Source organism: Hydra vulgaris, chromosome 06 (genome assembly GCF_038396675.1).
Source record: "Hydra vulgaris chromosome 06, alternate assembly HydraT2T_AEP".
NCBI classification, from domain to species: domain Eukaryota; kingdom Metazoa; phylum Cnidaria; class Hydrozoa; order Anthoathecata; family Hydridae; genus Hydra; species Hydra vulgaris.
This window is the reverse complement of record NC_088925.1, coordinates 224,603-296,691: the sequence shown is the minus strand read 5'-3', so window position 1 is coordinate 296,691 and position 72,089 is coordinate 224,603. Positions and strand designations below refer to the sequence as shown.

Genomic DNA, 72,089 nt, shown 5'->3' with positions numbered 1-72,089 from the left:
TAATATCAGTATCGATTTTTAGTGTATTAGTTAGTACGGTTACCAATATTATATTTTTATTTAATTCATGTTCGCAATGAAAAACATATAAGTTTAATAAAGTATCGTCTTTTATTGCATTTTTTAATTTATACGGTACTAAACTCATCTTTGATATTAAAATATTATTCTTATTCAAATTTTGCCGGAACTCATAAAAAAATTAATATCCACACTTATGCATGTTTTGATGCGTTTCATAATAAAATTCGAATATTCCTGTACTAACGAGGGTTTTATAAATATTTATTATTTCGATGATATCATCAATGTAAGAACGTAAAAATCTACAATTTACAGTAGTGATATAAACATCTTTTGGTGTCACCTCAACTACTGTTACGCTATTTATATCAATATTTTTTATCAAATCTATATATTGTGGTACTGTTGGTATCGTATACGTGTTTATATTAAAAATTGCATACCGGTCATTATTTTTATAATAAAAATATACCATTGACGGATATATATTAATATACCTTGCCTTTATGCTATTATAAATGACATCCGATATAATTTGTTGATAATTGATCAGATGATCAACATCAACTCTTGCAAGTATTATACTTGTTGTTGCATTGATCATAAAGAAATATATATTAATAACGTTATCATCATTATCATCAATATCATCGTCACTATCATCATATTTTTTCAATATATTTACAACCATTTTTTTTAAACTATATTATGTCATTAAAAATAATTCAAATCTATCACGCCCAATTAATACAATCATTCCTAAAAATATTTGAAAATAATCGTCGCAATGTTTTTAACTGGGTATCATGGTTAAATATTTCAATTTTTTTATAGATGGGTTCTTGATTATCATATTTTGACATAATTACTCGATGTAATATTTTTGATACTGAATCAAACGATATACGATATTCTAGTTTTGACATCATTTTTTGTGCGGCATTATTTTTAATTATTTTATAATTATTGGCATTATTTTATAATTATTGGCATTATTTTATAATTATTTTATAATACGGCATTATTTTATTTTACGGCATAATTTTATATTACGGCATTATTTACGGCATAAATTTAATTTAATTTTAATTACGGCATAATTTTATAATACGGCATTATTTTATAATTATTGTTCTTGTAGTGGATCATTACGTAAAAATATTCAAAATCATGAAAAAACTTTAATAATAGAGGATATATTATCCATTGATCATAATATGGTCGATTTTTTTCATTAAAGGTCGACACATATACGACATATTCTTGGAAATTGGTTTCGCAAATATATATGTCCCAATTTGTTGAAGTCATTATTATTTATTTAAAAAAATATAGCTCAATTTTATTATCATACAATAATAATCCCATTATTATTCCTCATATAAACTATCGGGTTATCCAAATTTATTGATCTCACATTATCAACAGTTATAGGAGTACCCGGTCCTATATGATATAAATCATTTATCATCGGTTCAAGATTTACGTTGATCACATCGAAAGTAAATTTTTTATGGAGCTGATAAAATTTTTTAATTCATCGATTAAATTTGTTTATTAATATTTGTAATTAATTCATATTTATATTCATGTTGTTTTATTATTTCGCGCTTTATTTTGTTATACCGATGAAGTGCTTGTGAGATTATTGCGATCTCATAAAAATGATCCATACACCTCGCACTTATATATATAATAAACGGTTTTTCACCGCCAAACACAAGCATTGAACAAACATCATCTGGTCTTAAGAAGCAACGAACAAGTCGATTAAAATCTTCTTCCATTTTATGAATTAATATGATATTATATTCAAATTTAACAAAAAATAATAAAATTATTATATTTTTTGCTCATTATATTTAATACATTCTAATAATACTTTGTTATAATTTAATATTAATTTATCAACGAATTCTTTTATTGTACTTGTGGTTTCATAGCAATATTTTTTCATTTTTCTATTTATTATGTGATAATAAATATCTGTACGATTTTCAATCCGTTTTATTTCTTCGCAATGATAAATATTTATATTCTTTTTTATTTTATAATCGATAGATGTTTTTATCGATATATATTTTGATATAAATAATTCGTAAATTATTATATCTTCCGTTTTATAATCACCCACTCGAAATAATAAATATATTTTTGCTAGTGCGTTAATACATAAAATATAATATGTCTTATTGTCGACATTTGGTATAAATGTCTCGTAAATTTGTAATAATGATATTACATAATTACTGATAATATCAGTATCGATTTTTAGTGTATTAGTTAGTACGGTTACCAATATTATATTTTTATTTAATTCATGTTCGCAATGAAAAACATATAAGTTTAATAAAGTATCGTCTTTTATTGCATTTTTTAATTTATACGGTACTAAACTCATCTTTGATATTAAAATATTATTCTTATTCAAATTTTGCCGGAACTCATAAAAAAATTAATATCCACACTTATGCATGTTTTGATGCGTTTCATAATAAAATTCGAATATTCCTGTACTAACGAGGGTTTTATAAATATTTATTATTTCGATGATATCATCAATGTAAGAACGTAAAAATCTACAATTTACAGTAGTGATATAAACATCTTTTGGTGTCACCTCAACTACTGTTACGCTATTTATATCAATATTTTTTATCAAATCTATATATTGTGGTACTGTTGGTATCGTATACGTGTTTATATTAAAAATTGCATACCGGTCATTATTTTTATAATAAAAATATACCATTGACGGATATATATTAATATACCTTGCCTTTATGCTATTATAAATGACATCCGATATAATTTGTTGATAATTAATCAGATGATCAACATCAACTCTTGCAAGTATTATACTTGTTGTTGCATTGATCATAAAGAAATATATATTAATAACGTTATCATCATTATCATCAATATCATCGTCACTATCATCATATTTTTTCAATATATTTACAACCATTTTTTTAAAACTATATTATGTCATTAAAAATAATTCAAATCTATCACGCCTAATTAATACAATCATTCCTAAAAATATTTGAAAATAATCGTCGCAATGTTTTTAACTGGGTATCATGGTTAAATATTTCAATTTTTTTATAGATGGGTTCTTGATTATCATATTTTGACATAATTACTCGATGTAATATTTTTGATACTGAATCAAACGATATACGATTTTCAATCCGTTTTATTTCTTCGCAATGATAAATATTTATATTCTTTTTTATTTTATAATCGATAGATGTTTTTATCGATATATATTTTGATATAAATAATTCGTAAATTATTATATCTTCCGTTTTATAATCACCCACTCGAAATAATAAATATATTTTTGCTAGTGCGTTAATACATAAAATATAATATACATAACGATATTCTAGTTTTGACATCATTTTTTGTGCGGCATTATTTTTAATTATTTTATAATTATTGGCATTATTTTATAATTATTGGCATTATTTTATAATTATTTTATAATACGGCATTATTTTATTTTACGGCATAATTTTATAATACGGCATTATTTACGGCATAATTTTAATTTAATTTTATTTACGGCATAATTTTATAATACGGCATTATTTTATAATTATTGTTCTTGTAGTGGATCATTACGTAAAAATATTCAAAATCATGAAAAAACTTTAATAATAGAGGATATATTATCCATTGATCATAATATGGTCGATTTTTTTCATTAAAGGTCGACACATATACGACATATTCTTGGAAATTGGTTTCGCAAATATATATGTCCCAATTTGTTGAAGTCATTATTATTTATTTAAAAAAATATAGTTCAATTTTATTATCATACAATAATAATCCCATTATTATTCCTCATATAAACTATCGGGTTATCCAAATTTATTGATCTCACATTATCAACAGTTATAGGAGTACCCGGACCTATATGATATAAATCATTTATCATCGGTTCAAGATTTACGTTGATCACATCGAAAGTAAATTTTTTATTGAGCTGATAAAATTTTTTATTTGATCGATTAAATTTGTTTATTAATATTTGTAATTAATTCATATTTATATTCATGTTGTTTTATTATTTCGCGCTTTATTTTGTTATACCGATGAAGTGCTTGTGAGATTATTGCGATCTCATAAAAATGATCCATACACCTCGCACTTATATATATAATAAACGGTTTTTCACCGCCAAACACAAGCATTGAACAAACATCATCTGGTCTTAAGAAGCAACGAACAAGTCGATTAAAATCTTCTTCCATTTTATGAATTAATATGATATTATATTCAAATTTAACAAAAAATAATAAAATTATTATATTTTTTGCTCATTATATTTAATACATTCTAATAATACTTTTTTATAATTTAATATTAGTTTATCAACGAATTCTTTTATTGTACTTGTGGTTTCATAGCAATATTTTTTCATTTTTCTATTTATTATGTGATAATAAATATCTGTACGATTTTCAATCCGTTTTATTTCTTCGCAATGATAAATATTTATATTCTTTTTTATTTTATAATCGATAGATGTTTTTATCGATATATATTTTGATATAAATAATTCGTAAATTATTATATCTTCCGTTTTATAATCACCCACTCGAAATAATAAATATATTTTTGCTAGTGCGTTAATACATAAAATATAATATGTCTTATTGTCGACATTTGGTATAAATGTCTCGTAAATTTGTAATAATGATATTACATAATTACTGATAATATCAGTATCGATTTTTAGTGTATTAGTTAGTACGGTTACCAATATTATATTTTTATTTAATTCATGTTCGCAATGAAAAACATATAAGTTTAATAAAGTATCGTCTTTTATTGCATTTTTTAATTTATACGGTACTAAACTCATCTTTGATATTAAATTATTATTCTTATTCAAATTTTGCCGGAACTCATAAAAAAATTAATATCCACACTTATGCATGTTTTGATGCGTTTCATAATAAAATTCGAATATTCCTGTACTAACGAGGGTTTTATAAATATTTATTATTTCGATGATATCATCAATGTAAGAACGTAAAAATCTACAATTTACAGTAGTGATATAAACATCTTTTGGTGTCACCTCAACTACTGTTACGCTATTTATATCAATATTTTTTATCAAATCTATATATTGTGGTACTGTTGGTATCGTATACGTGTTTATATTAAAAATTGCATACCGGTCATTATTTTTATAATAAAAATATACTATTGACGGATATATATTAATATACCTTGCCTTTATGCTATTATAAATGACATCCGATATAATTTGTTGATAATTAATCAGATGATCAACATCAACTCTTGCAAGTATTATACTTGTTGTTGCATTGATCATAAAGAAATATATATTAATAACGTTATCATCATTATCATCAATATCATCGTCACTATCATCATATTTTTTCAATATATTTACAACCATTTTTTTTAAACTATATTATGTCATTAAAAATAATTCAAATCTATCACGCCCAATTAATACAATCATTCCTAAAAATATTTGAAAATAATCGTCGCAATGTTTTTAACTGGGTATCATGGTTAAATATTTCAATTTTTTTATAGATGGGTTCTTGATTATCATATTTTGACATAATTACTCGATGTAATATTTTTGATACTGAATCAAACGATATACGATTTTCAATCCGTTTTATTTCTTCGCAATGATAAATATTTATATTCTTTTTTATTTTATAATCGATAGATGTTTTTATCGATATATATTTTGATATAAATAATTCGTAAATTATTATATCTTCCGTTTTATAATCACCCACTCGAAATAATAAATATATTTTTGCTAGTGCGTTAATACATAAAATATAATATACATAACGATATTCTAGTTTTGACATCATTTTTTGTGCGGCATTATTTTTAATTATTTTATAATTATTGGCATTACTTTATAATTATTGGCATTATTTTATAATTATTTTATAATAAGGCATTATTTTATTTTACGGCATAATTTTATAATACGGCATTATTTACGGCATAATTTTAATTTAATTTTATTTACGGCATAATTTTATAATACGGCATTATTTTATAATTATTGTTCTTGTAGTGGATCATTACGTAAAAATATTCAAATCATGAAAAAACTTTAATAATAGAGGATATATTATCCATTGATCATAATATGGTCGATTTTTTTCATTAAAGGTCGACACATATACGACATATTCTTGGAAATTGGTTTCGCAAATATATATGTCCCAATTTGTTGAAGTCATTATTATTTATTTAAAAAAATATAGTTCAATTTTATTATCATACAATAATAATCCCATTATTATTCCTCATATAAACTATCGGGTTATCTAAATTTATTGATCTCACATTATCAACAGTTATAGGAGTACCCGGACCTATATGATATAAATCATTTATCATCGGTTCAAGATTTACGTTGATCACATCGAAAGTAAATTTTTTATTGAGCTGATAAAATTTTTTATTTGATCGATTAAATTTGTTTATTAATATTTGTAATTAATTCATATTTATATTCATGTTGTTTTATTATTTCGCGCTTTATTTTGTTATACCGATGAAGTGCTTGTGAGATTATTGCGATCTCATAAAAATGATCCATACACCTCGCACTTATATATATAATAAACGGTTTTTCACCGCCAAACACAAGCATTGAACAAACATCATCTGGTTTTAAGAAGCAACGAACAAGTCGATTAAAATCTTCTTCCATTTTATGAATTAATATTATATTATATTCAAATTTAACAAAAACTAATAAAATTATTATATTTTTTGCTCATTATATTTAATACATTCTAATAATACTTTGTTATAATTTAATATTAATTTATCAACGAATTCTTTTATTGTACTTGTGGTTTCATAGCAATATTTTTTCATTTTTCTATTTATTATGTGATAATAAATATCTGTACGATTTTCAATCCGTTTTATTTCTTCGCAATGATAAATATTTATATTCTTTTTTATTTTATAATCGATAGATGTTTTTATCGATATATATTTTGATATAAATAATTCGTAAATTATTATATCTTCCGTTTTATAATCACCCACTCGAAATAATAAATATATTTTTGCTAGTGCGTTAATACATAAAATATAATATGTCTTATTGTCGACATTTGGTATAAATGTCTCGTAAATTTGTAATAATGATATTACATAATTACTGATAATATCAGTATCGATTTTTAGTGTATTAGTTAGTACGGTTACCAATATTATATTTTTATTTAATTCATGTTCGCAATGAAAAACATATAAGTTTAATAAAGTATCGTCTTTTATTGCATTTTTTAATTTATACGGTACTAAACTCATCTTTGATATTAAAATATTATTCTTATTCAAATTTTGCCGGAACTCATAAAAAAATCAATATCCACACTTATGCATGTTTTGATGCGTTTCATAATAAAATTCGAATATTCCTGTACTAACGAGGGTTTTATAAATATTTATTATTTCGATGATATCATCAATGTAAGAACGTAAAAATCTACAATTTACAGTAGTGATATAAACATCTTTTGGTGTCACCTCAACTACTGTTACGCTATTTATATCAATATTTTTTATCAAATCTATATATTGTGGTACTGTTGGTATCGTATACGTGTTTATATTAAAAATTGCATACCGGTCATTATTTTTATAATAAAAATATACCATTGACGGATATATATTAATATACCTTGCCTTTATGCTATTATAAATGACATCCGATATAATTTGTTGATAATTGATCAGATGATCAACATCAACTCTTGCAAGTATTATACTTGTTGTTGCATTGATCATAAAGAAATATATATTAATAACGTTATCATCATTATCATCAATATCATCGTCACTATCATCATATTTTTTCAATATATTTACAACCATTTTTTTTAAACTATATTATGTCATTAAAAATAATTCAAATCTATCACGCCCAATTAATACAATCATTCCTAAAAATATTTGAAAATAATCGTCGCAATGTTTTTAACTGGGTATCATGGTTAAATATTTCAATTTTTTTATAGATGGGTTCTTGATTATCATATTTTGACATAATTACTCGATGTAATATTTTTGATACTGAATCAAACGATATACGATATTCTAGTTTTGACATCATTTTTTGTGCAGCATTATTTTTAATTATTTTATAATTATTGGCATTATTTTATAATTATTGGCATTATTTTATAATTATTTTATAATACGGCATTATTTTATTTTACGGCATAATTTTATAATACGGCATTATTTACGGCATAATTTTAATTGAATTTTAATTACGGCATAATTTTATAATACGGCATTATTTTATAATTATTGTTCTTGTAGTGGATCATTACGTAAAAATATTCAAAATCAAGAAAAAACTTTAATAATAGAGGATATATTATCCATTGATCATAATATGGTCGATTTTTTTCATTAAAGGTCGACACATATACGACATATTCTTGGAAATTGGTTTCGCAAATATATATGTCCCAATTTGTTGAAGTCATTATTATTTATTTAAAAAAATATAGTTCAATTTTATTATCATACAATAATAATCCCATTATTATTCCTCATATAAACTATCGGGTTATCCAAATTTATTGATCTCACATTATCAACAGTTATAGGAGTACAAGGACCTATATGATATAAATCATTTATCATCGGTTCAAGATTTACGTTGATCACATCGAAAGTAAATTTTTTATTGAGCTGATAAAATTTTTTATTTGATCGATTAAATTTGTTTATTAATATTTGTAATTAATTCATATTTATATTCATGTTGTTTTATTATTTCGCGCTTTATTTTGTTATACCGATGAAGTGCTTGTGAGATTATTGCGATCTCATAAAAATGATCCATACACCTCGCACTTATATATATAATAAACGGTTTTTCACCGCCAAACACAAGCATTGAACAAACATCATCTGGTCTTAAGAAGCAACGAACAAGTCGATTAAAATCTTCTTCCATTTTATGAATTAATATGATATTATATTCAAATTTAACAAAAAAAAATAAAATTATTATATTTTTTGCTCATTATATTTAATACATTCTAATAATACTTTGTTATAATTTAATATTAATTTATCAACGAATTCTTTTATTGTAGTTGTGGTTTCATAGCAATATTTTTTCATTTTTCTATTTATTATGTGATAATAAATATCTGTACGATTTTCAATCCGTTTTATTTCTTCGCAATGATAAATATTTATATTCTTTTTTATTTTATAATCGATAGATGTTTTTATCGATATATATTTTGATATAAATAATTCGTAAATTATTATATCTTCCGTTTTATAATCACCCACTCGAAATAATAAATATATTTTTGCTAGTGCGTTAATACATAAAATATAATATGTCTTATTGTCGACATTTGGTATAAATGTCTCGTAAATTTGTAATAATGATATTACATAATTACTGATAATATCAGTATCGATTTTTAGTGTATTAGTTAGTACGGTTACCAATATTATATTTTTATTTAATTCATGTTCGCAATGAAAAACATATAAGTTTAATAAAGTATCGTCTTTTATTGCATTTTTTAATTTATACGGTACTAAACTCATCTTTGATATTAAAATATTATTCTTATTCAAATTTTGCCGGAACTCATAAAAAAATTAATATCCACACTTATGCATGTTTTGATGCGTTTCATAATAAAATTCGAATATTCCTGTACTAACGAGGGTTTTATAAATATTTATTATTTCGATGATATCATCAATGTAAGAACGTAAAAATCTACAATTTACAGTAGTGATATAAACATCTTTTGGTGTCACCTCAACTACTGTTACGCTATTTATATCAATATTTTTTATCAAATCTATATATTGTGGTACTGTTGGTATCGTATACGTGTTTATATTAAAAATTGCATACCGGTCATTATTTTTATAATAAAAATATACCATTGACGGATATATATTAATATACCTTGCCTTTATGCTATTATAAATGACATCCGATATAATTTGTTGATAATTGATCAGATGATCAACATCAACTCTTGCAAGTATTATACTTGTTGTTGCATTTATCATAAAGAAATATATATTAATAACGTTATCATCATTATCATCAATATCATCGTCACTATCATCATATTTTTTCAATATATTTACAACCATTTTTTTTAAACTATATTATGTCATTAAAAATAATTCAAATCTATCACGCCCAATTAATAAAATCATTCCTAAAAATATTTAAAAATAATCGTCGCAATGTTTTTAACTGGGTATCATGGTTAAATATTTCAATTTTTTTATAGATGGGTTCTTGATTATCATATTTTGACATAATTACTCGATGTAATATTTTTGATACTGAATCAAACGATATACGATATTCTAGTTTTGACATCATTTTTTGTGCGGCATTATTTTTAATTATTTTATAATTATTGGCATTATTTTATAATTATTGGCATTATTTTATAAATATTTTATAATACGGCATTATTTTATTTTACGGCATAATTTTATAATACGGCATTATTTACGGCATAATTTTAATTGAATTTTATTTACGGCATAATTTTATAATACGGCATTATTTTATAATTATTGTTCTTGTAGTGGATCATTACGTAAAAATATTCAAAATCATGAAAAAACTTTAATAATAGAGGATATATTATCCATTGATCATAATATGGTCGATTTTTTTCATTAAAGGTCGACACATATACGACATATTCTTGGAAATTGGTTTCGCAAATATATATGTCTCAATTTGTTGAAGTCATTATTATTTATTTAAAAAAATATAGTTCAATTTTATTATCATACAATAATAATCCCATTATTATTCCTCATATAAACTATCGGGTTATCCAAATTTATTGATCTCACATTATCAACAGTTATAGGAGTACCCGGACCTATATGATATAAATCATTTATCATCGGTTCAAGATTTACGTTGATCACATCGAAAGTAAATTTTTTATTGAGCTGATAAAATTTTTTATTTGATCGATTAAATTTGTTTATTAATATTTGTAATTAATTCATATTTATATTCATGTTGTTTTATTATTTCGCGCTTTATTTTGTTATACCGATGAAGTGCTTGTGAGATTATTGCGATCTCATAAAAATGATCCATACACCTCGCACTTATATATATAATAAACGGTTTTTCACCGCCAAACACAAGCATTGAACAAACATCATCTGGTCTTAAGAAGCAACGAACAAGTCGATTAAAATCTTCTTCCATTTTATCAATTAATATGATATTATATTATATTCAAATTTAACAAAAAATAATAAAATTATTATATTTTTTGCTCATTATATTTAATACATTCTAATAATACTTTGTTATAATTTAATATTAATTTATCAACGAATTCTTTTATTGTACTTGTGGTTTCATAGCAATATTTTTTCATTTTTCTATTTATTATGTGATAATAAATATCTGTACGATTTTCAATCCGTTTTATTTCTTCGCAATGATAAATATTTATATTCTTTTTTATTTTATAATCGATAGATGTTTTTATCGATATATATTTTGATATAAATAATTCGTAAATTATTATATCTTCCGTTTTATAATCACCCACTCGAAATAATAAATATATTTTTGCTAGTGCGTTAATACATAAAATATAATATGTCTTATTGTCGACATTTGGTATAAATGTCTCGTAAATTTGTAATAATGATATTACATAATTACTGATAATATCAGTATCGATTTTTAGTGTATTAGTTAGTACGGTTACCAATATTATATTTTTATTTAATTCATGTTCGCAATGAAAAACATATAAGTTTAATAAAGTATCGTCTTTTATTGCATTTTTTAATTTATACGGTACTAAACTCATCTTTGATATTAAAATATTATTCTTATTCAAATTTTGCCGAAACTTATAAAAAAATTAATATCCACACTTATGCATGTTTTGATGCGTTTCATAATAAATTCGAATATTCCTGTACTAACGTTTTATAAATATTTATTATTTCGATGATATCATCAATGTAAGAACGTAAAAATCTACAATTTACAGTAGTGATATAAACATCTTTTGGTGTCACCTCAACTACTGTTACGCTATTTATATCAATATTTTTTATCAAATCTATATATTGTGGTACTGTTGGTATCGTATACGTGTTTATATTAAAAATTGCATACCGGTCATTATTTTTATAATAAAAATATACCATTGACGGATATATATTAATATACCTTGCCTTTATGCTATTATAAATGACATCCGATATAATTTGTTGATAATTGATCAGATGATCAACATCAACTCTTGCAAGTATTATACTTGTTGTTGCATTGATCCTAAAGAAATATATATTAATAACGTTATCATCATTATCATCAATATCATCGTTTTTTCAATATATTTACAACCATTTTTTTTAAACTATATTATGTCATTAAAAATAGTTCAAATCTATCACGCCCAATTAATTACAATCATTCCTAAAAATATTTGAAAATAATCGTCGCAATGTTTTTAACTGGGTATCATGGTTAAATATTTCAATTTTTTTATAGATGGGTTCTTGATTATCATATTTTGACATAATTACTCGATGTAATATTTTTGATACTGAATCAAACGATATACGATATTCTAGTTTTGACATCATTTTTTGTGCGGCATTATTTTTAATTATTTTATAATTATTGGCATTATTTTATAATTATTTTATAATACGGCATTATTTTATTTTACGGCATAATTTTATAATACGGCATTATTTACGGCATAATTTTAATTTAATTTTAATTACGGCATAATTTTATAATACGGCATTATTTTATAATTATTGTTCTTGTAGTGGATCATTACGTAAAAATATTCAAAATCATGAAAAAACTTTAATAATAGAGGATATATTATCCATTGATCATAATATGGTCGATTTTTTTCATTAAAGGTCGACACATATACGACATATTCTTGGAAATTGGTTTCGCAAATATATATGTCCCAATTTGTTGAAGTCATTATTATTTATTTAAAAAAATATAGTTCAATTTTATTATCATACAATAATAATCCCATTATTATTCCTCATATAAACTATCGGGTTATCCAAATTTATTGATCTCACATTATCAACAGTTATAGGAGTACCCGGACCTATATGATATAAATCATTTATCATCGGTTCAAGATTTACGTTGATCACATCAAAAGTAAATTTTTTATTGAGCTGATAAAATTTTTATTTGATCGATTAAATTTGTTTATTAATATTTGTAATTAATTCATATTTATATTCATGTTGTTTTATTATTTCGCGCTTTATTTTGTTATACCGATGAAGTGCTTGTGAGATTATTGCGATCTCATAAAAATGATCCATACACCCGCACTTATATATATAATAAACGGTTTTTCACCGCCAAACACAAGCATTGAACAAACATCATCTGGTCTTAAGAAGCAACGAACAAGTCGATTAAAATCTTCTTCCATTTTATGAATTAATATGATATTATATTATATTCAAATTTAACAAAAAATAATAAAATTATTATATTTTTTGCTCATTATATTTAATACATTCTAATAATACTTTGTTATAATTTAATATTAATTTATCAACGAATTCTTTTATTGTACTTGTGGTTTCATAGCAATATTTTTTCATTTTTCTATTTATTATGTGATAATAAATATCTGTACGATTTTCAATCCGTTTTATTTCTTCGCAATGATAAATATTTATATTCTTTTTTATTTTATAATCGATAGATGTTTTTATCGATATATATTTTGATATAAATAATTCGTAAATTATTATATCTTCCGTTTTATAATCACCCACTCGAAATAATAAATATATTTTTGCTAGTGCGTTAATACATAAAATATATTATGTCTTATTGTCGACATTTGGTATAAATGTCTCGTAAATTTGTAATAATGATATTACATAATTACTGATAATATCAGTATCGATTTTTAGTGTATTAGTTAGTACGGTTACCAATATTATATTTTTATTTAATTCATGTTCGCAATGAAAAACATATAAGTTTAATAAAGTATCGTCTTTTATTGCATTTTTTAATTTATACGGTACTAAACTCATCTTTGATATTAAAATATTATTCTTATTCAAATTTTGCCGGAACTCATAAAAAAATTAATATCCACACTTATGCATGTTTTGATGCGTTTCATAATAAAATTCGAATATTCCTGTACTAACGAGGGTTTTATAAATATTTATTATTTCGATGATATCATCAATGTAAGAACGTAAAAATCTACAATTTACAGTAGTGATATAAACATCTTTTGGTGTCACCTCAACTACTGTTACGCTATTTATATCAATATTTTTTATCAAATCTATATATTGTGGTACTGTTGGCATCGTATACGTGTTTATATTAAAAATTGCATACCGGTCATTATTTTTATAATAAAAATATACCATTGACGGATATATATTAATATACCTTGCCTTTATGCTATTATAAATGACATCCGATATAATTTGTTGATAATTGATCAGATGATCAACATCAACTCTTGCAAGTATTATACTTGTTGTTGCATTGATCATAAAGAAATATATATTAATAACGTTATCATCATTATCATCAATATCATCGTCACTATCATCATATTTTTTCAATATATTTACAACCATTTTTTTTAAACTATATTATGTCATTAAAAATAATTCAAATCTATCACGCCCAATTAATACAATCATTCCTAAAAATATTTGAAAATAATCGTCGCAATGTTTTTAACTGGGTATCATGGTTAAATATTTCAATTTTGTTATAGATGGGTTCTTGATTATCATATTTTGACATAATTACTCGATGTAATATTTTTGATACTGAATCAAACGATATACGATATTCTAGTTTTGACATCATTTTTTGTGCGGCATTATTTTTAATTATTTTATAATTATTGGCATTATTTTATAATTATTGGCATTATTTTATAATTATTTTATAATACGGCATTATTTTATTTTACGGCATAATTTTATAATACGGCATTATTTACGGCATAATTTTAATTTAATTTTAATTACGGCATAATTTTATAATACGGCATTATTTTATAATTATTGTTCTTGTAGTGGATCATTACGTAAAAATATTCAAAATCATGAAAAAACTTTAATAATAGAGGATATATTATCCATTGATCATAATATGGTCGATTTTTTTCATTAAAGGTCGACACATATACGACATATTCTTGGAAATTGGTTTCGCAAATATATATGTCCCAATTTGTTGAAGTCATTATTATTTATTTAAAAAAATATAGTTCAATTTTATTATCATACAATAATAATCCCATTATTATTCCTCATATAAACTATCGGGTTATCCAAATTTATTGATCTCACATTATCAACAGTTATAGGAGTACCCGGACCTATATGATATAAATCATTTATCATCGGTTCAAGATTTACGTTGATCACATCGAAAGTAAATTTTTTATTGAGCTGATAAAATTTTTTATTTGATCGATTAAATTTGTTTATTAATATTTGTAATTAATTCATATTTATATTCATGTTGTTTTATTATTTCGCGCTTTATTTTGTTATACCGATGAAGTGCTTGTGAGATTATTGCGATCTCATAAAAATGATCCATACACCTCGCACTTATATATATAATAAACGGTTTTTCACCGCCAAACACAAGCATTGAACAAACATCATCTGGTCTTAAGAAGCAACGAACAAGTCGATTAAAATCTTCTTCCATTTTATGAATTAATATGATATTATATTCAAATTTAACAAAAAATAATAAAATTATTATATTTTTTGCTCATTATATTTAATACATTCTAATAATACTTTGTTATAATTTAATATTAATTTATCAACGAATTCTTTTATTGTACTTGTGGTTTCATAGCAATATTTTTTCATTTTTCTATTTATTATGTGATAATAAATATCTGTACGATTTTCAATCCGTTTTATTTCTTCGCAATGATAAATATTTATATTCTTTTTTATTTTATAATCGATAGATGTTTTTATCGATATATATTTTGATATAAATAATTCGTAAATTATTATATCTTCCGTTTTATAATCACCCACTCGAAATAATAAATATATTTTTGCTAGTGCGTTAATACATAAAATATAATATGTCTTATTGTCGACATTTGGTATAAATGTCTCGTAAATTTGTAATAATGATATTACATAATTACTGATAATATCAGTATCGATTTTTAGTGTATTAGTTAGTACGGTTACCAATATTATATTTTTATTTAATTCATGTTCGCAATGAAAAACATATAAGTTTAATAAAGTATCGTCTTTTATTGCATTTTTTAATTTATACGGTACTAAACTCATCTTTGATATTAAAATATTATTCTTATTCAAATTTTGCCGGAACTCATAAAAAAATTAATATCCACACTTATGCATGTTTTGATGCGTTTCATAATAAAATTCGAATATTCCTGTACTAACGAGGGTTTTATAAATATTTATTATTTCGATGATATCATCAATGTAAGAACGTAAAAATCTACAATTTACAGTAGTGATATAAACATCTTTTGGTGTCACCTCAACTACTGTTACGCTATTTATATCAATATTTTTTATCAAATCTATATATTGTGGTACTGTTGGTATCGTATACGTGTTTATATTAAAAATTGCATACCGGTCATTATTTTTATAATAAAAATATACCAATGACGGATATATATTAATATACCTTGCCTTTATGCTATTATAAATGACATCCGATATAATTTGTTGATAATTGATCAGATGATCAACATCAACTCTTGCAAGTATTATACTTGTTGTTGCATTGATCATAAAGAAATATATATTAATAACGTTATCATCATTATCATCAATATCATCGTCACTATCATCATATTTTTTCAATATATTTACAACCATTTTTTTTAAACTATATTATGTCATTAAAAATAATTCAAATCTATCACGCCCAATTAATACAATCATTCCTAAAAATATTTGAAAATAATCGTCGCAATGTTTTTAACTGGGTATCATGGTTAAATATTTCAATTTTTTTATAGATGGGTTCTTGATTATCATATTTTGACATAATTACTCGATGTAATATTTTTGATACTGAATCAAACGATATACGATATTCTAGTTTTGACATCATTTTTTGTGCGGCATTATTTTTAATTATTTTATAATTATTGGCATTATTTTATAATTATTGGCATTATTTTATAATTATTTTATAATACGGCATTATTTTATTTTACGGCATAATTTTATAATACGGCATTATTTACGGCATAATTTTAATTTAATTTTAATTACGGCATAATTTTTTAATACGGCATTATTTTATAATTATTGTTCTTGTAGTGGATCATTACGTAAAAATATTCAAAATCATGAAAAAACTTTAATAATAGAGGATATATTATCCATTGATCATAATATGGTCGATTTTTTTCATTAAAGGTCGACACATATACGACATATTCTTGGAAATTGGTTTCGCAAATATATATGTCCCAATTTGTTGAAGTCATTATTATTTATTTAAAAAAATATAGTTCAATTTTATTATCATACAATAATAATCCCATTATTATTCCTCATATAAACTATCGGGTTATCCAAATTTATTGATCTCACATTATCAACAGTTATAGGAGTACCCGGACCTATATGATATAAATCATTTATCATCGGTTCAAGATTTACGTTGATCACATCGAAAGTAAATTTTTTATTGAGCTGATAAAATTTTTTATTTGATCAATTAAATTTGTTTAATAATATTTGTAATTAATTCATATTTATATTCATGTTGTTTTATTATTTCGCGCTTTATTTTGTTATACCGATGAAGTGCTTGTGAGATTATTGCGATCTCATAAAAATGATCCATACACCTCGCACTTATATATATAATAAACGGTTTTTCACCGCCAAACACAAGCATTGAACAAACATCATCTGGTCTTAAGAAGCAACGAACAAGTCGATTAAAATCTTCTTCCATTTTATGAATTAATATGATATTATATTCAAATTTAACAAAAAATAATAAAATTATTATATTTTTTGCTCATTATATTTAATACATTCTAATAATACTTTGTTATAATTTAATATTAATTTATCAACGAATTCTTTTATTGTACTTGTGGTTTCATAGCAATATTTTTTCATTTTTCTATTTATTATGTGATAATAAATATCTGTACGATTTTCAATCCGTTTTATTTCTTCGCAATGATAAATATTTATATTCTTTTTTATTTTATAATCGATAGATGTTTTTATCGATATATATTTTGATATAAATAATTCGTAAATTATTATATCTTCCGTTTTATAATCACCCACTCGAAATAATAAATATATTTTTGCTAGTGCGTTAATACATAAAATATAATATGTCTTATTGTCGACATTTGGTATAAATGTCTCGTAAATTTGTAATAATGATATTACATAATTACTGATAATATCAGTATCGATTTTTAGTGTATTAGTTAGTACGGTTACCAATATTATATTTTTATTTAATTCATGTTCGCAATGAAAAACATATAAGTTTAATAAAGTATCGTCTTTTATTGCATTTTTTAATTTATACGGTACTAAACTCATCTTTGATATTAAAATATTATTCTTATTCAAATTTTGCCGGAACTCATCAAAAAATTAATATCCACACTTATGCATGTTTTGATGCGTTTCATAATAAAATTCGAATATTCCTGTACTAACGAGGGTTTTATAAATATTTATTATTTCGATGATATCATCAATGTAAGAACGTAAAAATCTACAATTTACAGTAGTGATATAAACATCTTTTGGTGTCACCTCAACTACTGTTACGCTATTTATATCAATATTTTTTATCAAATCTATATATTGTGGTACTGTTGGTATCGTATACGTGTTTATATTAAAAATTGCATACCGGTCATTATTTTTATAATAAAAATATACCATTGACGGATATATATTAATATACCTTGCCTTTATGCTATTATAAATGACATCCGATATAATTTGTTGATAATTGATCAGATGATCAACATCAACTCTTGCAAGTATTATACTTGTTGTTGCATTGATCATAAAGAAATATATATTAATAACGTTATCATCATTATCATCAATATCATCGTCACTATCATCATATTTTTTCAATATATTTACAACCATTTTTTTTAAACTATATTATGTCATTAAAAATAATTCAAATCTATCACGCCCAATTAATACAATCATTCCTAAAAATATTTGAAAATAATCGTCGCAATGTTTTTAACTGGGTATCATGGTTAAATATTTCAATTTTTTTATAGATGGGTTCTTGATTATCATATTTTGACATAATTACTCGATGTAATATTTTTGATACTGAATCAAACGATATACGATATTCTAGTTTTGACATCATTTTTTGTGCGGCATTATTTTTAATTATTTTATAATTATTGGCATTATTTTATAATTATTGGCATTATTTTATAATTATTTTATAATACGGCATTATTTTATTTTACGGCATAATTTTATAATACGGCATTATTTACGGCATAATTTTAATTTAATTTTAATTACGGCATAATTTTTTAATACGGCATTATTTTATAATTATTGTTCTTGTAGTGGATCATTACGTAAAAATATTCAAAATCATGAAAAAACTTTAATAATAGAGGATATATTATCCATTGATCATAATATGGTCGATTTTTTTCATTAAAGGTCGACACATATACGACATATTCTTGGAAATTGGTTTCGCAAATATATATGTCCCAATTTGTTGAAGTCATTATTATTTATTTAAAAAAATATAGTTCAATTTTATTATCATACAATAATAATCCCATTATTATTCCTCATATAAACTATCGGGTTATCCAAATTTATTGATCTCACATTATCAACAGTTATAGGAGTACCCGGACCTATATGATATAAATCATTTATCATCGGTTCAAGATTTACGTTGATCACATCGAAAGTAAATTTTTTATTGAGCTGATAAAATTTTTTATTTGATCGATTAAATTTGTTTATTAATATTTGTAATTAATTCATATTTATATTCATGTTGTTTTATTATTTCGCGCTTTATTTTGTTATACCGATGAAGTGCTTGTGAGATTATTGCGATCTCATAAAAATGATCCATACACCTCGCACTTATATATATAATAAACGGTTTTTTACCGCCAAACACAAGCATTGAACAAACATCATCTGGTCTTAAGAAGCAACGAACAAGTCGATTAAAATCTTCTTCCATTTTATGAATTAATATGATATTATATTATATTCAAATTTAACAAAAAATAATAAAATTATTATATTTTTTGCTCATTATATTTAATACATTCTAATAATACTTTGTTATAATTTAATATTAATTTATCAACGAATTCTTTTATTGTACTTGTGGTTTCATAGCAATATTTTTTCATTTTTCTATTTATTATGTGATAATAAATATCTGTACGATTTTCAATCCGTTTTATTTCTTCGCAATGATAAATATTTATATTCTTTTTTATTTTATAATCGATAGATGTTTTTATCGATATATATTTTGATATAAATAATTCGTAAATTATTATATCTTCCGTTTTATAATCACCCACTCGAAATAATAAATATATTTTTGCTAGTGCGTTAATACATAAAATATAATATGTCTTATTGTCGACATTTGGTATAAATGTCTCGTAAATTTGTAATAATGATATTACATAATTACTGATAATATCAGTATCGATTTTTAGTGTATTAGTTAGTACGGTTACCAATATTATATTTTTATTTAATTCATGTTCGCAATAAAAAACATATAAGTTTAATAAAGTATCGTCTTTTATTGCTTTTTTTAATTTATACGGTACTAAACTCATCTTTGATATTAAAATATTATTCTTATTCAAATTTTGCCGGAACTCATAAAAAAATTAATATCCACACTTATGCATGTTTTGATGCGTTTCATAATAAAATTCGAATATTCCTATACTAACGAGGGTTTTATAAATATTTATTATTTCGATGATATCATCAATGTAAGAACGTAAAAATCTACAATTTACAGTAGTGATATAAACATCTTTTGGTGTCACCTCAACTACTGTTACGCTATTTATATCAATATTTTTTATCAAATCTATATATTGTGGTACTGTTGGTATCGTATACGTGTTTATATTAAAAATTGCATACCGGTCATTATTTTTATAATAAAAATATACCATTGACGGATATATATTAATATACCTTGCCTTTATGCTATTATAAATGACATCCGATATAATTTGTTGATAATTGATCAGATGATCAACATCAACTCTTGCAAGTATTATACTTGTTGTTGCATTGATCATAAAGAAATATATATTAATAACGTTATCATCATTATCATCAATATCATCGTCACTATCATCATATTTTTTCAATATATTTACAACCATTTTTTTTAAACTATATTATGTCATTAAAAATAATTCAAATCTATCACGCCCAATTAATACAATCATTCCTAAAAATATTTGAAAATAATCGTCGCAATGTTTTTAACTGGGTATCATGGTTAAATATTTCAATTTTTTTATAGATGGGTTCTTGATTATCATATTTTGACATAATTACTCGATGTAATATTTTTGATACTGAATCAAACGATATACGATATTCTAGTTTTGACATCATTTTTTGTGCGGCATTATTTTTAATTATTTTATAATTATTGGCATTATTTTATAATTATTGGCATTATTTTATAATTATTTTATAATACGGCATTATTTTATTTTACGGCATAATTTTATAATACGGCATTATTTACGGCATAATTTTAATTTAATTTTAATTACGGCATAATTTTTTAATACGGCATTATTTTATAATTATTGTTCTTGTAGTGGATCATTACGTAAAAATATTCAAAATCATGAAAAAACTTTAATAATAGAGGATATATTATCCATTGATCATAATATGGTCGATTTTTTTCATTAAAGGTCGACACATATACGACATATTCTTGGAAATTGGTTTCGCAAATATATATGTCCCAATTTGTTGAAGTCATTATTATTTATTTAAAAAAATATAGTTCAATTTTATTATCATACAATAATAATCCCATTATTATTCCTCATATAAACTATCGGGTTATCCAAATTTATTGATCTCACATTATCAACAGTTATAGGAGTACCCGGACCTATATGATATAAATCATTTATCATCGGTTCAAGATTTACGTTGATCACATCGAAAGTAAACTTTTTATTGAGCTGATAAAATTTTTTATTTGATCGATTAAATTTGTTTATTAATATTTGTAATTAATTCATATTTATATTCATGTTGTTTTATTATTTCGCGCTTTATTTTGTTATACCGATGAAGTGCTTGTGAGATTATTGCGATCTCATAAAAATGATCCATACACCTCGCACTTATATATATAATAAACGGTTTTTCACCGCCAAACACAAGCATTGAACAAACATCATCTGGTCTTAAGAAGCAACGAACAAGTCGATTAAAATCTTCTTCCATTTTATGAATTAATATGATATTATATTCAAATTTAACAAAAAATAATAAAATTATTATATTTTTTGCTCATTATATTTAATACATTCTAATAATACTTTGTTATAATTTAATATTAATTTATCAACGAATTCTTTTATTGTACTTGTGGTTTCATAGCAATATTTTTTCATTTTTCTATTTATTATGTGATAATAAATATCTGCACGATTTTCAATCCGTTTTATTTCTTCGCAATGATAAATATTTATATTCTTTTTTATTTTATAATCGATAGATGTTTTTATCGATATATATTTTGATATAAATAATTCGTAAATTATTATATCTTCCGTTTTATAATCACCCACTCGAAATAATAAATATATTTTTGCTAGTGCGTTAATACATAAAATATAATATGTCTTATTGTCGACATTTGGTATAAATGTCTCGTAAATTTGTAATAATGATATTACATAATTACTGATAATATCAGTATCGAATTTTAGTGTATTAGTTAGTACGGTTACCAATATTATATTTTTATTTAATTCATGTTCGCAATGAAAAACATATAAGTTTAATAAAGTATCGTCTTTTATTGCATTTTTTAATTTATACGGTACTAAACTCATCTTTGATATTAAAATATTATTCTTATTCAAATTTTGCCGGAACTCATAAAAAAATTAATATCCACACTTATGCATGTTTTGATGCGTTTCATAATAAAATTCGAATATTCCTGTACTAACGAGGGTTTTATAAATATTTATTATTTCGATGATATCATCAATGTAAGAACGTAAAAATCTACAATTTACAGTAGTGATATAAACATCTTTTGGTGTCACCTCAACTACTGTTACGCTATTTATATCAATATTTTTTATCAAATCTATATATTGTGGTACTGTTGGTATCGTATACGTGTTTATATTAAAAATTGCATACCGGTCATTATTTTTATAATAAAAATATACCATTGACGGATATATATTAATATACCTTGCCTTTATGCTATTATAAATGACATCCGATATAATTTGTTGATAATTGATCAGATGATCAACATCAACTCTTGCAAGTATTATACTTGTTGTTGCATTGATCATAAAGAAATATATATTAATAACGTTATCATCATTATCATCAATATCATCGTCACTATCATCATATTTTTTCAATATATTTACAACCATTTTTTTTAAACTATATTATGTCATTAAAAATAATTCAAATCTATCACGCCCAATTAATACAATCATTCCTAAAAATATTTGAAAATAATCGTCGCAATGTTTTTAACTGGGTATCATGGTTAAATATTTCAATTTTTTTATAGATGGGTTCTTGATTATCATATTTTGACATAATTACTCGATGTAATATTTTTGATACTGAATCAAACGATATACGATATTCTAGTTTTGACATCATTTTTTGTGCGGCATTATTTTTAATTATTTTATAATTATTGGCATTATTTTATAATTATTGGCATTATTTTATAATTATTGGCATTATTTTATAATTATTTTATAATACGGCATTATTTTATTTTACGGCATAATTTTATAATACTGCATTATTTACGGCATAATTTTAATTTAATTTTAATTACGGCATAATTTTTTAATACGGCATTATTTTATAATTATTGTTCTTGTAGTGGATCATTACGTAAAAATATTCAAAATCATGAAAAAACTTTAATAATAGAGGATATATTATCCATTGATCATAATTTGGTCGATTTTTTTCATTAAAGGTCGACACATATACGACATATTCTTGGAAATTGGTTTCGCAAATATATATGTCCCAATTTGTTGAAGTCATTATTATTTATTTAAAAAAATATAGTTCAATTTTATTATCATACAATAATAATCCCATTATTATTCCTCATATAAACTATCGGGTTATCCAAATTTATTGATCTCACATTATCAACAGTTATAGGAGTACCCGGACCTATATGATATAAATCATTTATCATCGGTTCAAGATTTACGTTGATCACATCGAAAGTAAATTTTTTATTGAGCTGATAAAATTTTTTATTTGATCAATTAAATTTGTTTATTAATATTTGTAATTAATTCATATTTATATTCATGTTGTTTTATTATTTCGCGCTTTATTTTGTTATACCGATGAAGTGCTTGTGAGATTATTGCGATCTCATAAAAATGATCCATACACCTCGCACTTATATATATAATAAACGGTTTTTCACCGCCAAACACAAGCATTGAACAAACATCATCTGGTCTTAAGAAGCAACGAACAAGTCGATTAAAATCTTCTTCCATTTTATGAATTAATATGATATTATATTCAAATTTAACAAAAAATAATAAAATTATTATATTTTTTGCTCATTATATTTAATACATTCTAATAATACTTTGTTATAATTTAATATTAATTTATCAACGAATTCTTTTATTGTACTTGTGGTTTCATAGCAATATTTTTTCATTTTTCTATTTATTATGTGATAATAAATATCTGTACGATTTTCAATCCGTTTTATTTCTTCGCAATGATAAATATTTATATTCTTTTTTATTTTATAATCGATAGATGTTTTTATCGATATATATTTTGATATAAATAATTCGTAAATTATTATATCTTCCGTTTTATAATCACCCACTCGAAATAATAAATATATTTTTGCTAGTGCGTTAATACATAAAATATAATATGTCTTATTGTCGACATTTGGTATAAATGTCTCGTAAATTTGTAATAATGATATTACATAATTACTGATAATATCAGTATCGATTTTTAGTGTATTAGTTAGTACGGTTACCAATATTATATTTTTATTTAATTCATGTTCGCAATGAAAAACATATAAGTTTAATAAAGTATCGTCTTTTATTGCATTTTTTAATTTATACGGTACTAAACTCATCTTTGATATTAAAATATTATTCTTATTCAAATTTTGCCGGAACTCATCAAAAAATTAATATCCACACTTATGCATGTTTTGATGCGTTTCATAATAAAATTCGAATATTCCTGTACTAACGAGGGTTTTATAAATATTTATTATTTCGATGATATCATCAATGTAAGAACGTAAAAATCTACAATTTACAGTAGTGATATAAACATCTTTTGGTGTCACCTCAACTACTGTTACGCTATTTATATCAATATTTTTTATCAAATCTATATATTGTGGTACTGTTGGTATCGTATACGTGTTTATATTAAAAATTGCATACCGGTCATTATTTTTATAATAAAAATATACCATTGACGGATATATATTAATATACCTTGCCTTTATGCTATTATAAATGACATCCGATATAATTTGTTGATAATTGATCAGATGATCAACATCAACTCTTGCAAGTATTATACTTGTTGTTGCATTGATCATAAAGAAATATATATTAATAACGTTATCATCATTATCATCAATATCATCGTCACTATCATCATATTTTTTCAATATATTTACAACCATTTTTTTTAAACTATATTATGTCATTAAAAATAATTCAAATCTATCACGCCCAATTAATACAATCATTCCTAAAAATATTTGAAAATAATCGTCGCAATGTTTTTAACTGGGTATCATGGTTAAATATTTCAATTTTTTTATAGATGGGTTCTTGATTATCATATTTTGACATAATTACTCGATGTAATATTTTTGATACTGAATCAAACGATATACGATATTCTAGTTTTGACATCATTTTTTGTGCGGCATTATTTTTAATTATTTTATAATTATTGGCATTATTTTATAATTATTGGCATTATTTTATAATTATTTTATAATACGGCATTATTTTATTTTACGGCATAATTTTATAATACGGCATTATTTACGGCATAATTTTAATTTAATTTTAATTACGGCATAATTTTTTAATACGGCATTATTTTATAATTATTGTTCTTGTAGTGGATCATTACGTAAAAATATTCAAAATCATGAAAAAACTTTAATAATAGAGGAAATATTATCCATTGATCATAATATGGTCGATTTTTTTCATTAAAGGTCGACACATATACGACATATTCTTGGAAATTGGTTTCGCAAATATATATGTCCCAATTTGTTGAAGTCATTATTATTTATTTAAAAAAATATAGTTCAATTTTATTATCATACAATAATAATCCCATTATTATTCCTCATATAAACTATCGGGTTATCCAAATTTATTGATCTCACATTATCAACAGTTATAGGAGTACCCGGACCTATATGATATAAATCATTTATCTTCGGTTCAAGATTTACGTTGATCACATCGAAAGTAAATTTTTTATTGAGCTGATAAAATTTTTTATTTGATCGATTAAATTTGTTTATTAATATTTGTAATTAATTCATATTTATATTCATGTTGTTTTATTATTTCGCGCTTTATTTTGTTATACCGATGAAGTGCTTGTGAGATTATTGCGATCTCATAAAAATGATCCATACACCTCGCACTTATATATATAATAAACGGTTTTTCACCGCCAAACACAAGCATTGAACAAACATCATCTGGTCTTAAGAAGCAACGAACAAGTCGATTAAAATCTTCTTCCATTTTATGAATTAATATGATATTATATTCAAATTTAACAAAAAATAATAAAATTATTATATTTTTTGCTCATTATATTTAATACATTCTAATAATACTTTTTTATAATTTAATATTAGTTTATCAACGAATTCTTTTATTGTACTTGTGGTTTCATAGCAATATTTTTTCATTTTTCTATTTATTATGTGATAATAAATATCTGTACGATTTTCAATCCGTTTTATTTCTTCGCAATGATAAATATTTATATTCTTTTTTATTTTATAATCGATAGATGTTTTTATCGATATATATTTTGATATAAATAATTCGTAAATTATTATATCTTCCGTTTTATAATCACCCACTCGAAATAATAAATATATTTTTGCTAGTGCGTTAATACATAAAATATAATATGTCTTATTGTCGAAATTTGGTATAAATGTCTCGTAAATTTGTAATAATGATATTACATAATTACTGATAATATCAGTATCGATTTTTAGTGTATTAGTTAGTACGGTTACCAATATTATATTTTTATTTAATTCATGTTCGCAATGAAAAACATATAAGTTTAATAAAGTATCGTCTTTTATTACATTTTTTAATTTATACGGTACTAAACTCATCTTTGATATTAAAATATTATTCTTATTCAAATTTTGCCGGAACTCATAAAAAAATTAATATCCACACTTATGCATGTTTTGATGCGTTTCATAGTAAAATTCGAATATTCCTGTACTAACGAGGGTTTTATAAATATTTATTATTTCGATGATATCATCAATGTAAGAACGTAAAAATCTACAATTTACAGTAGTGATATAAACATCTTTTGGTGTCACCTCAACTACTGTTACGCTATTTATATCAATATTTTTTATCAAATCTATATATTGTGGTACTGTTGGTATCGTATACGTGTTTATATTAAAAATTGCATACCGGTCATTATTTTTATAATAAAAATATACCATTGACGGATATATATTAATATACCTTGCCTTTATGCTATTATAAATGACATCCGATATAATTTGTTGATAATTGATCAGATGATCAACATCAACTCTTGCAAGTATTATACTTGTTGTTGCATTGATCATAAAGAAATATATATTAATAACGTTATCATCATTATCATCAATATCATCGTCACTATCATCATATTTTTTCAATATATTTACAACCATTTTTTTTAAACTATATTATGTCATTAAAAATAATTCAAATCTATCACGCCCAATCAATACAATCATTCCTAAAAATATTTGAAAATAATCGTCGCAATGTTTTTAACTGGGTATCATGGTTAAATATTTCAATTTTTTTATAGATGGGTTCTTGATTATCATATTTTGACATAATTACTCGATGTAATATTTTTGATACTGAATCAAACGATATACGATATTCTAGTTTTGACATCATTTTTTGTGCGGCATTATTTTTAATTATTTTATAATTATTGGCATTATTTTATAATTATTGGCATTATTTTATAATTATTTTATAATACGGCATTATTTTATTTTACGGCATAATTTTATAATACGGCATTATTTACGGCATAATTTTAATTTAATTTTAATTACGGCATAATTTTTTAATACGGCATTATTTTATAATTATTGTTCTTGTAGTGGATCATTACGTAAAAATATTCAAAATCATGAAAAAACTTTAATAATAGAGGATATATTATCCATTGATCATAATATGGTCGATTTTTTTCATTAAAGGTCGACACATATACGACATATTCTTGGAAATTGGTTTCGCAAATATATATGTCCCAATTTGTTGAAGTCATTATTATTTATTTAAAAAAATATAGTTCAATTTTATTATCATACAATAATAATCCCATTATTATTCCTCATATAAACTATCGGGTTATCCAAATTTATTGATCTCACATTATCAACAGTTATAGGAGTACCCGGACCTATATGATATAAATCATTTATCATCGGTTCAAGATTTACGTTGATCACATCGAAAGTAAATTTTTTATTGAGCTGATAAAATTTTTTATTTGATCGATTAAATTTGTTTATTAATATTTGTAATTAATTCATATTTATATTCATGTTGTTTTATTATTTCGCGCTTTATTTTGTTATACCGATAAAGTGCTTGTGAGATTATTGCGATCTCATAAAAATGATCCATACACCTCGCACTTATATATATAATAAACGGTTTTTCACCGCCAAACACAAGCATTGAACAAACATCATCTGGTCTTAAGAAGCAACGAACAAGTCGATTAAAATCTTCTTCCATTTTATGAATTAATATGATATTATATTCAAATTTAACAAAAAATAATAAAATTATTATATTTTTTGCTCATTATATTTAATACATTCTAATAATACTTTGTTATAATTTAATATTAATTTATCAACGAATTCTTTTATTGTACTTGTGGTTTCATAGCAATATTTTTTCATTTTTCTATTTATTATGTGATAATAAATATCTGTACGATTTTCAATCCGTTTTATTTCTTCGCAATGATAAATATTTATATTCTTTTTTATTTTATAATCGATAGATGTTTTTATCGATATATATTTTGATATAAATAATTCGTAAATTATTATATCTTCCGTTTTATAATCACCCACTCGAAATAATAAATATATTTTTGCTAGTGCGTTAATACATAAAATATAATATGTCTTATTGTCGACATTTGGTATAAATGTCTCGTAAATTTGTAATAATGATATTACATAATTACTGATAATATCAGTATCGATTTTTAGTGTATTAGTTAGTACGGTTACCAATATTATATTTTTATTTAATTCATGTTCGCAATGAAAAACATATAAGTTTAATAAAGTATCGTCTTTTATTGCATTTTTTAATTTATACGGTACTAAACTCATCTTTGATATTAAAATATTATTCTTATTCAAATTTTGCCGGAACTCATAAAAAAATTAATATCCACACTTATGCATGTTTTGATGCGTTTCATAGTAAAATTCGAATATTCCTGTACTAACGAGGGTTTTATAAATATTTATTATTTCGATGATATCATCAATGTAAGAACGTAAAAATCTACAATTTACAGTAGTGATATAAACATCTTTTGGTGTCACCTCAACTACTGTTACGCTATTTATATCAATATTTTTTATCAAATCTATATATTGTGGTACTGTTGGTATCGTATACGTGTTTATATTAAAAATTGCATACCGGTCATTATTTTTATAATAAAAATATACCATTGACGGATATATATTAATATACCTTGCCTTTATGCTATTATAAATGACATCCGATATAATTTGTTGATAATTGATCAGATGATCAACATCAACTCTTGCAAGTATTATACTTGTTGTTGCATTGATCATAAAGAAATATATATTAATAACGTTATCATCATTATCATCAATATCATCGTCACTATCATCATATTTTTTCAATATATTTACAACCATTTTTTTTAAACTATATTATGTCATTAAAAATAATTCAAATCTATCACGCCCAATTAATACAATCATTCCTAAAAATATTTGAAAATAATCGTCGCAATGTTTTTAACTGGGTATCATGGTTAAATATTTCAATTTTTTTATAGATGGGTTCTTGATTATCATATTTTGACATAATTACTCGATGTAATATTTTTGATACTGAATCAAACGATATACGATATTCTAGTTTTGACATCATTTTTTGTGCGGCATTATTTTTAATTATTTTATAATTATTGGCATTATTTTATAATTATTGGCATTATTTTATAATTATTGGCATTATTTTATAAATATTTTATAATACGGCATTATTTTATTTTACGGCATAATTTTATAATACGGCATAATTTACGGCATAATTTTAATTTAATTTTAATTACGGCATAATTTTATAATACGGCATTATTTTATAATTATTGTTCTTGTAGTGGATCATTACGTAAAAATATTCAAAATCATGAAAAAACTTTAATAATAGAGGATATATTATCCATTGATCATAATATGGTCGATTTTTTTCATTAAAGGTCGACACATATACGACATATTCTTGGAAATTGGTTTCGCAAATATATATGTCCCAATTTGTTGAAGTCATTATTATTTATTTAAAAAAATATAGTTCAATTTTATTATCATACAATAATAATCCCATTATTATTCCTCATATAAACTATCGGGTTATCCAAATTTATTGATCTCACATTATCAACAGTTATAGGAGTACCCGGACCTATATGATATAAATCATTTATCATCGGTTCAAGATTTACGTTGATCACATCGAAAGTAAATTTTTTATTGAGCTGATAAAATTTTTTATTTGATCGATTAAATTTGTTTATTAATATTTGTAATTAATTCATATTTATATTCATGTTGTTTTATTATTTCGCGCTTTATTTTGTTATACCGATGAAGTGCTTGTGAGATTATTGCGATCTCATAAAAATGATCCATACACCTCGCACTTATATATATAATAAACGGTTTTTCACCGCCAAACACAAGCATTGAACAAACATCATCTGGTCTTAAGAAGCAACGAACAAGTCGATTAAAATCTTCTTCCATTTTATGAATTAATATGATATTATATTCAAATTTAACAAAAAATAATAAAATTATTATATTTTTTGCTCATTATATTTAATACATTCTAATAATACTTTGTTATAATTTAATATTAATTTATCAACGAATTCTTTTATTGTACTTGTGGTTTCATAGCAATATTTTTTCATTTTTCTATTTATTATGTGATAATAAATATCTGTACGATTTTCAATCCGTTTTATTTCTTCGCAATGATAAATATTTATATTCTTTTTTATTTTATAATCGATAGATGTTTTTATCGATATATATTTTGATATAAATAATTCGTAAATTATTATATCTTCCGTTTTATAATCACCCACTCGAAATAATAAATATATTTTTGCTAGTGCGTTAATACATAAAATATAATATGTCTTATTGTCGACATTTGGTATAAATGTCTCGTAAATTTGTAATAATGATATTACATAATTACTGATAATATCAGTATCGATTTTTAGTGTATTAGTTAGTACGGTTACCAATATTATATTTTTATTTAATTCATGTTCGCAATGAAAAACATATAAGTTTAATAAAGTATCGTCTTTTATTGCATTTTTTAATTTATACGGTACTAAACTCATCTTTGATATTAAAATATTATTCTTATTCAAATTTTGCCGGAACTCATAAAAAAATTAATATCCACACTTATGCATGTTTTGATGCGTTTCATAGTAAAATTCGAATATTCCTGTACTAACGAGGGTTTTATAAATATTTATTATTTCGATGATATCATCAATGTAAGAACGTAAAAATCTACAATTTACAGTAGTGATATAAACATCTTTTGGTGTCACCTCAACTACTGTTACGCTATTTATATCAATATTTTTTATCAAATCTATATATTGTGGTACTGTTGGTATCGTATACGTGTTTATATTAAAAATTGCATACCGGTCATTATTTTTATAATAAAAATATACCATTGACGGATATATATTAATATACCTTGCCTTTATGCTATTATAAATGACATCCGATATAATTTGTTGATAATTGATCAGATGATCAACATCAACTCTTGCAAGTATTATACTTGTTGTTGCATTGATCATAAAGAAATATATATTAATAACGTTATCATCATTATCATCAATATCATCGTCACTATCATCATATTTTTTCAATATATTTACAACCATTTTTTTTAAACTATATTATGTCATTAAAAATAATTCAAGTCTATCACGCCCAATTAATAAAATCATTCCTAAAAATATTTAAAAATAATCGTCGCAATGTTTTTAACTGGGTATCATGGTTAAATATTTCAATTTTTTTATAGATGGGTTCTTGATTATCATATTTTGACATAATTACTCGATGTAATATTTTTGATACTGAATCAAACGATATACGATATTCTAGTTTTGACATCATTTTTTGTGCGGCATTATTTTTAATTATTTTATAATTATTGGCATTATTTTATAATTATTGGCATTATTTTATAATTATTTTATAATACGGCATTATTTTATTTTACGGCATAATTTTATAATACGGCATTATTTACGGCATAATTTTAATTTAATTTTAATTACGGCATAATTTTTTAATACGGCATTATTTTATAATTATTGTTCTTGTAGTGGATCATTACGTAAAAATATTCAAAATCATGAAAAAACTTTAATAATAGAGGATATATTATCCATTGATCATAATATGGTCGATTTTTTTCATTAAAGGTCGACACATATACGACATATTCTTGGAAATTGGTTTCGCAAATATATATGTCCCAATTTGTTGAAGTCATTATTATTTATTTAAAAAAATATAGTTCAATTTTATTATCATACAATAATAATCCCATTATTATTCCTCATATAAACTATCGGGTTATCCAAATTTATTGATCTCACATTATCAACAGTTATAGGAGTACCCGGACCTATATGATATAAATCATTTATCATCGGTTCAAGATTTACGTTGATCACATCGAAAGTAAATTTTTTATTGAGCTGATAAAATTTTTTATTTGATCGATTAAATTTGTTTATTAATATTTGTAATTAATTCATATTTATATTCATGTTGTTTTATTATTTCGCGCTTTATTTTGTTATACCGATGAAGTGCTTGTGAGATTATTGCGATCTCATAAAAATGATCCATACACCTCGCACTTATATATATAATAAACGGTTTTACACCGCCAAACACAAGCATTGAACAAACATCATCTGGTCTTAAGAAGCAACGAACAAGTCGATTAAAATCTTCTTCCATTTTATGAATTAATATGATATTATATTCAAATTTAACAAAAAATAATAAAATTATTATATTTTTTGCTCATTATATTTAATACATTCTAATAATACTTTGTTATAATTTAATATTAATTTATCAACGAATTCTTTTATTGTACTTGTGGTTTCATAGCAATATTTTTTCATTTTTCTATTTATTATGTGATAATAAATATCTGTACGATTTTCAATCCGTTTTATTTCTTCGCAATGATAAATATTTATATTCTTTTTTATTTTATAATCGATAGATGTTTTTATCGATATATATTTTGATATAAATAATTCGTAAATTATTATATCTTCCGTTTTATAATCACCCACTCGAAATAATAAATATATTTTTGCTAGTGCGTTAATACATAAAATATAATATGTCTTATTGTCGACATTTGGTATAAATGTCTCGTAAATTTGTAATAATGATATTACATAATTACTGATAATATCAGTATCGATTTTTAGTGTATTAGTTAGTACGGTTACCAATATTATATTTTTATTTAATTCATGTTCGCAATGAAAAACATATAAGTTTAATAAAGTATCGTCTTTTATTGCATTTTTTAATTTATACGGTACTAAACTCATCTTTGATATTAAAATATTATTCTTATTCAAATTTTGCCGGAACTCATAAAAAAATTAATATCCACACTTATGCATGTTTTGATGCGTTTCATAATAAAATTCGAATATTCCTGTACTAACGAGGGTTTTATAAATATTTATTATTTCGATGATATCATCAATGTAAGAACGTAAAAATCTACAATTTACAGTAGTGATATAAACATCTTTTGGTGTCACCTCAACTACTGTTACGCTATTTATATCAATATTTTTTATCAACTCTATATATTGTGGTACTGTTGGTATCGTATACGTGTTTATATTAAAAATTGCGAACCGGTCATTATTTTTATAATAAAAATATACCATTGACGGATATATATTAATATACCTTGCCTTTATGCTATTATAAATGACATCCGATATAATTTGTTGATAATTGATCAGATGATCAACATCAACTCTTGCAAGTATTATACTTGTTGTTGCATTGATCATAAAGAAATATAAATTAATAACGTTATCATCATTATCATCAATATCATCGTCACTATCATCATATTTTTTCAATATATTTACAACCATTTTTTTTAAACTATATTATGTCATTAAAAATAATTCAAGTCTATCACGCCCAATTAATAAAATCATTCCTAAAAATATTTAAAAATAATCGTCGCAATGTTTTTAACTGGGTATCATGGTTAAATATTTCAATTTTTTTATAGATGGGTTCTTGATTATCATATTTTGACATAATTACTCGATGTAATATTTTTGATACTGAATCAAACGATATACGATATTCTAGTTTTGACATCATTTTTTGTGCGGCATTATTTTTAATTATTTTATAATTATTGGCATTATTTTATAATTATTGGCATTATTTTATAATTATTTTTTAATACGGCATTATTTTATTTTACGGCATAATTTTATAATACGGCATTATATACGGCATAATTTTAATTTAATTTTAATTACGGCATAATTTTATAATACGGCATTATTTTATAATTATTGTTCTTGTAGTGGATCATTACGTAAAAATATTCAAAATCATGAAAAAACTTTAATAATAGAGGATATATTATCCATTGATCATAATATGGTCGATTTTTTTCATTAAAGGTCGACACATATACGACATATTCTTGGAAATTGGTTTCGCAAATATATATGTCCCAATTTGTTGAAGTCATTATTATTTATTTAAAAAAATATAGTTCAATTTTATTATCATACAATAATAATCCCATTATTATTCCTCATATAAACTATCGGGTTATCCAAATTTATTGATCTCACATTATCAACAGTTATAGGAGTACCCGGACATGTATGATATAAATCATTTATCATCGGTTCAAGATTTACGTTGATCACATCGAAAGTAAATTTTTTATTGAGCTGATAAAATTTTTTATTTGATCGATTAAATTTGTTTATTAATATTTGTAATTAATTCATATTTATATTCATGTTGTTTTATTATTTCGCGCTTTATTTTGTTATACCGATGAAGTGCTTGTGAGATTATTGCGATCTCATAAAAATGATCCATACACCTCGCACTTATATATATAATAAACGGTTTTTCACCGCCAAACACAAGCATTGAACAAACATCATCTGGTCTTAAGAAGCAACGAACAAGTCGATTAAAATCTTCTTCCATTTTATGAATTAATATGATATTATATTCAAATTTAACAAAAAATAATAAAATTATTATATTTTTTGCTCATTATATTTAATACATTCTAATAATACTTTGTTATAATTTAATATTAATTTATCAACGAATTCTTTTATTGTACTTGTGGTTTCATAGCAATATTTTTTCATTTTTCTATTTATTATGTCATAATAAATATCTGTACGATTTTCAATCCGTTTTATTTCTTCGCAATGATAAATATTTATATTCTTTTTTATTTTATAATCGATAGATGTTTTTATTGATATATATTTTGATATAAATAATTCGTAAATTATTATATCTTCCGTTTTATAATCACCCACTCGAAATAATAAATATATTTTTGCTAGTGCGTTAATACATAAAATATAATATGTCTTATTGTCGACATTTGGTATAAATGTCTCGTAAATTTGTAATAATGATATTACATAATTACTGATAATATCAGTATCGATTTTTAGTGTATTAGTTAGTACGGTTACCAATATTATATTTTTATTTAATTCATGTTCGCAATGAAAAACATATAAGTTTAATAAAGTATCGTCTTTTATTGCATTTTTTAATTTATACGGTACTAAACTCATCTTTGATATTAAAATATTATTCTTATTCAAATTTTGCCGGAACTCATAAAAAAATTAATATCCACACTTATGCATGTTTTGATGCGTTTCATAATAAAATTCGAATATTCCTGTACTAACGAGGGTTTTATAAATATTTATTATTTCGATGATATCATCAATGTAAGAACGTAAAAATCTACAATTTACAGTAGTGATATAAACATCTTTTGGTGTCACCTCAACTACTGTTACGCTATTTATATCAATATTTTTTATCAAATCTATATATTGTGGTACTGTTGGTATCGTATACGTGTTTATATTAAAAATTGCATACCGGTCATTATTTTTATAATAAAAATATACCATTGACGGATATATATTAATATACCTTGCCTTTATGCTATTATAAATGACATCCGATATAATTTGTTGATAATTGATCAGATGATCAACATCAACTCTTGCAAGTATTATACTTGTTGTTGCATTGATCATAAAGAAATATATATTAATAACGTTATCATTATTATCATCAATATCATCGTCACTATCATCATATTTTTTCAATATATTTACAACCATTTTTTTTAAACTATATTATGTCATTAAAAATAATTCAAATCTATCACGCACAATTAATAAAATCATTCCTAAAAATATTTAAAAATAATCGTCGCAATGTTTTTAACTGGGTATCATGGTTAAATATTTCAATTTTTTTATAGATGGGTTCTTGATTATCATATTTTGACATAATTACTCGATGTAATATTTTTGATACTGAATCAAACGATATACGATATTCTAGTTTTGACATCATTTTTTGTGCGGCATTATTTTTAATTATTTTATAATTATTGGCATTATTTTATAATTATTGGCATTATTTTATAAATATTTTATAATACGGCATTATTTTATTTTACGGCATAATTTTATAATACGGCATTATTTACGGCATAATTTTAATTTAATTTTAATTACGGCATAATTTTATAATACGGCATTATTTTATAATTATTGTTCTTGTAGTGGATCATTACGTAAAAATATTCAAAATCATGAAAAAACTTTAATAATAGAGGATATATTATCCATTGATCATGATATGGTCGATTTTTTTCATTAAAGGTCGACACATATACGACATATTCTTGGAAATTGGTTTCGCAAATATATATGTCCCAATTTGTTGAAGTCATTATTATTTATTTAAAAAAATATAGTTCAATTTTATTATCATACAATAATAATCCCATTATTATTCCTCATATAAACTATCGGGTTATCCAAATTTATTGATCTCACATTATCAACAGTTATAGGAGTACCCGGACCTATATGATATAAATCATTTATCATCGGTTCAAGATTTACGTTGATCACATCGAAAGTAAATTTTTTATTGAGCTGATAAAATTTTTTATTTGATCGATTAAATTTGTTTATCAATATTTGTAATTAATTCATATTTATATTCATGTTGTTTTATTATTTCGCGCTTTATTTTGTTATACCGATGAAGTGCTTGTGAGATTATTGCGATCTCATAAAAATGATCCATACACCTCGCACTTATATATATAATAAACGGTTTTTCACCGCCAAACACAAGCATTGAACAAACATCATCTGGTCTTAAGAAGCAACGAACAAGTCGATTAAAATCTTCTTCCATTTTATCAATTAATATGATATTATATTCAAATTTAACAAAAAATAATAAAATTATTATATTTTTTGCTCATTATATTTAATACATTCTAATAATACTTTGTTATAATTTAATATTAATTTATCAACGAATTCTTTTATTGTACTTGTGGTTTCATAGCAATATTTTTTCATTTTTCTATTTATTATGTGATAATAAATATCTGTACGATTTTCAATCCGTTTTATTTCTTCGCAATGATAAATATTTATATTCTTTTTTATTTTATAATCGATAGATGTTTTTATCGATATATATTTTGATATAAATAATTCGTAAATTATTATATCTTCCGTTTTATAATCACCCACTCGAAATAATAAATATATTTTTGCTAGTGCGTTAATACATAAAATATAATATGTCTTATTGTCGACATTTGGTATAAATGTCTCGTAAATTTGTAATAATGATATTACATAATTACTGATAATATCAGTATCGATTTTTAGTGTATTAGTTAGTACGGTTACCAATATTATATTTTTATTTAATTCATGTTCGCAATGAAAAACATATAAGTTTAATAAAGTATCGTCTTTTATTGCATTTTTTAATTTATACGGTACTAAACTCATCTTTGATATTAAAATATTATTCTTATTCAAATTTTGCCGGAACTCATAAAAAAATTAATATCCACACTTATGCATGTTTTAATGCGTTTCATAATAAAATTCGAATATTCCTGTACTAACGAGGGTTTTATAAATATTTATTATTTCGATGATATCATCAATGTAAGAACGTAAAAATCTACAATTTACAGTAGTGATATAAACATCTTTTGGTGTCACCTCAACTACTGTTACGCTATTTATATCAATATTTTTTATCAAATCTATATACTGTGGTACTGTTGGTATCGTATACGTGTTTATATTAAAAATTGCATACCGGTCATTATTTTTATAATAAAAATATACCATTGACGGATATATATTAATATACCTTGCCTTTATGCTATTATAAATGACATCCGATATAATTTGTTGATAATTGATCAGATGATCAACATCAACTCTTGCAAGTATTATACTTGTTGTTGCATTAATCATAAAGAAATATATATTAATAACGTTATCATCATTATCATCAATATCATCGTCACTATCATCATATTTTTTCAATATATTTACAACCATTTTTTTTAAACTATATTATGTCATTAAAAATAATTCAAATCTATCACGCCCAATTAATACAATCATTCCTAAAAATATTTGAAAATAATCGTCGCAATGTTTTTAACTGGGTATCATGGTTAAATATTTCAATTTTTTTATAGATGGGTTCTTGATTATCATATTTTGACATAATTACTCGATGTAATATTTTTGATACTGAATCAAACGATATACGATATTCTAGTTTTGACATCATTTTTTGTGCGGCATTATTTTTAATTATTTTATAATTATTGGCATTATTTTATAATTATTGGCATTATTTTATAATTATTTTATAATACGGCATTATTTTATTTTACGGCATAATTTTATAATACGGCATTATTTACGGCATAATTTTAATTTAATTTTAATTACGGCATAATTTTATAATACGGCATTATTTTATAATTATTGTTCTTGTAGTGGATCATTACGTAAAAATATTCAAAATCATGAAAAAACTTTAATAATAGAGGATATATTATCCATTGATCATAATATGGTCGATTTTTTTCATTAAAGGTCGACACATATACGACATATTCTTGGAAATTGGTTTCGCAAATATATATGTCCCAATTTGTTGAAGTCATTATTATTTATTTAAAAAAATATAGTTCAATTTTATTATCATACAATAATAATCCCATTATTATTCCTCATATAAACTATCGGGTTATCCAAATTTATTGATCTCACATTATCAACAGTTATAGGAGTACCCGGACCTATATGATATAAATCATTTATCATCGGTTCAAGATTTACGTTGATCACATCGAAAGTAAATTTTTTATTGAGCTGATAAAATTTTTCATTTGATCGATTAAATTTGTTGATCATGTGGGGGAATCAATTGGTCACCTTTGTTGAACCCGTCAATATTTTTTGAAAACACAAGAACAATATATTTTTTTGCATTACTTGTCGGGATGAAGAAGATCTTATTATCCGTATTAATTGATTCCTGCGTAGGTATAATATTTTTTATCAATATCAGAATATTTGCAATAAAAATTTTTACAGCTTTCAATGATGTGCGCACAAATTTCTTAAAATTTCTTCCATTATTTATGACACATATATCATAAAAATTTTTTGTTGCGACAAGCTGAAACATTTCCATGATAGCATAAACAATTCTTGTTAATTTACCTATACTATAACCACTTTCAAATTTTTTCATTACATACTTTTATCAATATGATTCGCCGGAAAATACTTCGGATAAAATCGCAATCCCACCCTTGATGCGCGTTTTAGCGCGAGTTCTGGATCTTCGAGACGGCCAATATATGACATAATTGGTATTAATTGATGAGCAGCAGCTTTAGGATCATTATGCGCACTCGTAAGAATCGATTCGTAATGATTTACGACTGTGTTATATCCATACAACATTGCATTGAGAACTGTTTTTGCAAATCCGATATTAATTGCACCCATCTGTATCAATACCTGCACCGTCCACATATCAATTAATCGATAACGCATCAAAACAAATGGTGTACCTATTTTCAGAGTTAACTTTGAATCAATAGTTTTCGTCGTATACGGGACAAGATCAAATGATGCGGAATTAAATACATCAAGAATTGGTTCACGATGTCCTTTAACAACAACATAAACTGTCATCCGATGTAGGCGTATATCTGTTGGTATTTTTAAATCATCTGTTTTCCATGTAATTTCGATACCTGCGGTCTTTGCGATCATCGTAATTTCTTGAGCATCGCTATCAAGTTTATTTGCTGTAATGACCTGCAATCGGTCTTCGCTTTTTTTCCCAACTAATAGGGCAATAGCAACAGGACCGATAACAACGCGCCCGGGTCCTGCGGCATATTTGTCGCGCAATATTTGATATAAATGATGTTGTGAATGAACACCACCAGTGCGCGTAACAGCAGTATCTATTTTATTTTTAATTTCTTCATTAAAAAGCGCCCTAATACTCGCTTCAGTAATGATGAGATTTCCCCAACACGATACTTTTGCTGGATTACAGAGCGTCGCATATATATCGATAAGTTGGATCTCAGGTCCCAAACATTGCAGTCGAATTGGTTTACCATAAATATCTCTTGCAAACTGTGCGGGTCTATCACTCGGAATAACAACATCCGACATTCGAACACCTCTGTTTGTCTGAAGTGATGTTATCGTGAATAAATTTCTCCCATCCACAGACACTAAAAGAATATAATTCGCAACTTTTGTTACAACTGATGTGTAATGGCCGAGACCATCAGGATCAATTTTATACATAACATCTGCGAGTGCTCGCGCATGCGTCAATGCTTGTCCACTAAAAAACTCGATATGAAACGAATCCAATCCTATTTCGGGTGGAGCGTTATTATCATCAGAATGGCCCAATAATAATCTAGTTGCTGCTGATCCGGCAACTATTAGTCCGTTTTCTGACGCAAAATGTTCAGCTGCAATAATAAATTTTTCATATCGCATACGATCACTAAATGCGACTACTTCGGCGCGAATTTCCGCATCTTCGATGATATCATCCATCGTGGTATATATAAATAAAAAATAAACCCTTTATTATGATAATGTTTCAACCTTCTCCGTGATATCGTGTATATTTTCGCGCGCACGCACTATATTACGCACGGGTTCCATATCGGGATTAATTTTTATAAATTCTTCGAATAATTCATATATTTTTGGGAAATTTTTCTGATTAAAATCTCGAGAACTTTTTGCGGCATTCTGTTTATATTCATTGTTCATTATTTTTATACCAATGCCGTTTATCGAGCTATCGTGACATATCATCATGTTGACAACTTGAAGTGCAAACCCGGGCATACCTAATGTTGATCGCCAACCATACGAACCCTCTTTTCCGGGTTTATCTTTTGCATGAAATTCACCAACGCTCATGCATATTGGTCCGGTCGTTTCGAAAACACCATTAGGTGTAATAAATTCGAGACGCGGCGGTGTATGTGGAAAATCATCATTCGCTAAAAGTTTAAAAATAAATTCTCCATGTCGAAAAGGCGTATCAAGACCTCCAATCATGAAATACCATTTTTTGCTATCTACCTCGTCGATTATACCCAAAAGGTATGGAAATGGTTTATTGATAATAATTTGATATTGTCGGCACATTATTTTTGATATTCTCGACATCGTACCAGGTCAATATAATTAATATATATTTATTAAATATGTCACGTTTAAAATTTGGATAAAAAAATAATTATTTTATGGTGTTATTACCAACTGCTATTTTTAATGATGTTATTACCAACTGCTTTTTTTAATGATGTTATTACCAACTGCTTTTTTTAATGATGTTAAATCAACATTTTCGTTTGGTTTTTTCTTGTTCGAAACATATATAAGATAAACTCCCGCAAATAATATTGTTGATATTAAACCAACTCTCACATAGTAGTGATTCATTTTCGTCAATTCAAATTTTCAGAACGAGGATGGAACAATAATTTATTAATAATATTTTCGTATTCGCGCCGCATAATCGTAAAATCGCGCTCAAATTCTTCTAATGTTTTGAGCACTTGAGATAATTCATCTCCGACATCTGATATTTTTTTACTGAGGAATTCTATACAATCCGTTTGGGGATAACCATGTGGTCGATCACCATTTGCGAGTCTTTTTGCATTTGTTGATTGTAATATTACACCATCACATACAATCCGCAACGACATATGATGATCTCGAAGTTTCGTTATTAATTCTGATAATTTGCGTCGTATTTCAATGTCATCTTGCATTATTGCTTCATCATTTACCGGTGATGGTGTATTCTCTTGCTCAAATAAATGCTCACGTGCTTGATCCATATGTGCTCGCAGCATCGGGTCCTCAAGATTTTCAAGATTTGTTTCATTGTTCAAGTCTATCTGCCAATCATCTTTATCAATTTGACCCAATTCGTATTCGTCAATGGGGAATTCCATATTTATTGGTGGGTATTGATATCATCTTTAATTGTTCAAAAAAAAGACGCAACTAAATTTATTTGTTTTCGTCGCAAGTTGTCAAATCTTCCCAACTTGGTGGATTATTCTGTGGTTCCGAATTAACACTTAAGTCGGAAATTTTACCAAGGATTTCGGTATATATTTTTTTTCGATTAGGCGAAGGTAGCGCTTTAATTTGAGAAGATTCACCATCATCATTTTCATCGTCATATCTTTGTTTATTACGTTTATTGTATTTATTTTTACGATGATCGTGATCAGGTTTAAAATGTATCTTCTCAATAATATTTGATAATGGCATAATGTGAAAGCGTTCGTTGTTGTCCACAAATATTTCATAAATATCTGATAGCTTAAGTGCTGTTGCTATTGCGGGACAGTCAACGAGCAATAATAAACATGCGCATCGACTTCTAAACGCAAATGTAAAGAATTTACCTCTATCAATATTTGCTGTAGCAATTGCATAATTTGCGAGGGCAATCTCACTAGCAGTTGATGGTATCGTCTTATTAAGTAATTTTTCAAGATCAGAAAGACGATTATTTGAGAAATTTTTATCATGTACAATGCTTATCATTTGATTATATAACCGATTATATTTCGGAATTTGTTTGAGGATTTCTTTTATAGATTCTTTTCTTGAATCGCTAATTGATGCCATTGTTATTATGATATATTTTATCATATCATGTATTCAATTTTTTTTCAAATTACATATATTCGAGTAATTTTTGAAGACTATGCTTAGTTTTTGTGGTTGTTGTCGATAAAGGTAATTTTATACCGAGAAGTTTAGCATGTTTTCTAAGAGTATTGATATCTGGTCCAACTCCACCCTTTTTTGCGGTTGATGGTTTTTTATTTTTTGCGGGCGTTGTTACTTTCTTTTTCTTTACTAGTAATGCTGTTTCTTTCTTCTTTTTTGCGAGTGCGGCATCTTTCTTCTTCTTTGCGAGTGCAGCATCTTTTTGATTCTTAAGTAATGCATTACCGCGCGTTACTTCAGCCTTTTTCTTTTTCAAAGGATTAATTGTTTTCTTTACGGCCGTAGCAGCAAGTTCATTTGGTGCAGTTGTGGGTTTTTTAGGCGCAGTTACGCGCTTTTTTTTCTCACTATCTGGTCCTGCGACAGGCATGATATGATCTCACTGCAGCTAATGGTATACACGCAGCAGAAAAAAATACATATGTTGTAGTAATGTTGATATTACATTTGTTCTTCTTCGAGTGGAGGATTGGCTTTATTGCGAATATTCTGTTCATGCCAGTTTTTGAATTGATTTCTGAATTCCGCTTTAATATCATCATCAATTGACCTCCACACTTCACCACCCATATTGCTAAAATATTGATTTTCATCCTCTTCGCGAGAAACTTTGTTTGCTTGTGGATTATTTTTTAGTTCTTCTATTTTTTCAGGTGTTATATAGATTGATCGTACATTTTCCTTATCATAATATTGAAGATACCTAAAATACAACATTGCATTTGTAACTTTACTCGGATCGCTTCCGGTCCCTCCCATAATTATTGGATTAGATTTATTTACATTTTTTGTTGCTGTTGTTCGCACGGCTCTTTTACTTGCGATATTTCCCGAGTTTAAGGCTTGTTCCAATGTTTCCATACGAGCAGAAATTGCTATACATGTTGCAAGCAATTTTGAATAATTTTCGATTATTGGTTCGAGTAATTTTTCGATACTTTTTGTGATTAAGTCAATGCTGTTTGCTTTTGATCTTGTTTTTTCTGCCATTGTATTTGAGGGGGATATATGAATCAAGATCTTATGATATATCCGAGGAGGACCGAAAGTATTCAACTAATAAACGCGGGATTCAATTTTAGCAATAATATTAGAGTTGAAGTCATCTATGATATTTTGATACATGTGCATATGATGGCATCGACAATTACACTCGGCAGTCTATCAGACGCCCTTGAAGTTTTGCAAAATCTTACAAATCAACAATTTGATGGCGCGACATCGACAAAAATAATTCAACTTAGTAGATGGGCGCATCCACATTATCTTCGTTATATTACATTTCGCGCCGAACAAGCCGAAAAATATGGAGACAAAATAAGCCATAATAAATTCCGAATTTCTGCGGATAAAGTTGAAGAATTTTATAAATCGATCGCTCCGTTACGCGCGGAAATCATTGAAATTAATTCTGACCTACTCCTGGACCCGCGCATATTTGATAAAATAAAAATATCACCCAATGACCTTGAAATACTTGAACCCCTTATGTTATCAATAATTGTATGAAACATAAATAATAAGTCGCGCATTCACTCCTTTAGGATTTATTAAACTAAAAACCAATGGTTTTCCTTTTTTGATAGCTAAAACTTTCGCGCGATCTTCACCAAATGTTAAATAACCAACTAATGGAAGTTCCATGCGATCAGTAATGCGTTGTGTTATCTTAACAAGTGTTCCAACTTTAACAGCAGCAAACGTTGGTACCTCAACAGTAATATTATTTTTTATGTTATCCACGGCCAATGCGGGACCAAGTTCTTGAATTATTGCATCCTGTTGTAGTGTGACAATGGTTCCGAGTGAAACATTTGCTATTGTTGCGGGTGTTACATTCAAGACTGTTGTACCTATTGCGGCATCTGTGGTGAGCGCACCTATAGTTGTTCGGGGCGCACTATCAATCGTAATATTAAATCCCACAATTTCTGATGTAACAGCGATGCGAATATTATATATTGCAATATCATATGGCCATGTTTTTGATAATGGTGTTCCTGCTTCGATCGCGATCGATTCTATTTTAATATTTCCTTGTGTAACGATATTCGGCTCTTTATTGATAACAATTGTGTTATCTTCTTTTTCGTCCTCAATAAATGAACTATCGTTTTGCGTTGCGTGTGTAGCATTATCAGGACACGTAACTAAAAGTGTCGATGATTCCGTCCATGCATATGCCCATCTGTTGTCTGTGTTGCAGAATATTCGATGCTTGTATAGTTTGGACATTTTTGCTATAACACTGCAAAATATAATCATATATTTCATATAATTATGAGTACCCCATATGCGGAACACCCCATATACGTCGAAGTAATACAATATAGCGATAATTACGATTATGACGATTCTGCTATCGAACGTAGACCCATTGATGGTCGAGAAATTTGGTTAGATTTGCAAACGATTCCGCAAACTCCTCCATTATCTGCACCCTATCCGGGCGGACCCATCATCGGAAATACTCGCGGTATCACCGGCGTTCAACTAACTTCGGTATCACCATACAAGTATGCATCACTTTCGGGACATTTTGTAGATATGATTCCCGCTAATCATGCAAATGGTTCATACAAACCCACTTTAAAAGATGTGACAGGTCGAGTTATTCCGTATGATCCAACAGTATGGATCGCAGATGGATTACTCGGCGTGATCGTATTTAAATATAAAACTCCTCAAGAACTCGGATATATACCTCCGCTCACGATTGATTATTGGCGTTATACCGGCGCATTCGCAAGCGGTAATAGTTCATCTGTTGATGGAATAAATCTTGCACCGGGCGCTCACATTTTCAAGCAAAAAATTTCTTCGAATCAGTTCGAATTTCGAACACTACTCGTTGGAACAAACGTGTCACTGCAAGAATCAGCAACTGGGATCACAATTAATGTGGAATCTGGTATAACTGGACTCACGAGCACAAGTACAACTGGTGCAGAAATCAATACTAACACATTTGATGGATCACATGCTGTTCTCCGTCGCATCGTCGGATCAAATGGTCTTACTGTGACACAAAACACAAACGATATCACAATCGATAACACGTTGACCGGTGCGAACCTTGGCACAGGTTCATCCGTGCTCAGTGCAAAATCCGGCGCAAATTTACAGTTTCGTTCCTTGACTGCCGGTGCAAATTTAACACTCACTCAGAACGAAAATGATATCGTCACCGCGCCGAATGGTCTATTAACAACGCTCGCAAACATCGGTACGGGAGCACAAATATTTAATAATATTACCGGAACATCTGCGAACATTCGCTCTATACTTTCGGCGAGCGGTCTGAGCGTCACACAAAATGCATCAACCATCACAATCGACAACACGTTGACCGGCACGAACCTCGGTGCCGGATCACAGTTATTTGCATCAAAGTCCGGTTCGAATTTACAGTTTCGCTCATTGACCGCGGACACAGGTATCGAATTAACACAAAATACAAATGATATCATGATATCATCAACACTCGTTGATCTAGCAAACCTCGATAACGGAGTACAAATTTTTGAAGGAATTTTTAATAAAGTTGCGAGGCTACGATCTTTATTTGGAACAGCAAACGGGTTAACTGTCGATCAAACATCGACATCAATCACCATCGACAACACTTTGACGGGCACAAATCTTGGTTCGGGATCTCAAATTTTTAAAGCAAAAAGTGCCGCAAACTTACAATTCCGCAGCCTAACTGCGGGTGGAGGTATCATCCTCACACAGAATGCAAATGATATCATCATATCAACGACAGATAGTGGGAGCTCATCAACAATCGTCACAACTTTAGCGAATCTCGGAACCGGCGCACAAATATTTATTGATATTCTTGAAACAACTGCGAATATTCGATCATTGCTTGGTTCCGCGAACGGACTCACAGTCACACAAAATGCATCAACAATTACTATTGATAACACGTTGACCGGCGCAAATCTCGGAGCGGGATCACAGTTATTCGCATCAAAGTCCGGTTCGAATTTACAGTTTCGCTCATTGACTGCGGGTACTGGCATCGCACTCACACAAAATGCGAATGATATTATTATCGCCACATCGATTGCAAATCTCGGCACAGGCGCACAAATATTTGATATAGTTACCGCTAACTTACGCTCGATCATTGGTTCTGCAGGTATCACAGTTACACAAGACACAAATACGATCACATTCGATAACACGTTGACCGGCGTGAACCTCGGCACCGGTCCATCCATATTTAGTGCAAAATCTGGTTCAAACTTACAGTTTCGATCTTTAACAGCCGGTACCAATATTTCGCTCACACAAAACGCAAATGATATCTCAATCGCTGCAAGTGGTATCTTAACAGCGGTCGCGAATCTCGGCACCGGTGCACAAATATTCGACGCGGTTGTTGGAACAACAATTAATTTAAGATCAATTCTTGGTACCGCGAACGGACTCACAGTCACACAAAACGCATCGACCATCACCATCGATAACACATTAACTGGTGCGAACCTCGGTGCCGGATCACTCATATTCAGTGCAAAATCCGGCGCAAACTTACAGTTTCGCTCATTGACCGCTGGTACCGGCATAGCTCTCACACAGAATGCAAATGATATCGTAATCGCATCAACAGTAACATCATCCCTGAGTGCGATTGCGAATCTTGGCGCGGGTGCGCAAATATTTGACGCGGTCACCGGTACAACAGCAAACTTTCGTTCTATACTTGGTTCTGCGAATGGTCTTACTGTCACACAAAATGCGTCGACCATCACTATCGATAACACGTTGACCGGTGCGAATCTTGGGACAGGATCGCAAGTATTTAGTGCAAAAACAACATCAACACTTCAGTTTCGCACGTTGACCGCGGGTTCCAATATTTCGCTCACACAAAGCGCATCTGATATTACCATTGCAGCGAGTGGTCTATTAACTTCGCTCGCGAATCTCGGCGCAGGTGCACAAATATTTGATTCGATCACTGGTACATCCGCAATCTTGCGATCTATACTCGGTACTGTGAACGGTCTCACAGTTACACAGAACACATCATCAATCACCATTGATAACACGTTGACCGGTGTGAATCTCGGTGCCGGATCACAGTTATTTGCATCAAAGTCCGGTTCGAACCTACAATTTCGCTCATTAACCGCGGGTACTGGCATCGCGCTCACACAAAATACAAATGATATTGTGATCGCGATGACGTCATCACCCATAACTTCGCTCGCAAACATCGGCACAGGTTCATCAATATTTGATGTAATTTCCGGAACAATAGCGAACTTGCGAACATTACTTGGTTCATCAAATGGTCTATCGGTCACGCAAAATACATCAACAATTACTATTGATAATACATTAACCGGTACTAACCTCGGGACCAGTACCCCCATATTCAGTGCAAAATCTGGTGCGACATTACAATTTCGCAGTATTACTGCGGGGACCGGCATATCTGTTACACAAAACACAAATGATATTACCATCGCGACAAGTGGTATCTTAACCACACTTGTGAACCTCGGGACCGGCGCACAAATATTTGATGCAGTTACTGGTACATCCGCAAATGTGCGATCGTTAGTAGGTACGACCAATGGTCTCACAGTAACGCAAAGCGCATTATCAATCACCATCGACAACACATTGACCGGTACAAATCTTGGAGCGGGATCACAGTTATTCGCATCAAAGTCTGGTGCACTTTTACAATTTCGCACACTAACTGCGGGGACCGGCATCGCACTCACACAAAACACAAACGATATCACAATCGCAACAATTGGTGTCCTAACTTCGGTCGCGAACCTCGGCGCAGGTGCACAAATATTTGATGCAATTACTGGTACAACTGCGAATGTGCGATCGCTCGTAGGTACGACCAATGGGCTCACTGTTACACAAAATGCATCGACAATTACTATCGATAACACATTAACCGGTGCAAATCTCGGGACCGGATCACAACTTTTCATCTCAAAAAATACATCGTCACTTCAGTTTCGCTCGTTGACCGCTGGTACCGGCATCACACTCACACAAAATGCAAATGATATCGCAATCGCAGCAAGTGGTGTCTTAACTTCGCTCGCGAATATCGGCGCAGGTGCACAAATATTTGACGCGGTCACCGGCACATCCGCGAACGTACGATCACTCATTGGTTCCGCGAACGGTATCGCTCTCACACAAAATACAACAACTATCACAATCGATAATACATTAACCGGTACAAATTTGGGTTCGGGATCGGGTACAATATTTAGTGCGAAAAATGGTTCGACCCTCCAGTTTAATAGTATTGCCGGTACAGGTAACGGACTCACCGTCTCAGTTCCAACAGCGGGTTTAATCGTCATCGACAACACATTGACCGGCGCGAACCTCGGTGCGGGATCACAGTTGTTCAGCGCAAAAAATGGTGCGAATTTACAATTTCGCTCATTGACCGCGGGTACTGGTATCGCGCTCGCACAAAATATAAATGATATTGTCATTTCGATCGCGAGTGTACCTCTATCATCGATCACAAACCTTGGCACTGGTGCACAAGTATTCGAAACTATATCAAATTCGATTGCAAATTTGCGCTCATTCGTTGGAACCGTTAACGGACTAACCGTCACTCAAGGTGCGACTGCAATAACTATTGATAATACACTTACTGGTGCAAATCTTGGTGCGGGATCACAACTGTTCAGTGCAAAAAATGGAGCACAGTTACAATTTCGCTCATTAACCGCGGGTACCGGTATCACATTAACACAAAATGTAAATGATATTGTTATCGCATTAGCATCAGCATCCTCACTCACTACGCTCACGAATCTCGGCACTGGTGCACAAATATTTGATGCGGTCACTGGTACATCCGCGAATGTGCGATCTATACTTGGTACTGCGAATGGATTAACTGTCGCACAAGGATCCGCATCTATTACTATCGATAACACGTTAACGGGTGCAAATCTCGGTACAGGTATTTCCCTATTCAGTGCGAAAAGTGGTGCATCATTGCAATTCAATACTATATCTGGTACCGCAAATGGTCTTACTATTTCCGCACCATCTGTCGCTGGTGTGATCACGATCGATAACACTTTGACCGGCGCGAATCTCGGTGCGGGATCACAGCTGTTTAGTGCAAAAGTCGGCGCGGCATTACAATTTCGCACACTAACTGCGGGTGCAGGTGTGACGCTCACACAAAATGCAAATGATATCATCATCGCTGCAGCTTCATCGGTATCGCTGAGTACACTATCGAATCTCGGCGCGGGTGCACAAATATTTGATACGGTCACCGGTACAACTGCGAATTTGCACTCACTCGTCGGTTCCGCGAACGGTCTCACTGTGACACAAGGTACGACAGCTATCACCATCGACAACACATTGACTGGTGCAAATCTCGGCACAGGTTCATCCGTGTTCAGTGCAAAGTCTGTTGCAAATTTACAGTTTCGCTCATTATCTGCGGGTACCGGTATCATACTCACGCAAAATGCAAATGATATTGTGATCGCGACAAGTGCCCTAACTTCACTCGCAAATCTTGATACTGGTGCGCAAATATTTGCGACAACCGGAGGTACAACAGCAAACTTACACTCACTTCTCGGTACCATTAACGGTCTCACTGTTACGCAAAATGCGACAAACATAACAATCGATAACACCTTGACCGGTGCAAACCTCGGCACTGGCGGTAGTGCCATATTCAGCGCAAAGACTGGAGCACAGTTGCAATTTAATAGTCTCGCGGGTACTGCGAATGGACTCACTGTTTCCGCACCAACGGCCGGATTAATTACGATCGATAATACACTCACTGGTGCATCACTCGGTGGTACTGCTGCGGTCTTCGCAAATAAAACGGGCGCATTAATAAATTTGCGCGGTATCACCGCCGGAACAAACGTCACTGTTACACAAAACGTGAACGATATTTCTGTCGCGGTTGCGGGTGGCGCTGCAGTCGCAAATTTAACGAGTTGGCGTTTCACCTATGAAAAAGCGAATGCAACTAATGCGGGAGCATCGGTCGCAGGTACACAAACTCGCACCTTAACAACTGCTCTTTCATCTGGACCTAACGTTGCAAATGTTACACTTGCGACAAATTTATTAACTATACAGCCCGGAAGATATTATGTTACAGCATCAGCTCCTGTAATAAACGGTGGACTTAATCGTATTTCTCTCGTCAATAACACAACAAATGCAATAATACTTAATGGTACAAATAATTATTCTACCGGTGCAACGTTAGCGACGCGATCATTCATTAGTGGTGTTATTGCACCAACCACAACTATTGTTTGTCGACTTAGTCATTATATACAAACTGCACAAGCTACGAACGGATTAGGTGCTGCAGTGGGTGCAGGTGTCGGTACATTCGAGGTATATGCGGAAGTTTCGATCACACAGATCGGTGTGTAAAAAATAAATCAATGTGACTGGTTTTAAACAATCAATATTTTTTTGTTATCATTTATAATATGGCTGCGCCTCGCATCGAACAACCAATTTACGTTGAATATTTTTCACTCAGTGATCATTATAACTTTGAGCACAATATGAGCGCGATCGAACGACGTCCTATCGATGCTCGAGAATGCTGGCTCGACATGCAGTTAATACCGATAACACCACCGTCTGTTGCAACATCTGTCGTCACTCCAGCAACTGCTATTCTTGAGGCTGTGCCCAATAATGCATTTCATTTCGCTAATCCTTCTTTCCAAGATATGATACCTGCGACATATAGCAACTGTGCGTACCAACCAAAATTAACTGACGCTAATAATGTTTTGATCCCATACGATTCTAATGTTTGGGTCGCAGATGGGATTCGCGGATTAGTCGAATTTAAATATAAATCATTATCAGAACTCGGGTACAAAGCACCACTTACAATCAAATATTGGCGCTATACTGGTGCATTTCCTGGTCCTGGATCGGCCGGAGTAACAAATGCAATTAATGAGAGCGCTTGCACGAGCACTACGTGCGGCGCATTATTCAAAGAATTAATCGGCACAGTTCTCCATTTTCGCTCACTATCGTCCGGGCCCGGAATAAACATTACGCAAACGAACGATCAACTATCGATCGGTAATATTGTCCCAATAACTGATATTAATTTATACATCGATAACAGCGGCAATGATACCACAGGTGATGGTACTTTTGCAACACCATTCGCTACATTGCAGCGCGCATTCGCAGAAATCGAAAAAACAGGATGGGATAACACCGCAGTGGTCCGAATTAAATCGGCATTAACACTTTCGCCGATGATGAGTCTTAATGCGGGAACTCGCGGCAGACAATATACACCTGTGCATGTTTATGGTGCGCCGCGCACCGTAATTAAATCTGGAACAATTACAAGTTTCAGTCTTGATGTCGCAAGTAAATTACTCATCATATCTGGTGGTTCATTTGATAACACAGACATTGGTCGCATCATTCGATTCACTTCTGGCGCATTAGCGTCTTATGTTCAGTTTACACGATTAAATATTGAGTTCGCTCCATCAACAAAAATATTACCATCGCCTCCGCCATTTCAGTTTGAAGCATATATTTCAGACGTTATTGATTCTTCTACCGTTCGAATCACATATGCCGCAGAATCAACGGTACCCGCAGTTGGTGATTCATTCGAAATACTCGAAAACACAAGTCGCTGTATAATTAATACAGCAGTCGCTGTATTCATGAGCAATGCATCAATCATATTCCGCGACATCGATTTTATACCGACCGCATCTTCGGTAGAAACGGCAGTTGGAATTTATTTCACGGGCTTTGAAGCAAATCTTGTTGGTGTTCGATTCTTATGTGTTCCTAATGTGGATATTTTATTTTCAAACACTGATGGTATTCTTCATACCGGATATATTCATGCGAATAAAGCAATAAGTCCAATCATACCATCATCGCTCGGGATCGCAGTTTATAATACACAAACATCATCCGGAAATTTCATCAGGCTCAACTCTGATAATTCGAATGCGATCATATCGAATAGTATGTTCCGAATGGAATTACCTGTCGGGTCTAACGCAAGTATATTTATTCAAGGACCAATTATTATGCAATCATGCGAATGTTTCGGTGAAGTAACTCTATTCGCAAATTCAGAAAATTCAACGGTACAACTAAGTCGATTTGATGGAGGATTACGTGGTAATTTTTATGGTATTGCAGCAGCATCGAGTGGAATCGTTACTGTATACGATACTCATATATTAAATTCAAGAAGTGGTGGTATAACAACGACGCTCGGAGGTGGAAAAATTATTTTAGGTGAGAGGAGTAACGGATTTGTGCAGATAGATTCATGTAGATACGCTATATTATGTGAAGGAGGCGGAAATATAATAATACCACAAGACGCAGTAGTTCGTATCAATGGAGGTGCAAAAAGTATAGGAGCAATGTTAATATATCTTGCGGAAGTACATATGAATAGATTACCTGTTATAACAGGTACATTCAGTACTTACATCATATATGCTAAAAGGAGCAAAATATATACACAATCGATCACACTAAATTCGCATTTATGTCGCGCAATCGATCTACAGTACGAAAGTGAATTAATTGCTCAATCAATAAACTTAGATGGCGGTGCAATCAACATCAACGTTGAATATGGTTCAAAGTTAACAGTACTAAACGACCTATCAATAAAAAATACATCGACCACTGGATTAATATTCAACGATAACTCACATGTATGTGTTATCGGTACACTCACAACATCAGATAATAATGAATCTGGAATACATTGTACGCTCCGAAGTTCATTATTCGCGGGATCAATTAATGCTTCTGAAAATCACGAATATGGTATTAGGATGGATAAAAGTGACTTATTCGTTGATAACACGTTAACCGCAACCGCAAACGGTATAAGCAATATTAATTTGACCAACGGTGAAGCTCGTTTAAATTCTGTTATTGCTAATATGGCCGGGACTTCGCCAAATATTTATCTATCACAGCAAAAATGGAACTCAACCGGGATCGAAGCTCACAGCGCACAAACTGTCGGTATATATGTCCATGGTGCGTCCGAATTCTTTGCGACCACAAGTGTTGACGTCCATAATTGCATGGATCAAGGATTTGTCCTCACGAACGGATCAAAAGCATCATTAATTCGCACAGAAGGCGGGACTGTACTAGACGCGAGTGGTTGTAAATATTTTGGGCTCAACATTAACACCGCATCCGAACTCAAGTGTGTCGGTGATATCAATATTTCAAATATTGTCTCGGGCAATGGTCTCAACCTCGTCGAAAGTGAACTCCGCGTCGCTGGAAATATTAATATACCATCTGTATATCAAACCGGCATAATCGTTGATAAAAGTTCGCTATTTGCGCACTCATTAACATCTACTGCGCTAATTTTAAATTATCCATCCGCAATATTTTATGATAGTGAAGTAACATTAAATGATCTCACGCTATCATATTAGATCAGAGTTTAGAAAAGAATTGTTAAAAGAACAAAAAAGACAAAAAGAATTGGGTTACCCCACAAATAACTCATTATGTATGCATGCATTTTTAAATGGGGGATGCAAAGATGAAACTTGCAACCGACTTCATCTTGCAGATGCAATAACTGAAAGTTATAATTGTGGAAGGAAAGAGTTTTTTAGTGCATTATCGGTTCTCAAAACCAAAAATGCATCAAAAAAATTAAAGCCTTCTAAAGCAGTTAATGCTAATAAAAACAAAGATGAAGTTTGTAAAAACAAAGTTAAAGAATGCATATGTGCTTTTCACATTAAAAATAACATGAAAGGGTTAATAGATGAAATACAAGATTTGGAGAAAGCTGCTGAAAAAATGCCAAGTGGTTTAGTTAAACAATTTAACGAACTTCTTTGTAAAAAAGAAATTGAAGAAATTTATAGAACAGCAGGTTCTCTAAAGAAAATGATTTCATCTGTTAAAAGAAACATCATAGTGGGAACAACGATAAAAAATAGTTAAATCATAACAGATTCTTTCTCGTTGTGATTGACCGGACTGAAATAAGGACAAGGAAATGGATAATGGAACAATATGGACGATGTCACTGAAGATTTTAAACATGATTTGAGTCGCTTGGATATGTCGAACACATGATGCGTGATTCTCGAATGACGAGTCAAAACACCCCCAAACTGATGAGTCATAACCAGATGACGAGTCAAAACACAGGTACACTGGATGATGGACTGAAAACGAAATAAGGACACGGAAACGGATAACCCCACCTCACAAACAGAGGAAACAACAATTGCAATCCCAACCATGCAAAAGTTGTAGTTTGTGAGGTACACACATACACACACAAACGGTCATAAAAAATAATCAAAACACACACCATTTTTTGTTACTTTTTATTCCCCCCCCCCCCATCTACATCAAAAAAAATATATTACAATATTTTCGATATATTATAATATTTATATTTTTTTTGATATATTTATATTTTTTGATATTTTGATATATTTTGATATATTTATATTTTTTGATATATTTTGAAATTGTACAGTGTCAAATGAAAACCAAGCTGGAGATTGCTATAATAGTTTGAAAGAGCGATATTATATTTTCGAAAACACTTAAACGTGTTAATTTAATTTTTAACGACACCATCGTATTTTGATATACGTGAATATCCGAAAATCATTGTTGTTATTAAACAACAGCGACGACTACTCAAAAACATTGTGCGTTCATTTATGAACTAATGAGAAATAATGTCAATATGGATGTCAACATCGAAAATTTGTGAGTGAACCAATGAATAAAATTATGGTAATGGCTAAAAATATGGAGAAAGAGATGATAGGTGAAATAAAAAGCAACTTAGAAACTATTTTATTATCGCTGATGGGAGTAACACTAAACGAAAATTGTTTATTAATGGTTAGTGGAATGATCAATGAGCTTCTAAAATTTTTGGTACTGTTAGTTATGAAATTGATGTCATCGACAATCGGATGGAAATATCTCACAAGTAACAATGTAATCTTTGATAGAATCACATATGAATAATTTGTGGATTAGCTAATATATTAGCGATTGTTAGTTATAAACTTGCAACTCTGATGAGTATCCTCTTGATGAAATGCAAACTAAAATTTGTTTACTAATCGTTTGTGAATTAACGAATAATTTCTAACATTTTTGGTATTGTAAGTTACGAAATTGCAATTATGACGGTCATTTTTTCGATAAAATACAAACTGAAATTTTTTGCACTCATACACACACAAGCACAATCATAATAAAACGATGATTCAAATTTATCACATTACCTTAAAAAAAAAAAAATAATTTTTCACATTTTATTTTGCGTTGCACTTCATCAAAGTTATGATGACACAAAAGATCATGTCTATGATATGGGGATATCATGTCTATGATTTATCATAGACATAATTACCATCATACTAGATTTATCGCTCAAGTTTTGAAACATTTTAATCGATATTATAATATAATATAAATTCAAATTTCATAATCATGCGTATAGCTCATCTCGCAGATATCCACATTCAAGATCGACGTCGGATCGAATATCAAGTTATATTCAATAAATTATATGAAAGTCTTCGATGGGAAAAAGTAGATATTATCGTGGTTGCGGGCGATATCTTCGACAATAAATTGCGCGTTTCTGCGAATAATATCCTCGACGTCACAACATTTCTCATAAACTTATCCGATATTAGTCCCGTGGTCCTAATAGCCGGCAATCATGATACGAATCTCCTCACACCTGGTGCATTTGATATACTCACAGCAATATTAACCGATCATCATATACTACAACCACCAAGATTAACTTATTGGCGGCATTCAAGTATTTATGATGCACATGGATGTGTTTGGTCCGTTATAGCACCAGATGGAAATATTCCGGAGTATGATCAACAACAAATTCCGGACTCACAACCGCACATATGTCTTTTTCATGAAGAAGTTAATGGAACACTCCTACCAAATGGAATAACTTTGCGCGATTTCAAACTAACAACATCAACATTTGATCGATATGATCTTGCGCTAGGAGGTCACATTCATTTGAGACAGCGTTTCGCCCCGAGAGCCGCATACTGTGGAAGTCTTATTCAACAAAATATTGGTGAACCACATTATGGTCATGGATATATCTTGTGGGACATGCCTGAAGCATCGCCAGCGCCGCAGGCACCGCCTGTGATGCGCGGAATCGATATTTATAATGAATGCGGATTTGTTCGCATCGAGCTCGACTCCGAAGGCACAGATATAACGAAGCAACCAATACCAAAAACTCCCTTATATTGGGCTCTAATCCATGAGGAAGACACTCCCTTGGAGCATATATCATCAGTAACCGAATCGTATACAAAATTATTTATGATGTCCCCGCGAATGATCCATTCGCGAACAAATACGTGTGTCGAGACCCAACCATCCGAACAAACAGATCTCATTAATGCGCAAATTGCATCACGAAATATTCAATCACATGAAGATATTATTCGCGAACTCTTCCTTGGAGATCCCAATGTCGAAGCGGTCATTGAACTACATCGCGAGCGCTGGGTTGAACCATCATATCATGTGAACGGTGGTCGTTTTCGTATTATTTGCTTAGAGTTCGATAATTTATATGCGTTCGGCCCATCAAATGTTATCGATTTTACATTACTCGAAGGTTGCGTTAGCGGTGTCATCGCACCAAATCATACAGGTAAGTCTTCGATCATTGAAGCACTCATCTTTGCGCTTTACGAAGAACATCCGCGGGCCCCCTTAAAAAAAGATATCATCCACCATGGCGCGACTTCATGTCGATTAGTGCTCGACTTTGAGCTCGACGGTAAGTTAGGAAAAATAAGAAAATCAATGTATTCGTCCGGTAAACAAAATAATTCTGCATCGCAATACAGATTCGAGTACGCCAATGAAAATCGAACGCGCGGCGGTATAGTCGAAACCCTGAACGAAATAGAGAGCGTATTAGGTGATGCAGTTAGTGCACTTGCGAGTAGCTTTCAGCTGCAAGGAGCTGAATCAACCGGTTTCATCGGTATATCACCCAATGAGCGTAAAAGACTTATCGCTCGTGTTATGTGTCTCGGTTCATTCGAAAAACTTGAGCGCTCAACAGCAAAAGAATTAACAGAAATCGGTGGAGAATTAAAATCTTTGATGACACAATTTCGCGGCGAAAGTGTCAATACTCTGAAACAAAAAATATTATCCCTCGACGAGAGCATAAAAAAAACAACAGCAAAAATTAATAATCTCAAAATTCTTGCAACTAGAGCACAACATGACGCATCTGAAGCTCAACGTTTGCTAGGTATTGAACAAGGACGTGCAGGAATAACTCTTGTCGAAAATATTCCACCTTGCGAAGATAATATCACTGTAGATGATTCAATAATTCGCAATGACGAGATAAACATGTTATATCGTCCGACTAAAGAAGAACTCATCGAAGCATCAAAGCATTTTCATGAACCATTCAATCGAGATATCGCAAAATGTTGGGATCCGGTTGCGTATCAATTGGCCCGGCAAACCGTTGAAAATTTAAGAGATGTTCCGACATGTATGACGATACCTTACGAAAAAATAGTTCGCGATCATGAAGAAGCATTTAAAAAATATACAATATTATCTGTTAACGATAATTCGATAGCATCATGTGCTACCGCATTAAAATCGAAACTCCGCCTCAATGAAAACTGCGAAGGATGCGCACATACATTGCAAATTATTAATAATGCTTTAAGCGGCGCAAATGAAGCAAAAATAGAACTCGATAAATCGAAATCATTATTAGATGAAGCAACAAAAATCAATGAAAAAAACAAAGCATTAACGCATTTGTGTAAACTTGAAAAAGTGAGAGAACATAATCTTCGAATGCGTGCGCATGATATTATCGCATATGATAAACATTCACGAGCATATGGTGAACTTAGGGCTGCATTATTGCGCGCAAACGCTGCAACTGAAGCCTCTTGTGCCGCGCAAAATAAAGTACAAAATAAAGAAAACATTCTTGTAGGATATATACGATTGCAACAAAAATTAGCGGATCAACTCATTATCGCTGAAAAATATGAGTCCACATTAAAACGCCAAAAGGCACTCAAATCGTATCGATCGGTTCTTCGGCCAGTTGGCGGAATAGGCGACAAACTCCTCGATAAAGGCCGTTCATCCTTAGAGAAACAAATTAATTTAGCACTCTGCGAACTTGGTGCGCGCTTCCGGGCAATAATTAATCCCGATTATAGCATCAACATTTGCAACACAAATGTGCTTCCCGCGAGTCTCGGTAGTGGATATCAAAAATTTGTTCTTAGTCTTGCTGCGCGTCTCGCAATATGGCGATTATCTACGAGTCCGCGTCCTGATGCGTTTATCATCGATGAAGGATTCGGGGTATGTGATGAGGAATATCTCGAATCGATGGCGATGGCACTTGAGTCACTCGCTTCTGCACCGGGTGGTCCGCGATTAGTATTCGTCGTATCACATTTGGATACGTTAAAGATCCGATTGGAGCGCGTGATTGAAATCAAACTACTCTCAACTGGGAGTCACATAGTCGCATCGCGTAATAATTCTGAACCCATTGACGATCCGAATATAATTCCAGACTCGAATTATGTCAACAAAATATATTGCAAAATATGTCGACAAAGATTACAAATTTCGTGGAAAACTCGACACGTTAATTCTGCGAAACATCAGTCCGCATTAAAAAAACAAAAAAAGTAATTAATTATTCATTTTTTGATACTTGGTGCGCGCGCAAAATATAAAATTTGAATACTGATATATCGATAGATATATCACAAAAATGACTACTCGTGTATTTTACAGTGATAAATATGATTGGCAAAAAAACAAATATGATAAATTTTTGCGTAAACAAAATGTTAAAGTGAAAGATTTTATCGAACCATTCGCATCAGATGGTATGTTCTCCATCATTTATAATGAAAATACTGTTTCGCTTCTGAATGAAACAGATAGTAAAGGATTCTCAGCAATACATCACACCTTATATAATAAGAAATTCACAGATCAACAAAAAATTGCTATTATTGAAGATATCATTGATCATGGAGCTGATCCATTTATATTAACTATATATGGAAAAAGTGCATTTATTTGCGCATGTGAACTTGGATACCTTGAGATTGTAAAAATTATGTGTAAACATAAAAATTACAATGTTAATGCGACGTCTCTTCGTTCATGGCCAGCGATACAATTTGCTATTGAAAATAATAAGACACAAGTCGCGGAATTTCTCTTATCGAAAGGTGCATCAATCACTATGTCAAGTTCATGTGGTGAATCAATGTACCATACCATTGCTAGAGTTGGTGATGAATCAATACATTCAGCAACGACTATAATTGCGCATTTATCTCAAATGATAGAGTTAAAAGATAATCGAGGAAGAACACCATTACACATCGCGTGTACATATGGTAGATTACCGATAATTGAATTATTACTCAAACACGGCGCAGATAATACAATCGTTGATAACGCTGGTGAAACACCAACAAAAAAATTAATTGACTGGTTCAATGCTAAAGGGTCAAAATTAGCATCAGATGAAGTATTTCAGTATCTTCAACGAACAATAACAGTTGGTACTATTCGTAATATAATTAGTATCGTAAATAATAAAATAACCAATGATGGAGATACCAAAATGCACGACGCAGTGCGCGATAATGATATTGAGTATATTACCGAGCATATAGCTAATAAAAATTTAACTAATACCGAAAATGATGATGCGTTGACTCCATTGCTTCTCGCCATCAAATGCAACAAAATCGAAGCATTCAAAACATTATTATTGGCATGTGACGATATAAATCAAACAAATAGTCAAGGACTTACTCCGCTTAATTTAGCTTCTGCGGTCGGAAACACCGATATAGTCAAAATACTACTTGAACAAGATAATATTGATGTCAATAAAAGTGACAAAGGAGGATTTTCACCTCTTCATAATGCTGCGCGAGGTCAATTTGACGAAATAGTTACGATGTTATTTAATAAAAAAGCAAATATTAATGCTATAGCGAAAGACGGAAGATCAGTTTATAGAAATGCTTGTTTCGTTCAACGATTATCGATATCAACAATGATGAAATTATTAATTATGGGTGTCAAAATTAACGATAAAGAAGGCGAAATTGGATATAATATATTCAAAAACATATTTAATGCAGCTATAGCAGCGTATGAACAATCACCCGATTATTTAGCGAAACGGTGCTGTCAATTTATAAAAGAATCGATCAATATAATCGATAATATTCATAAATTATAATTTTTACACTGCCGGCTACGCATAACGAAAAAAATAATAATTATAATTTATATTTTTTTTCCAAGATATCTGGCTCAAACCTGAACAGAGATTCAGTAGTATTTTTTTTGTATGTTTCGTCTGCATTATATCCGAAATTCGGATCATATATGGGATCCGTAATTTTTAATTTTTCGATTAATAAAACATCATCATCTATTTCTGATGGTTTTTTACTTTCGTTGTTAACTGTAGTAAAATTAGGTTCATTAAAATATATTTTAATTATATTTTCCATAAAATTATCCACTAAATCACTTCTATCAATTTGTTTGAGATTGTTCATAAATGATAATGCCGCTTTATAATCATGTCTGAGTTCTAAGTTCCAAATTTCAATTATTAAAACATCACTATTTTCAATTGTTTCAATCTTATTTTTTAGGATATCTTGATATATAATTTTTAAACATCTTACATCCTTTTGTAGGAGATTTTTTGAAAATTTGAGTAAAGCAATAATAACATCCCTTTCTAGAGACATTTTATTAAATATATTAATTATTCAAATATATATATTTTAATGATCATAAAAAAATATAAATCATCATTATTAATCATCAAAAATTATCATTATTAATCATTATTAATTATCATTATTAATCATCAAAAATTATCATTATTATTTATCATTATTAATCATCATTATTAATTATATTAATTACTATTAAAGATCATTATTTTTTTTATACTCGTTCAATTATAATTGAACGATTATCATCGTCAGTCGATGTTGTTACATCATCAATTGATGTTATTTTTTTTTCATTAGTCGATACTATCGCATCATCAGTCGATGTCGTTGCATCGACTGTTAACGTCGTTGCATCATTAATTTGTATTGATGCATCCATACCTGATGTACAGTTATATCAAGTATAATTTGGAATTCAAATTTAAAGGCGGTAAACATCTTCATATCGAGGATATAATAAAGGAGGTTCATTATGATGATGAGGACTTAAATGATATTTCATATCTATTTCAAATAATTTACGATAGACGATCTCGTTATAATCCTCAAAGTTAAAATATTTAATATTTTCATCATACATTTCATCGTTACCAGATATAATTCTTTTAATAAAATAATGAACCTTGTTATAACGATTTCGACTATGATTAATATCGATACTTTCGCAACGATAATCAAACATACCTATTTTGTCGAAAAACGAAAATATATCAAATGATACGGCAAATATTCCAAAAAAACCCGAATCAATTCTACCTGGTTGTACTTCATCCATTATCGCATCATATTTTTTCAATGTACTATAGAAATTAAAATTATTTATCGGTAACATAGATTTCGTATCAAAATGTGATGTAATCATTTTGATCACATCTTCGAAATTTTTGCAATTATTATCAACACATTCTACCATACAATTAATAAGTTTATCACATAATGCGATATCAGAAGAAGGATTAATATTATATTTAAAATAATCATATGGTCCATCATTGATAAAAATGAAATTATCCATCTTAATAATTTTTTATGATATTATGAAAAATATATCCAAATTTTTTGAATATTTTTTCCACATCGATGCGGATCAATAAAAAAAAATAATTAATACATCATCAGGATGTGAACATCGTATATAATAAAATTATTTATCATTATTTTGGTACTAACGTATTAACGTTATAAATAGACCTTTTAGTATCACCTGAAGGGTCATCTGTTTCAGATGATTTGCGATTAAATTTTTCTTTATAAAATTTGAGATATATTTCTTCTTGAAACATTTTTGACAGAGATTGACACTTAATAACATCTAGTGCTCTAATAAAATATAGAACATTCTTGTCATTGATAAAAATACTTCTTCCAAATTCTTCTATAAGATCTATAGCATTTTTGATTGAATCTTTTCTGTTTAGTAAAATATCTTTATAATAAGATAATAATTTTTTTACATCTGTTTCGCGGAGATATTTTGAGAAGTTAACGAGAGCAATATTTAATTCTCGATCAGACATTTTTACTGATTATAATATATAAATTCAAATTTGTATATTGGAATATGACTGATATATTTAATTTTTTAAGGACTCGTTGAAATTCGACGACAAATTATTCACGATCGTACATCCGTTATTATCGTAATAAAATAATAATAATTATCTATGATAACATATTCATCTTATGATTAACAAATTTGAAACGGAACACATACATGAATAAGAATATGGCTAATCATATTTCTATCGAATTGACACAAACTCTTAATAAAATAGGATCTAAAATAAGTAATAACCTTTCACCTGAAGAATGGATAAAAATAATATAAATTTTTCGATTAATAATGAGAAAATAACATATTTAAAAAATGCATTAAATGAATTACGTGCATCACAAAAGAATATCTCAGATTAATCAATTAACCAAAAAAATAATCAATGAAATAGATGAAAAACCATGTGAATAGTTCAAATAACTATCGTTATTTTTTAACTTCCACGAACCAATATATATTAAATATTTAATCTAAAATTTGTACTCATTGGTAGTTAAAATTAATACATTTGAAACAAAATATATACATGAACATAACAATGCCTCAATCAAATGAACAGCTAAAAAGCATTCTTGATGAAATATATATATTTATAACAACACATGTTTCGATTGAAAACCAATATATATTCGTTATTATATTTACTAAAATATTAGATGGATTTAAAAATTTGCATCAAAATACATATATAAATGTGTAATAAAATGTCAAATAAATCTTACATAACAATTTTTTATGAATTATATGATTATATCAATGTTAACTTTCCTTAAAAAAATTTTCGCAATTCTTTCTTCTGATGTTACTAAATAAATTTCCATACTTATACCTTTTTTTTCCACCTAAGGGGTTCTCCCCTGTCAAAAAATAAATAAACATCTCATCAAAAAATAAATAATCATTACTTGGAAACATTCATGATCACATCCTCATCAACAAATATTCGACGACTCTCACACGCGCATAGCCTCGCAAAAAATAAATAATCACTACTTGCTAACCCTCATGCGCGCATATAAATAATAAATATTTGGAAACATTCATTGATCATTCTCGTCAAAAATTAATTATATAATCACTTGATGACGTCACGCATTCACAACTTATGTGCATCGCATCCACATTTTTTTGCGCATCATCTTCACATCATGTTCATAAATAATCACTACTTGCTAACCCTCATGCGCGCATTAGTGCAAAAAATAAATAATTCATACTATATAACATTCGTGATTATCCTCGTCAAAAAATAAATAAACATTCATGATCACATCTCATCAATCACTTCACGTGCGCATCAATGCAAAAATAAATAATCATCTGATCAAAAAATAAATAATCATTATCTGGAAACTCTCATGCGCGCATCTTCGCAAAAAATAAATAATCATTAATCGAAAACATTCATGCGCGCATAACTGCAAAAAATTAATAATAAATATTCGATATCATACATGATCACTTAAGGGGTTCCCCCTTAAACCCCCTATTGTCAAAAAATAAATAACCATTCATGATTATCCTTATCAAAAAATAAATAATAATTAGTCGATATCATACATGATCACATCTCATGACCCATACTCATCAACAAATATTTATTTTTTTATAACCCTCATGCGCGCATCAATGCAAAAAATAAATGATCATGAATGATTATCCTCATCGAAAATAAATAATCATTACTCGATAACATTTATGCTTATCGCATCGATTATTTTTTTTGATAACCCGCATGCGCGCATCCTCGTCAAAAAATAAATAAACATTATCTGGAAACTCGCATGCGCGCATCCTCGTCAAAAAATAAATAAACATTATTAAATAATTATGATCATCTCATCAATCATCCTCATCAACAAATAAATAATAATTACTCGATAACCCTCATGCGCGCATCCTTGCAAAAAAAAAAAAAAATAGTTCATACTATATAACATTCATGATCAAACCTCATCGATCATTCATGGTCATCTTATCAAAAATTAATTATATAATCACTTGATGACGTCACGCGCGCACAATTATCAAAAAATAATAATTAATTGATAAGGGAGAGCCTCAATTGTCAAATGATAAATAATCATTACTCGATAACATTTATGTGCACCCTCATCAATCATCATTTGATAACCATCATGCGCGCATCACTGCATAAATAAATAAATATCATCTGATAACTTTTTATGCACACATATATAAAAATTGTGATCATATCACGTTTATGATTTTATGTGCATCATGTTTATAACTTTTCCGTATCACTGCAAAAAATAATTAATAATTATTAATTACTTGATAACCCTCATGCGCACCTTCGTCAAAAAATAAATAATAATTATGATCATCTCATCAATCATTATCTGAATACATTCGTGATCATCTCATCAACAAATAAATAATAACTTCTTGATACTCTCATGCGCGCATCATTGCAAAAAAATATATAATCACTTCTTGATAACCCTCATGCGCGCATTATTTCAAAAAATAAATAAATATTTATGCGCACATCATGTTTATGATTTTTTTCCGCATCACGTTTATGATCTATGAACATCACGTCTATATTTTTTCCGCATCACGTTTATAACTTTTCCGCATCACTGCAAAAAATAATTAATAATTATTTGATAACTTTTATGCACACATCATTGCATAATAAATAATCACTACTTGATGACGTCACGCGCGCATCAATGCAAAAAATAAATAATTCATACTATATAACATTTATGATCATCTCATCAAAAAATAAATAATCATTACTTGATAACTCTTATGCGCGCATCACTGCAATGCACCCTCGTCAAAAAATAAATAACATATATGCGCGCATTACTGTAAAAAAAATAAATAATCATTATCTGATAACATCTCATCAATCACTACTTGATGACGTCATGCGCGCATTAATGCGCACTCCTCATCAAAAAATAAATAATCATTACTCGAAAACCCCTATTGTCAAAAAATATTTTTGTCGCATTCATAATTTTTTTGCGCATCGCATACACAACTTATGCGCATCGCATTCACATTTTTTTTTGCGCATCTTAATCATAAATAATTATTAATTATTCGATGATGTCGTACTAAGAGGTTTCCTTAAACCACATATTGTCAAAAAATAAATAACCCTCATGCGCGCATCAATGCAAATAAATAAATAATCATTACTCGATAAAATTAATGCGCACTCCTCGTCAAAAAATAAATAATCATACATGATCACATCTCATCAACCATTCATGGTCATCTCGTCAACAAATAAATAATAACTTCTTGATGACGTCACTCGCGCCTTACCGCAAAAAATAAATAATTATTCATGATCATCTAAGGGGGTTCCCCTTAAACCCCCTATTGTCAAAAAATAAATAATAATTATTCGATATCAAACTTGATAACTCTCATGACCCATATCTCATCAATCAATTCACGCGCGCATCGTTGTCAAAAAAACAATTAATAATTACTCGATAACTCGCATAATCATCTTCATCAAAAAATAAATAATCATTATTCGATATCATACATGATCACATCTCATCGATCATACATGATCACATCTCATCAAAAAATATTTATTTTTTAAAAACCCTCATGCGCGCATTAATGCAAAAAATAAATAATTCATACCCGATAACTTCGTGATCTCATCTCGTCAAAAAATAAATAAACATCTTATGCGCGCATTACTGTAAAAATAAATAATCATTACTCGATAACATTTATGTGCACTCCTCGTCAAAAAATAAATAATCACATCTCATCAATCATATATGATCATCTGCATCAAAAAATAAATAATTAGTACTTGATAACATTCATGATTATCTCATCAATTATTTTTTGAAACATATATGCGCGCATCACTGCAAACATTATGCGCGCATCATTATCAAAAAATAATAATTACTTGATACCCACATGTACACATTACTGCAAAAAAATAAATAATCATTACTTGAAAACTCACATGATCATCCTCGTCAAAAAATAAATAATCATATTCATCAAAAAATAAATAATTATTACTCGATGACGTCATGCTAAGGGTTTCCCTTAAACTCCCTTATTGTCAAAAAATAAATAAATATTCATGATCATCTCATCAATCATTATCTGATGACTCTCATGCACCCCCCCCTGTCAAAAATTAAATGATAAATGTTTTTAAATTCTATGATCATCGCATCAATTATTTGCTTACCCTCATGCGCCCATTAATGCAAAAAATAAATAATTCATACCCGATAACTTCGTGATCTCATCTCGTCAAAAAATAAATAATAATTATCTGAATACTTGTACGATCATCCTTGCAAAACTACTTGATGACGTCACGCGCGCATCAATGCAAAAAATAAATAATTCATACTATATAACATTTATGATCACCCCTCATCAAACATTCATGACCACATCTCATCAATCATTACTTGAAAACTCGCATAATCATCTTCATCAAAAAATAGATAATAATTATTCGATATCATACATGATCACATCTCATCAAAAAATAAATATTTTTTGAAAACCTTCATGCGCGCATTACTTGATAACTCGCACGATCACATCTCCTCTAAGTGGAGGACCCCCATATTGTCAAACGATAAATAATCACTACTTGATGACGTCACGCGCGCATCAATGCAAAAAATAAATAAACATTCATGATCATCTGCATCAAAAAATAAATAATCATTATCTGGAAACTCGTATGATCATATCCTCGTCAAAAAATAAATAAACATTACTTGATAATGCACATCACGAACTTTTATTAATTATTTTTCAACATGTGATGTGCGTGATCACAAACTTTTATTAATTATTTTTCAACATGTGATGCTCATGATCATCTCATTAAATAATAAATATTTATTATTTATTAACATATATGATAACCCTCATGCGCGCATTGATGCAAAAAAATAAATAAATCATACTATATAACATTCATGATTTTCATCTTCAAAAAATAAATAACATATATGCTTATCTTCACCAAACATTATCTGATAACTCGCATGCGCGCATTGATGCAAAAAAATAAATAAATCATACTATATAACATTATGCGCGCATAATTATCAAAAAATAAATAATTAATACTAGATAACACTCATGATCATCATCGTCAAAAATAACTCGCATAATCATCTGCATCAAAAAATAAATAAACATTACTTGATAATGCACATCACAAACTTTTATTAATTATTTTTCAACATGTGATATGTGTGATCACATACATCGAATAATTATTTTTCAACATGTGATGTGCGTGATCACATACATCGAATAATTATTTTTCAACATGTGATGCGCGTGATCACATACATCAAATAATTATTTTTCAACATGTGATGCGCGTGATCACAAACATTTATTAATGTGATAAAAATATTTTTTGATAATGGGGGTTTAAGGGGGTACCCCTTAAGTGATAAAAATATTTTTTGATAATGGGGGTTTAAGGGGGAACCCCTTAAGTGATAAAAATATTTTTTGATAATGGGGGTTTAAGGGGGAACCCCTTAAGTGATAAAAATATTTTTTGATAATGGGGGTTTAAGGGGGAACCCCTTAAGTGATCACATACATCGAATAATTATTTTTCAACATGTGTGCATTGTTGCAAAAATAAATGATCACCTCATCAAAAAATAAATAATAAATATTTGAAAACATTTATGATCCTCTCGTCAAAAAATAAAATAACTCACATAATCATCTACATCAAAAAATAAATAATTAATACTTGATAACCTTCATGATTATCTTCATCAAAAAATAAATAATTATTATTTGTTAACATTCATGCGCGCATTATCACAAAATTAATTAATCATCTACATAAAAAATAAATAATAATTATTTGATAACATATATGCGCGCATTACTGTAAAAAAATAAATGATCATCGTCGCAAAAATAATTAATCATCTCATCAAAAAATAAATAATAATTATTCGATAACCTCTATGATCACCTTCATCAAACATTATCTGATAACCCTCATGCGCGCATCGTTGCAAAAAAATAAATAATTCATACTATATAACATTCATGGTTATCCTCATCAAAAATAAAATAATCATCCCATCAAAAATAAATAATCCTTATTTGATAACTCGTATGCGCGCATCATTGCAAAAAATAATTAATAATTATATGTGCGCATTACTGCAATAAATAAATAATTCATACTATAAAACATTCATGATTATCCTCATCAAAAAAAATAAATAAATATTCATGCGCGCATTACTGTAAAAAAATAATTAATCATCTCATCAAAAAATAAATAACCATCTCATCAAAAATAATTAATCATCTCATCAAAAATAATTAATAAATATTTGAAAACATTTATGATCATCCTCATGTGCGCATTAGTGCAAAAAATAAATAATTCATACTATATAACATTCATGATCATATCCTTGTCAAAAAATAAATAAATATTTATGATCATCCTTATCAAAAATAAATAAACATCTCATCAAAAATAAATAATTCTTATCTGATAACATATATGCGCGCATTAATGCAAAAATAATTGATCATCTCATCAAAAATAATTAATCATCTCATCAAAAATAATTAATAAATATTTGAAATCATTTATGCTTACCCTCATGCGCGCATTGTTGTAAAAAATAAATAATTCATAATATATATCATCCATGATCATCTCATCAAAAAATAAATATTATTTATTTATTAACATATATGCTAACCCTCATGCACGCATTGTTGCAAAAAAAATAAATAATTCATACTATATAACATTCATGATTATCCTCATCAAAAAATAAATAAACATTTCATCAAAAAATAAATAAAAAATATTTGTTAACAATCATGCGCGCATTACTGTAAAAAATAATTAATCATCTCATTAAGAATAATTAATCATCTCATAAAAAATAAATAATTCATACTATATAACATTCATGATTATCTTCATCAAAAAATAAATAATAAATATTTGTTAACATATA

General features: G+C 28.4%; 3 protein-coding genes across 3 annotated transcripts; 2 read left to right on the top strand and 1 right to left on the bottom strand.

The window, feature by feature from the left end:
• Window positions 1–42,429: 42,429 nt before the first annotated feature.
• LOC136082080 (ubiquitin-conjugating enzyme E2 J2-like) lies at window positions 42,430–43,023 on the bottom strand. Its single transcript, XM_065800658.1, has one exon. The coding sequence runs from the start codon at window positions 43,021–43,023 to the stop codon at window positions 42,430–42,432; it is 594 nt and encodes a 197-aa protein (XP_065656730.1).
• A 3,870-nt stretch (window positions 43,024–46,893) lies between these two features.
• LOC136082079 (mucin-19-like) lies at window positions 46,894–53,055 on the top strand. The gene has a single exon (XM_065800657.1). The coding sequence runs from the start codon at window positions 46,894–46,896 to the stop codon at window positions 53,053–53,055; it is 6,162 nt and encodes a 2,053-aa protein (XP_065656729.1).
• An 8,449-nt stretch (window positions 53,056–61,504) lies between these two features.
• LOC136082078 (poly [ADP-ribose] polymerase tankyrase-like) lies at window positions 61,505–63,004 on the top strand. Its single transcript, XM_065800656.1, has one exon. It carries the CDS (start codon window positions 61,505–61,507, stop codon window positions 63,002–63,004), a length of 1,500 nt encoding a protein of 499 aa, XP_065656728.1.
• Window positions 63,005–72,089: the final 9,085 nt, after the last annotated feature.

Coding starts and splice junctions, on each gene's coding strand:
- LOC136082080 (XM_065800658.1), bottom strand. CDS start 43,023: ATGTCGAGAATATCAAAAATAATGTGCCGACAATATCAAATTATTATC.
- LOC136082079 (XM_065800657.1), top strand. CDS start 46,894: ATGAGTACCCCATATGCGGAACACCCCATATACGTCGAAGTAATACAA.
- LOC136082078 (XM_065800656.1), top strand. CDS start 61,505: ATGACTACTCGTGTATTTTACAGTGATAAATATGATTGGCAAAAAAAC.